The sequence below is a fragment of the Megascapheus bottae genome, chromosome 1, assembly GCF_031878675.1.
Source record: "Megascapheus bottae isolate mThoBot1 chromosome 1, mThoBot2.hap1, whole genome shotgun sequence".
Lineage (NCBI taxonomy): Eukaryota > Metazoa > Chordata > Mammalia > Rodentia > Geomyidae > Megascapheus > Megascapheus bottae.
The window spans coordinates 78,871,505-78,943,593 of NC_143509.1; the positions used below are offsets into that span (position 1 = coordinate 78,871,505).

The window sequence follows — 72,089 nt, forward strand, 5'->3', positions numbered from 1 at the left end:
TATAAGAGCAAGAAGTTTTGGTGTCAATAATAAAATAAGTAAATTAAAAGAAAGCCCTCTAGTGCCTTCCATGATAAGCGATTAAAGTGAAATGCTGAAAATTTGTAAGAAAATAGGTCTTCTCCAGAGCCCAAATTTGCTTGATCTTAGAATTTCTAACTTCCAGAACAGGGACAAATGCATTTATATCATCATCATCATCATTATTATTTGCTACCGTAGCCCAGATGTTTGAAATCATTTTCTTATTGTCCTACTATGTGTAGAACGAAGAAGACATAGACATAGTCCTAAAAAGAATTATGGTTGGGAGTTCAGAGACAGGCAAAGATAAAAAAAGGAGGAAATTCTGGCAATTTCAGTTGATATGGCTCTAACTCAAGTAGATAGCTTTCGCCAGTTACTTTTGGTATTGATGTGAAGAAGAATTCATGGTCACATGGATATCACTTGCCTTTATGTATCATGAGTAAATTATATGTTTCAAAAGGCCCCTAAAATGAATGTTTTGATAATATAATCTTTGGCATTTGTGTGAATTCTGTGCCTGCTTACTGTCCTTAAAATGCTTTGCAAAAGTTATTACTCATCGGGTGTCTTGCCAATGATTCTAAAGATGTTGTCATCTAGTGTCCTTGGAATATGACTACTTACTTTATTTTTATGATGGCAACATATTGTCAGGATGCTTTTTTGCTCATATGGAAGGTCCAAAAAGAAATAACCTGTCTTTTCCTAAATCTTGCTTTGGTGTCATGTGGTTCAACATAAAATTTTTTTATAAATTGACATGCTTGTTTAAATTTTATACAGAGGTTTGCTTTTGTAATATATATGATAAAGTAAATAGCATAAAATGCTGCATTTTGGAATAAGTTTAAAAAGGTCATATTTAAAAGGTAGCATATTTGAATAGATATATAGGCCAACTTCCACATAGTCATAAAATTAATGGACATAGACAGGATTAGATTAAAGAAAGGAGGTCATTTATAAGTAACTGTATTATACAGAGGCAAGAAATAAAGAACAGTAAGTTATTCAAGACCTGGAATGGGGCTGGGATGGAGATAATGCTAGTCATTCTAGAATCAGTCATCTGTACATAATTTTCTTTGCTATTTACTCTTAGCTAATTCTTTCTGCTTGTTTATCAACTGATTAGGAAGTCCAGGCCCCAGAATGCTACAACATTTCTGTTCTATACTACAGGGCCTTTATCCAGCAGCTAACCAATCCAGAACTTCCAAGTACAATATCCACATCTGGAGGAAAGAGTTCAGATTTGTTTTGGAATAAGGTGCTGTCAGAGTAAAGAATTAAGGTTCAGGGAAGAAGATGCAATAATAATGTCTAGAAGTGAAAATTATTTCAACTCATGTCAAATGAATATATATATAATATATAGTATAAATTAGTTATTATTGGTAACTACCTGTTACTTACCTTTGGTGGTGTGTTTAATGTTAGGGTAATTCCATGACAGCAGAGCCACTGGAGTAACTTTTTCTAGTTATACTCTCAGTGGAAGATGAAAGGATTCAGATCAAGGATAATGACTATTCCATTCTTATATATCCTACCATGGATGAACACTTTTATAGCAGGGATAAACAATTTTGATGGCAAATTTATTTGCCATTAGAAGCTCCCTGGAGAATGAATATGGTGGCATTCTTCCAAGGCAAGGAAAAACCAGATTCAATGAATATCTGATGATCTAGATAGTCTGGGAAATTGGAATCACTGTGGTCCCATCTATTTGAAATGTGGTTGAATTGCCCCCTTATGGTCACATTTTAATGGCAGGACAAAACTAAGGCAGTCTCAGAAGAAATTATCCTAATTAAACTATTTTTTATAGTTCTAGCCTTTTTGTCTACCTTCCCTCCCTCTTACTTGGTTGTGAAGCGTTAAAATAAATCTTCAAATAGAAGCTAGGAGTTATAATAATTGTGTCCCTACTATGTTACCATATTTGGGGTAAACAGCTTTAAGAGGCTTATTTAGATTTTGGAGGGGAAATAAAAGCGTTTGGAAAGCAAAGCACAAAAATCTAGCCTGAACTGCAGAGAGTTTCTGAAGCTAAGCAGAATAAAAAAATGCCTCTTGATTTCTCCATATTAGTACCTGAATATTTAATGATATACTGGTGCTCGGGGGCCAGAAGAAATAAGACCCAAGCATAAAACAATTTACAGTGTAGTTGAACAGACAAAGCATACATGCTAGATAACTAGGGAAAATATATGCTATGAATTCCATGCTAGTCAAAAGCCCCAGCTGAATGAGCAAGCATAGGTGCTTTCTTTCCAATTCGTTCAGCAACTTGAGCACCAAAAGGTCCTGTATACACAAGCCCTTGCTTTTGATCTATAAAACCATGGATTTCCTGCACAGGATACAACCTTGTTAGATTCTGAAGCTAACAAAATGTTAAAAGGTATAGAGTCTGGGTTAATTCAGAATAAAGAGTGTCAGTAAACCTATGATACAGTGAAGATAACCTAGGGTTTCTTTATATTTAGGTAATGAGGCATGTTAGGACAACCCTATAACTTGCTAGAGATACTAGTGATAGTTGTTGCAAGAATTTTTTTCTCCCTACATCATTGAAGACTTTTAAAAGCAATAGTGCAATATAGCTTCTGATTATTGACTGAGGGCTGCTTTCATGGAGAAATTAGATCTTTTTTGTTGTTTGTTTTTTTGTCTAGCAAGGGCTGGACATCGAGTGCCCCACTTCACCATTTGAGAAAAACCTCCAACCAAGCTTTTGTCTGGTTAACTTGAATTTCTGGCTTGGGATGGCTTCAGACCTCAGCCACCCAAATTCAGATTCCTGAGTATCTAGCATTACAGGTATGAGCCACTAGCAGCTGGTTTATATATAAATTCTATCGGCATGTTAAACAACAATGTTCTTAGGGTGATTTTGTCTTATTCAGTAAATAATCAACTGTGGAAAACAAATACAAAATGAATATGGCCAGGAATTCATACATGGTAGTGTTATTGGATAGAAGGTTAATGGACTCATTATCCCTTTCCTAAGATGATTTACTGCCTACTTATTAAAAAAAAATCAGGAAACTGTTATTGTAACAGTGTAAAAAGTTGTATTTAATAAATTAAGTAAAGAGAATTCAGTCAACTTAATACAATTATTTTATATTTTTGGAATGTACCAAGAAAATGGAATTTAAAAAAACGAAGCAGAATTATTAGCATTATTAAAGTGATGTTTACTGTAAATTAGAATCACTAGAAAGAGATTGTTTGAATTTGCCTAAGAGTTGCTTGGAATTAACTTAATTTCGATTAATTTTAAGCACTCTTCCCAAACAAAGAAAAACAAAATTTCTGTGATTTTTCTTACTTTAGAAATTCTGTATGTATAAAAGCAAAGAGTAAAAGTATTAAAATACAATATTTAGCTATACATTTGCAAAACTTAGTGTTCAACAATATTTCTGGTTGCTTGATATCCTGTTAATGTAAATACAAAAAATTATGTTTATAGTGAAAGAATTCTATTACATAGATACACATTTAGTTTCTTGTTTTTAGAATTATTCTCTGTTAAATTTTGTATATGTACTAAATTAAATGGAAATCATGTTTTTCTTTTTGCATATTTTTTGGATTGTCTTTTATCTATACTCAAGAGAATTTACATTTATTCAAACAAAACCAGTTTATGGGATTATTACTTAAAAAGAAACAAGTTTAAAATAGCCTTTGCAGTTTCTCTATTTCCTTATTCAGTTAATGCAAAATATAATTAGAATGTGCTTGTCAGCATTTTCCTTTTCCTTAAATAATTGTCAAAGCAACTAATCTAAGTTCCCAAACAAGTCCTAGTTTTTATCATTTGTTGACACAAATTCCAAAATATCTTCTTTCCTTTCTCCTTTGATTTTCTTTTACTGTGACATGCTCTTATATGAAATAGAAAACTATATTATTTACATTCAATTATGTCATTTTAATGTGATTTAGATACATAGAAAATTGTAGGGATGCCAGATTTAACAAATTAAAAAATGCCCATTTGAAACTGAATTTCAGGTAAGCATTGACTATTTCCTTGCATGGGCCATGCTTATATCAACAAATTATTAATCTGAAATATGTTAATGTTCTCTATCTGGCAATTCAATCACATTTTACCATATGTTTTAGAACTGTTGTAAAATTGTTGTAAACTTTTCATTTATCTCCACTCTCTTTAATACTATGTCTTGTTTTCTATTTTCAACTATAAAATGAGAAAGCTAAATTTATGAGATATACTTAGAAACTTTTGCTAAAAACTCTGACTTTTCAGTAGGACTCACAAATGCCTGATCTTGTCTAAAGACAAGATTAAAAACTCAGGTGAACATCCTCACTTCCATTTTCATCAGTCTTTGCTCAGAGCCATTCTCTCCTATTTTTACCTCACATTCCAGGAATATTTTGTGATAGAAGTTGAATATAACTCCAGTGAGCAGTTCTCTTATTGCCCATTGCTTGTTTGTCCAATCTCAGGATCATACTGAATCAGGCCATCGGTTGACCAATATGATTCACTATTTCTCCTTCCTTCCCTAGATAATTTGCAAGCGTATGTCACCACCAGAGAGATGAAGCTGAGGGTATTGCTGAAGCTATTTATTTTATTATACACTATGGCTTTATTATCTGACTTTCACCACTACTGAGCTCTTTAATGAGTATATTAGGACAAATTTCAGGCCTAATCTGTGGGTTAGACAGATAAGCTATAGAAAGAATGCTGAAACCAATCTTGTCGCCTGTCCCACCTACCAAACACCCAGGAGCACTACCTCTTTTGGCCACCCTGCTTTGGGGGGTAATTAGTTGTCAGTTGTTATTTATGACTTCTTAGTGGCAGAGAAATAGCCAGTTCTATTAGCTAGTCATTACTTTTGTGCAACAAACTCCAACTTAAGCCTTTATGAATAGTATTGCCTAGCTGGATTTATTACTTATCAATATTCTTGGACTGGTACTATTAAAGCTGTAAGTTGGTGACTGTTTCAGAGAGAAACCACCACACAAAAGGACAGAATTTTGAAGGGGATGAGTCTGGCCAAGATCCATTGGATGTATATATGAATATGTCTAAGTAAAGCCTCCTTGTATAACTGATGCCAATAAAAATGTGGGACAGAGGAGAAATATCTTAATTGCATAAGTTTTCTGAAGTGTCTAGGTGTTACTTTTCTTTGGACTTCTCTAGGTGGGGACACAGTATTCTTTCCCCTAATTTATTAGGCACATAATCCTTGCGTGTGTTAACAGGTACATTTGTGATTTCTGGGAAACACAATTCCACCTCCTTTTCATTCAATGTCAATATCATAGGTGGCCTGAAAACTAGAGTAGAGTAGCTAATCATTAGAAAGTAATCTCAGCCAGTATTAGCCAGGTTGTATTAACAGCACAATTTCAAATGACCTAATTTGATTCCAAACCTATCAATCTAAATTGGTAAGACTTAACCCCAAGTCATAGAGAATACAGAAATGTATGAGAAAAGGAGAAAGAGAAATTGGAAACTAATTTTTGACACAACACACCTACAAGATACTTGATATAATTTATATATTTTTCCTATCTTAATAACAAATATTGTACCCCTTCATAGTTAGGAAACTGAAGCTTAGAGAGGTCTAATTATTCACTTATTGCCACTCACAGTTAAATTGGCACACTGGGATTCAATGCTAGTTTTTTCCTTATAGGAATCCATGTAAAGTTGGTTTCCTTCAGCACTATGAACCAACAACGATTCTGTGCTTTATTACTACCATGATAGGTACACTTTTCTGGTACTTGCAATGTTTGTCCTTCACCTAGGATATTTTCCAAATTGCCATTTGGTAATTTCCCCAAGGATTATCATCAAATGGTGAGGAGAAAGTTGTTCTCAATTTTCTGGTTGTTATGGGGACTACTTAGGTACTTCAAAAAATATCAATACCTGTTTTTCAGTTCCGGAAATTCCTGGGGTGTGACATAAGAATTGAGACACTAAAATGAACTAAATGGTTCCATTGTACAGCCAAGTAGAGAGTCATATTTTTCATAAAGAATTAAAGAAAATGAATCAATGTTTTTCATTTAACAAACCCATTAAAAATAGCTGCTGGGTCAAAGAATTTTTTCAGATGGAACAAGATCAAGTTAAAACTTTTCTATTTAATGGTGTCTGTATTCACTTGGGATGCTGTGGTATAAAAATGCACATATTTTATTAGTTAGGTTACTGAGTTATTCCCATTTAATCTGGAAATCTTATAATTCATATTAAAAAAAACATGGTGGTTTCACATGATATCGCAGTGTAAATTCAATTACTTCAATAGCAAATCACATTATCAAAACAGTGTGAAATATCTCCAAATAAGTATGAGATACTTTTATCAAAGCATTTTTTTTATATCTTGTACTTGCTTCTTTCATGCTATCCTTGTTTGGAGTTTCATAAAGTGAGAGTAAGCAAAATACCACTTTTTCAACATCTTTCCAATATTATCTTTACATATGCAAAACTGATGGAAAAGTTCACGAGACTTCCCACAAGTGATGTAATCTTTATTTTAAAGACAAATACTAAAATAACATTAGGAACAATAACTAGGTTGTGTAAGAAATAGCTTGGTATGTTGGGGTGTCATGCCAAAAACCTGGCAAGCCATCACACTGAGCAATCAGACTGTTCCCTTTTTTATCCCTAACACATGAAGCCAGGCCCCTGTGCTCAAATTGAGTTCTACAGTTCACAGTCTGCAAGGATGTGGCTTAATTAACAGGTTGCAACTAAAATTCAAGGAGTGTCTAAGAAGATGTCTTAACTAAAGTGCTCAGGAAAAGAGTGTATGTAACTACAATGTAATGATTATGGGGCAAGTCACCTGGCCAAAGGAGACCCCTTCAAAAAACTGTCCTCTCAAAATTAACAGAAAGGAAGCAAACTACTTTGATAGAAAAGACGTTTTTCTCACAGTTGCAAACACAAAGAACTCTACTTGCCAGTCTACTGAATGGATATGTGAAGCAAAGAACATTGTAGATGGAATAAAGCTTGTAGAACATTAATATTCACTAGAATATTATGGTCACTTTCTCCTTGAACTACAATATCCTAATCATATAAATGAATGAACTGACTCTCAGACAACAGACATTGAACCAGAATCTAGCTCCAGAGTCTGTAGTTGCAAAACACTGTACCCTATGGCCTCCTTCATAATGTTAATGTTTTCAGTGGGAGTGACTGCTCTCATCAAATTAGAGATAAATAGGAAGAGAGGTAGATATGCATCTATTCCAAGTGATGAGGTTTCATAGTCATAAGAGTATGCCTAGACATACCTAATTTAGGGTTCTGGAACTACTCTGAAAATGTCACTGGGCTGTGACAATGTAAATATGCAAATTAGAAGGCTCAGAGATGTGGGGACCAAATACATGGAGGAGATGTTTGAGAGAGTTAGTGGTACGATCACAAGTGAAAGAAATAGCAGTATTAACGTTGGTTCCTGTTTGAATCCCTCTAGTTGACTTGTTTCCAAAAACAAATTCAAAAACAAAACAAATAACAAGTCAAAATGCAAGCCTTATAGTAATGAAAGAAACCCATAATTGTTTCACTGGTAAATCCTATCAAATATTTTTAAAGGCATACATTTCAAAGTAAATTTAATGCAAATGCTTTTAGCAGAACACAGTGGATCATTTCCAGCTCATTTCATGAATTCAACATTGTCCACATACAAAAACTTTATGTAAAAGACATAAAATACACTGCCCCAAAACTTCATGTACTTAGATGCTAAAATCCTTACTAAATTAAATGTTAACTAAATCCCATAATATTTAAAAGGCATAACACATTATGACTAAGAAAGATTCATCTTAGATGCACAATGTTCTATTAACATCTCCAAATTATGCTATGTAATCTTACATGTGAACATTTCAGTGTTCAGAAACACTTTGATGAAATTTCACATCCATTTATGCAAAAAAACTTTCTGAAAAATCAGAAATAGAAAGGATCTTGTTCCTTCTGATAAACAGCTATCAAAAAAGTCTCTACAGAACATTGTACTTCCTTGAGAAAGTTTCAGTGCTACTTTCCTAAGAATAGGAACAAGAAAGATGTGTCACTGCTTCTGTTGGATACCATGCCATAAATGTGACAAAAAAAACCCTAGAAATATTCCCAAGCAAAACCCAACCAAATCAAAATTCACTAAGGCAATTTTTTAAAAAATTCCATAAGGATCTGAAAGAAAAGCAAAAACTGTCTCTATTTGTCAATGACAAATCTAATTAATTAGAAAAATCAATAGGAATCTGAAAACCAGCCATTAGAAAATAAATGAATTTTGCCATGTTGCAGGATAGAAAGTTGACATTAATTATGGCTTCCTGTACTACCTTCAAACAATGGGAATTTTTAAAGCAAATTACATCCCCAAACATAACATTCTTAGAACTAATTTTATGGTAGATATATGCCATCTGCTCAGAAGATTATAGAACATGATTGAGAAAAATGTAAAGAAGATCTAAACAGTGGAGACATATTTTAAGACTGAATAAGATGTTAATTACCTTCATATTTATCAATAGATTCAATAAACTTACAGGCAAAATTCAAATGAGATTATATTTAGAAGTTGTAAGATGATTTAAAATTTTATATGTAAAGATAAATGTCTTTTAAAAAAGAAAAAACAAAAAAAACTGAAGAGGGGTTCAGAGCATTTAAAATGAAGTCACAGAGTGGGGACAATATCCATACAATATCTTTTAGACATGCAAATGACAAAATATTTGTATATAGGTTTAATTCCGATCTTTCTGTACTAAAAAAGATGATAAATAATTTGTTTTTGAAAAAGGCATAAGATGACCAGGAGTTTGGCCTAGCAGTAGAGTGCTTGTTTAGCATGCATGAAGACCCTGGTTGGATTCCTAGGTACCACATACATAGAAAAAGACCAGAAGTGATGCTGTGGCTCTAGCCTCGAGAAAGCCCAAGGACAGTGCTCTGGTCCTGAGTTCAATCCCCACGACTGGCAAAAAAAAGGCATAAAATTCAAGAACTCAGAAGAGGTAGAGGTTGGTGTCTCTGGAGAAAGTAATTGGAATTGAGTAAAAATATGATAGTAGATCATTGCTTTGTTTCCTCCTAGAGCATTAATACAAAATCCCAATTTCTGGCAATTAGCTTTTTCACATTATAAATTGCAAACTGCACAAATGATAGTGAGGAGTAGATTTTTAATTTTGTACTTGAAAGTATTGTTGCTAAAAGCTGCACGTACAAACTCTAAGTCTAAATCTCCAGGTCATTTAAAGATATAAATCTATGTATTTCTTCCCAGTCCTTAAGAGAGAACAGTATCTGTTCAGTCACAGAGCATTATTATAGGATTAACTAAAATAATAGCTCTGAACCATAGTGTCTAACACAATGCATCAAGTATATAATATAATTTGTAAATTATATATCAAAATATTATTGTTATATTATTATTATAAATAATGTCTCAGCACTTTGCTACATGCCTTTGATAAGATAGTTGGTTATACAAATCAATCGCTTTTGCACTCAGGAATTCTGGAATAAGAATAAAAACTCTTGGTAGGTTTCCCTAGGATTTGTAGGTTGTTCATTAGGAGAAATTACAGACAGTGATTATTATATTTTTACAACTGATATTATTGACTTGGAGGTTCAGGATCAAAGAAATTAGAGGCATCTTGATGAATTTCAAAACAAGAGTCAAAAGTAGATTATTAAATGAAGAGTTGGAAGAGAAAAGGAAAGAGGTTTTCAGATCATCTGCTTTTAAATTTCCAATGTGTTTGACTAAAATAATGTGAAATCTGGAAGGTGTGGCTTAACTTGGAAGATATCACAAAAAGGTTGTTTAGTGTGCGCATTGTGGTCCACTGGGGTAAAAAAAAATACCTGAAATCTACAGGTTTTGAGCTTTAGGTCCATAAATAGTAGTTGCAGGATTTCCAAAAGAGTCACATAAAGGAGATGGTGTGGATTTCAAGCTGGCTCTTTGAAGTGGAAGTGACTATAAGAATCAAAGCTAACATGAAGTGATCTGCCTGGATTTATACACCACAAAAGACAGATGATAGTGGCTTTCCTTTGTATTTAATCATCTGCTATGGTATTATTCTTATTTCCTCAATATCATTTTCCCCCACATCATCTGTGTTAGACTTAACACAATTTAGTCTTCCATAGGAGCCAATGTTTCTGAATAAATGCATTGTTTCTTTAGGATTGGGAAAGAAAAAGCATAGCTATGTATTCTAAAATAGTCCCATCCTTTGAAACTGCTGCTATTATATAACTGACTGCTCTCAGACTTAGAGACACTTCAGTAATGAATGAGTTCCTTAGTAATTAGAATAGAATTATTTGTAGGGCAGTGTAAAAAAATAGCCCCATAAAAGATATTTGGACTCCTTGTCAACATGATGAGCTTCTGCTGGTTAAGTGTGTGTGTGTGTGTGTGTGTGTGTGAGAGAGAGAGAGAGAGAGAGAGAGAGAGAGAGAGAGAGAGAGAGAGAGAGAGAGAGAGAGAGAGAGAGAAAGAGGAGAGAGAGAGAGAGAGAGAGAGAGAGAGAGAGAGAGAGAGAGAGAGAGAGAGAGAGAGAGAGAGAACCAGAATTGAAAGACAAATTTACACACACATTTTTATCAAGCTGAGGGGCTAGTTTAAAAATTATTTTTCAAAAACTATCCTTTTCCCAGCCCAAGCAATACTAAGATAAACACTAATGGGGCTTTTCCTCTGCCTCATACAACAAGCACGGATGCTAAGATAGCAGCTGTTTTAGACCAATAAAATGATCCTGAAGATAAAGGCATAGACTGAGGAAGGTACTGAAGGAAGACAAAATTTAGATTTCTGAAGACATGGTAAAGCTACCACATTAGCTCTCAGCTCCAAGTTCAACTTCTTTGCATAAAAGACAATTAAGCTTTCTTTCAGGTTTACGGAAATCTCTTTTCTACTTATGTAACTGAATTTCATTCTTGATAGAGGCTCCTAAATGTAGGCATTTAGAGGGAAAGAGGGAAATTATGACTTTAATGCACAGTATCTTTCAGATAACAAATATTGTATAATATTAGGCAGCTAATATGTGTCATGAACATTTGCCTAGCTTTGTTTTGTTGTTGTTTTGCACTGTCAGTTTAAGTATAATGTGGTCTTGGAGAAAATTTTGTACACAGAATCCACAAGCCATACCTTGAAGTCTATAGCTAAGTTATGGGGTGATAACAAAGAGGACCAAATTTTCAATAACTTCAAGCACCAGAACTCATTTATTGCTCAGGGTGTAACTGCAGCACAGCTGACTGAGGGGTTTGTGCATCCCGTCAGTCTGTACCACATGCCTTCCCCTTTTGCACAGTACAGGAAAACTGGGCGGTGAACACCAGTATTTAATGACTGGAAACTCCTCATATTTCCTTCACTTCAACTACTTATGAGACCTTATAAGACCAAGAAAAGAGTAAAAATTATTTTCTTCATTCCCAAAAGTAGAGAGAACTAGATAGTGGTGATCATTAATGCTATCTGCTAAATTGCTAAATTGCAAGAGAATCTACATAAAAATCTTCAAGGTACTGTTTTTATCTTTTGGTATAAAATATTACTTTATTTAGTAAGGTTGTTCCCAGAAAGCAGAAATAAACCATTTCCAGATGAGTTTCTATAAGGCTAATCTCTCTTTAGCAGGTGATAGGTAATTTAGTTGAGAAATAATAAATCTCTACTCTTTCTTGAAAAGCAAAGCCCTCAATCTTGAAGATTCAGAAACATTTGAGCCAGGCTGTAGACACTGACTGAGCATCTATTAAGTGCAATTCATGTAAGATCCATTGCAATCAAGACATTTTATGGAGGAGAATATGGGAAGAGGAAAGGGGCCTGACCCTAAATAATTCTAAAATTCTCTCTTAAAATGCAGTTTTATTTGAAATACAAGACTGCATTATAATCTCCAAAATGCCACCAAGTAGTTCCTGGAAACTAAGTGCATCATCCTGATTAACATAGATGCTCTGACATTTATCCTAACTGGGGACTTTTTAAAAGAAAATATTCAAGCATCTGTGATATGGTACCATGATGGACAACAGTTTGGGGTATGAGTGTAGAGACAGTGTGACAAAGACCGACCAGGTATGTGTCAGTGGTGATGAGAGTGCAGAAAAACTGAGGTTTCAACAATTTTAAAAGGTTCTAGCTAAATAACAGCAATTTTTGAGAGTGCTATAGTTTCAGTATCCATCTCCCCTCACAGGGCCTTCATCGGTGGCAGAATTGTGGGATAATCTAGGAACTTGAGAGATGGGAGCTACTTGAAGGAAATACGCCACCTTGGGTGGGGTTGGGGTGCTGGATAATTGAAACCAGCTCCTCTTCCTGTCTCCATCTCTTCCTGTCTACCATGATGGAAAGAAGTTCCTCAACCTCCTGTTCCTGATACCAGGGTGATTTACCCAGGATCCTAGAGTCAAGTAACTATGAACCCTGGGAAATATGAGCTAAAATGAACCCTTCCTCCTGAAACTGTTCATGTCAGGTATTCATTTGGTCACAGCCATGCAAAAGTAACTTATGCAGGCAAAGTTATTCTACATGGATATCTTTAACATTTTTTCCCTGAATTATAAGTTAGGATATGCTGTTTTTTTCCAAGTGAGAACTTACCATTTATTGTAAAATAAACACATAAACATACAGTGCCATGAATTCTTGTAAGGTAAACACACTTGTAATCATCATCCAGATTGACAAACTGGACCCAACTAATTATCTCAAAGCAACTCTTTGTTCCTGATCTCAAGAAGTCTCATCTTTCTTCTATGCACAAACATTATCTTGACTTAACTAAGTATCACATCCTTACATGTACTGGCAGTTTATCCCTTGTGCATCCCTGTACACAATGGCTTTGCCTGCAATGTTAAAAATACTACCTTTGTTCCATTTTCTTCAAGAGTATAATGACTTTCCATGTTTGCAAATAAAAATAATATGGACAAGGTTATACCTGAGTCCTTGAAGGAAGAAGAGTGGATGGTATTCATTAGGAAACTCTACAAGAAATTGACTTTCCCCCTGAAAATCCTAGAGTTAATCACAGAAGGTATACATCCAAAGGTTATGATGCACATATTTGGAATGAGGCCCATGTGGAAGTGACTTTTATGCATGTTGTGGGGTGTGGATTATTTTGTTACAACATCGCATTTGGTATTGCTCTTGTTCTTTCCTTTCATTAGAATGGTCCTTCCACACACAGTTCTTAGATGTCCCTCTTTTTTTTTTTCATTGTCCTCATCACATTTAATCCTCACAACACCCCTGTGAGGTAGGTATAATTGCCCCATCTCACAGATGAGGAAACTGAAGTTCACACATGCCCAAGGGCACATAGTTAACAGCACAGATCTATAATTCCAACACCTGGGGTTCTCATGCTATCCAAGCCTCAGCCAGGATGGTCAGGACTCTTTTCAGTAGCAGAAAGACAGCACAGGGGCATCAAAAAGCACACATGCACATACACACATACAAACACACAAACACACAAAGCAAAATGACCACTGAGTCTATTTCTCCATTTCTGAAGTTCTGCTTCAAGAGCATTTGTGGCTACTCCTGGTCAAGTGATTTTTAATATTAAAGAAGCGGGGAGGGGGGAAATCTATGCACTGATAGTTCATTTAGCTATTCAGGAGGCCTAGATCTGAGGATCCAGGTTGGGGGTCAGCCAATTAGCCAGCAAAAAAAGGTGGCAAGTTAGCCTCTTCAGCTATTGCTTGGATGACAGCCTCAAGAAGCAGAGGTTTCCCAAATACCAAGCATATCTGGCGCTTGTGACATGAAGAAGACTCTGAGGTCTGATGGAACCCAAGGCTAATCCAGTAACCAGACAGGGAGAAAGAAGTTCCCAGACTTCTCTGCTCTTCCTCATCTTGCTCACTTCAGATATTACAAATGACTTCCCCCACATCATCTCTTTTTTGCAATGTGCCAGGATAGCTGAGCATAAATAATGTTGAAAATCTATTCTTTTTATTCAGCACCCTGTTTTGAATTTTACTTTTGTTTTTCATCTTGAAAGGACAAAGAAATCCAGAAATCCAGGTGAGAAAGAACAGCTCAGAAACTCAGTGCAGAGATGTTCACATGGATATCACGGGGACAAGACAAACCATGCTGGAAGGAAACAGATTTCTAAGATGAGTCAAACGTGCCAGATGGAGGGAGCCTGTGGCCCCACTTGTGGTCACCCCATAGGTGGTCACAGTGCAGGCCCTGTGAGGTGTCGGGAAGCAGGCTCCCCACCCTCTAAGACTTGTATCCTCAAAAGGAGGGGATGCAGTCCAGTAGGCAGCAAGGGACAGAGGTATGCTGAGAGCCACCTGCGGGGGCCCAGTGCTGGCAGCTTTCTAGTGGAGGCTCTGGCTGTGCCGGCATGTGTGGGGTACAGACTCAAGAGTGTGGAGCTGTCGGTTCCTGGCATGGGGTTGAGTAAGGGCTGGAAAGACCACATCACACACAAGCTGAAGCTTCCAGAGACAGCAGGACACAGGAGGGTACAGAGACACGGGCTTCACATGTAGTGGCATATTGGCTAAACTCTCCAAGGAGAAGCAGCTAAGCTTTTCACTGAATCTGGGCTCATGTGGGATTCCTTGGACAAAGAAACTTGGTGTCCAGGAGTTTTCAGGCGAAGGCCCCCCAGAGGGCCAACACAGCACCCACCTTCAATGCCCGACCCTCCTCCAGGACACCAGCCCTCCCCTGTAAACATTCACGGCGGAAAACACCCTGATGCACTCTCACAGCTTCAGGAAGCCGAAGTTCGCGTCCTCATCACTGCTGAGGGAGAGGTTTTGCCGCTTGACCTGTGGCTGGGGGACCCTGCCCTCTGGGGGGCTTGGGGGCAGACACTGTAAACACGATTTCCTGGTTTGATGATGGCAAGGCTGTGTGTTTGCGTTGATACCTGGAGATGGCGATGAGGTAGATCCGGGCCCCCCTGAGCTGCCATCCACTGCTGCTGACGGAGGAGTACCCTGAGGTCGTGATGTCTTTGCTCGGTTCGGTTCTCTCCTGTTGCAGAGAAGGGGCCTGGACCCTGGGACTGGCCTGTGGGTGCCCGGCCCCTGGTGTCCCTCATCCTCTGAGTAGGCCTCCTCGTCACTGGATTCCTGGCAGCAGTGCTGTTCCGGGTTCAGGTAGACCACAGTGACATCGAGGATACCGCTAGGAGCTGTCATGTCTCCTTCCCTTCTTGTCCTCACTTTCCTGGTCGCCCTCATAGCCAGAGCAGCAGTCCGGGCTCCAGTCCAGGAAGCTGCCCAGCAGGGTCTCCTCCTGGCTGGACAGCTCTGCGGTGGGGGCGGTAACGAAGCTGCCCCTGTCCTCCTGGAGGCTGTTCTCCCGCTTCCGTTTGGTTCTCCTGCTCGAAGGAGAGCTGAGGAAGGTGTGGATCTCCCCAGCACTCAGGAAAGTCGGGGGCTCCAGGCTGTCTTGTTTCATGCCCAACGCAGCACACAACTGGCTATAGCTCAGCACCTCATCCTGGCTGATTTCCTCATAGCGTCTGTCCTCCAATGGCTGCTTCACGGCTGTTAGAGACACCTGCCTGTAGTCCTTAGGGGCATCATCGTGGAAGCATTTTTTGTGAAGACTCAGGACGCAGGGAATGAGGTCTTTCAAGGAGAATCCAGTAAGGTCCCACAAATGCGTGGTCCAGGGCTGGGTCTGCCTGTGCATGGATCTGGCGAGGAGCAGCGCTGCGCAGGCCAGGTGGGCTGGGGAGTAGAGAGAGAGGCTGGTGTGCAGCATGGAGAGCTCACAGAGGAAGCTGCACAGGTGCTGGGTTCTGGGCGCCACGGGCACCAGCGTCAGCAGGACTTCTTTGTAATCCATCATGGTGGGGGTTCGACTCTTCCCCTCCAGAGCAGACATGATCTCTCCCATCATCCTCACCAGGTCTTCATACTTGTACGTGTTATTGGTGAGCCACACAGCCTCTCGGATGGTCAGGATCTCTTTACTGATGAACCCGGTACAGATGACCATGCATGCAATGCCTAGCAGCTGCAGCTTGTACCGGGGCACCAGCCTTCTCCGCAGGTACCGGTCCACACACTCCACTGTCAAGTGCAGGCACAGGCTTGAGAAGTCCTTCATCGTGGCCACTTCTACCAGCCAGTCTATCAGAATGTACCTCATTGTGTCGTTGAGTCCCTTCTGCATGGAGAAGATCGGCTGCTTACTGACAGCTTGGGAGGCCTGGAACAGCTGGCAGACTATCTCTCTACAGGCTTTACCTTCCAGTCCAAGCTGGTTTCCATTTGCACAGGCTTTGGCTAAGGCCAACTGGGCTTCCCAGCAGCCTTTGGTAGCATAGTCCCTGAGTTTCAGGAAGCTGTGGAGGCAACGTCCAGGGTCTGACACATCTGTGCTTCTGTCACTTTCCCAAAGCAGGTATGAACTGGCCAGACATCCCTCACGAGCAGATTCTTCGAACAGCTGGCGTGCCTGCTTCTTCTTCTCTTCATCCTCAAAAAGATTTAGCACTCTTCCCAAACAGTGAAGTATGGATGCTTTATGAGTTCTCTGTAACTGGCACTCTGCCCTGAGGCTCTCATGGACCACAGCCTTGCAGCAGCTTCCAGATACTGACCATGGCAGGCGGATGAAGAGCCAGATGAAGGGCTGAGCACCCACGTTCAGTCGTTCTGCCAGACTGAAGAAGCAAGAGGCCTTCAGGCCATTCACTTCTGCGCGGGCTTCATCAGATACCGACAAGCCTTGGTTGTAGAGGTAGGCCACACCCAGCTTCACAGCAGCTTCAAAATTTCCCCTTTCAGCAGCCCTTTCAAAGAGCTTCAGGTTCTTTGGAGAAGGCCATAGTTCCTGGAAGTTGGCACAGGCCCACACACTGGCATGGTTGTCTACCAGATACTTCAAGTGGGAGTGTACAGCTCGGACAGCAAGGAGATCCTCAACAGAAAGCCATTTCAGGATGTGAAAGAGTACATCTTCTGGGAGAGTCAAGATAGCTAGGTTTCAGGGTCTTCTTCTGATTCTTCGCTTGGTAGGATAAGAGAAACACTTGGCACATCTACAGTGGATCACGCCGCCACTCCCCATCGCCGCGCTCACACTGCCACAGCTCACAGAGCTTACAAACACAGCTTTCCCTCAAAATCTCCCCATAGGTATCTAATACACACATGAAATCACCATGTTCAAACAGCTTCCTGCTCCTTTCCTCCAAATGTGCTTCTCCTGCTCCCTTCTGTCATTTCCACTGCTCAAGATAAAATCATTAGAGAAATTCCTTCATCCCTCTCTTCCTTTGCCACTAACACATTTCCTGGCTCTGGTTTGAAATGTATTCAGAATTGACTTCTTCCTGGCTTCTGCAGAGCCTCTCTGGTCCAGTTCTCCATTATTTCTCCACCCAAGACAGGAAACTGTTTTTCTTGCTCCCATTCCTTTTCCATCTTCATCCTTATATCCTGAGATACAAGATCATGCCCATGCATTGGTGCAGACTCTTCTAAGTCTTCCCATCTTATTTGAAGAAAGATCGCCACTCTCTGCTCCAGTACTTGTCACTTGCGTTTATGACTACTCTTTTGCTTTTACTCAGTGCCAGTTATATAGGATTCACTTTGTGATACCTTGCCTTAAAAATTCATTGTATTTGTGCATGTGTGTTATTTTCTATTGTTTAAGTCTTTGTCTAGATGGCATCACAGCCATGAGACTCTGGTTGTGTGGCTATAGTAGCCGTGTGTCATTCCCTGTCCTTCTTTCTTCCTTCTTTACACCACTTGCTATCAGTTTAGAATATCATATAATTAAAGTTTTATTTTCACTTATATCTTTCTGCACAGCATGTAGAGCTTCTGTGGAAAGGATTGTCACACCCTGTGAATAGGCTTGCACTTTTGGATTTATGCATATTGAAACATCTTTGAATCTAGGGATGTATGATCATCTTTTGCACTTACGGGTCCTGGAATGAAGTTTGAAATATATACATATTCACAGTTATTCAAATATGTATGTATGCATGTATGTATGTATGTATGTATGCTGTGTAACATGTGGATTTTCCATACTTGTGGATCTTCGTAGGCATCATTTTCAGGTAGACTTTTGCTTGTTGCTTTCCTATTGAGGATTTTTCCTATTCCTTACTATTTTGCAAAGTGTTCATTGTTGCTTTTGTAAATCTAAGATTCAATATTTCTGTATTTCATCCAGGTTCTGTATATTACTCACTAATGCTTCCTCTTGTTTTTCTTTTGCTTTAAGTTTGTGGAGACACGGGGAAATATTCTATGTCTCTAATCCATCATAAGTATAGATTTAAAAATTATGTATCAATAAAACAATTCCTGCTGTTTTATTGTGATGAGATGAAAATGAACCTATACTATAACACCTAATACATTAATAGTATTAATGGCAAAAGAACAATGAAGGTATGTTTCTCTTTGTGTTTAAGATGGAGAAAATAGTGGTTTTGGTCTTCTTAAAGAAATTATTGCTGTCAAAGGCCAACATTTGCTAAATTCATATATTTTAATTTTGCAAAATAAAATGGAGAAGGCATAAAGCAGGACCTTATTTCCATTACAGGAAATTTAGTATGATGCTCACTGCAACATGGTAAGTATATTCCATATCTTGTTTCTCAGAGTAGAACAAGGTTAACAGTTCTAGAACAAATAGGCAATAGAAATAGAAATAATTTATAAATCCAGGCTTTTGGTAGCTAAAAATCTACTTTTTTAAAATAATGAAAAATTTTTGAGTTGTCATTTAAAGGGATAATTTCAACAGGCAGATACTTAAATCAGAATAATGAATAAAATATGGTATGCAAATTAGCTTATTCAAAAATGGGTAAATTAAGAAAAAGAAAAAATCATCAGCTAGTATATTTAATCAGGTATATTAGTTAGACCAATATAGGATCAGTGCTGCTTTTATGTTTTAAAATGAAACAAAAGTCCTTTTCATGTGAAATTATTTTATCGAGAATATTAGAGAAGAGCCGAATCATAGTACAGTGTAATACTAATCTTAGTAGCAGTTAATCCCCCACAACATGAATTTATGACAAACTTTTTGTCACTTGCCAACTATTCCTATCCTTTTTGTCTGTGCCCACAGGGGAAAAAATGAACAGGAGCTGAAGCCATTAAAATGAAATAAGTCAACCAGGGCTTTCAGTAATTTCATGTTTATGGGCTCACTTTGTGTATCTGTAAATGAGTGGCTAGTCTAGACAAATTAAGATAAATTTGAGACTTTACCATCCCACAATTCTGACTGCATAAATAACTCATATATATCTGTAGTAATTCTTTTCAAGGCTTTAGTCACACTATACTGTAATTTTGGCTCTTGGAGTTATTTTAGGTTTATTACAGCATTAGTCATAATACCAACTGTTACTTCTGTATACCCTACCTTTTCTATTTTTAGATGAAAGCATGCAATCATGCAATATTTTTTCTTTTTTTCTGACATTGCATTTAGCTGTTCCTTTTTGCACACTTTTCTCATTCCTTTTAAGCTGAAATAATATTAAAGTGTTTCCTGTGTGTTTGTCACATTTTCTTTCTGTTTAATTGACTTATTGACTATTTTGACTAATGTTATAAAAATGAATGAGTGTGAGACCAGGAGTGTGGCCTAATAATAGAGTGCTCATCTAGCATGCATCAGTCCCTGGGTTTGATTCCTTGGACCCACATACAGAGAAAAAACTGGAAGTGACATTGTAGCACAAGTGATAGAGCACCAGCCTTGATCAAAAAGTGCCCAAGGACAATACCCAGGCCCTGAGTTCAAGCCCCAGGCAGGACTGGCAAAAAAAAAAAAAGAAAAAGAAAAGGAAAAGGAAAAAGAATGAGTGCAACTATCTCTTCCAGGTAGTAATTTTAATTCTTTTGGGTATATACTCAGAAAAGAAGTTGTCAGTTCAAATGGTAATTTTGATTTTAATTTCTTTAGGATTTTGCATACTGGTTTTCTACAATGGTTACATCACTCTACATTAGCATAAATAGTGTACAAGACTTCCCAGTTCTCCTAACCCTGACTAACATTTACTTCTTTCCTTTTTTTTTTTTTGGATAATAGCTACCCTAATATGAGATAATATATATTGATGTGGTTTTTACATTTCCCTGATAATTAGTGCTGAACACTAATCGTCATAACTTTCTTGACCATTTTACATGATCTTTTGGATCTGTATCAGGGCCCTTTTCCACTAAACTGGGCTACATGTGTTCTTGCTATTGAGTGTATGAATTCTTTATACATTTTGGATATAAATATTTTCCTGTGGGCATAATTTGCAAATAATTTTTTCAGTCTAAAGTTGTCTTTTCATTTCATTGATTGCTTTCTTTGCTCTGCAGTTTGCAGTTTAATATAATCCCATATATTTATTTTTGCTATCTCTAGACTAAGCTAATGCTGTGAAGGAGAGATGAATGAATCTATTTAAAAATTTAAATCATGAGCAATAGTTCAGCTAGCCAATTTGAACAAGGAAATAAGGGACCTTCTATCTTGGGCAACATAACATAATGACTTGAAGACAAACACTTGCAGCACAGTGCCTGGCATATGAGGCACAGGTAGAAGACAGGTAGATTCTCTAAGACCTTTTCTGAATGCCTGGTTAAGTTGAAGGCTCCACCTACTTTTTAGGAGAATGTCAAGAGTGCAGCCTGGATTATTACTGTATACAAATAACAGGTAAAGCCCCTTTGATTGTCTGGTAAATGGTCAGAGAGGTCCCTTCTGAGAAGTGCTGGAAAAAAGCCACATTTAAACAGAGATAAAGAGATGTTTGTTTTTCCTAGCAATGGCATTATCCCAAAGGGGAAAAAACAACAACAACAAGGATTTACAAAAGTATCTCATTCCCATCTTGGTTTTTTTTATAAGCATTTATAATTTAGCCATCTAGGTGACATTTTGAAGCCCTCTTCTTGTGCACTCATCTTTTGGAAAAGTTTCAGTTCATGACTACCCAAATCACATCTCTCCAGGGCCCCTGGTAGTGTTTCTCTTTTCTCCTACTGTCTTTCTTGTTGCCAGCATTATTAACCCACACCTTACCTTCATCAAATTTGATCAAGCATTAGTCAGATGCCAGAAATTCCCCAGAGTTTTAATCTTTATTTTAAGGAATTTAAAAAGATAATGAATGCTATTAAAAGCCTTTTTAAATCTACAATTATAATAGAGTCATCTACTTATGCTCGCAAATAATGATCAACTTAAGGGTTATAATTGATATTTGGAAGAAAAGAGACTAATACAGGTTGATGCGAATATGTAACTTTTAGAATTTTTTTTAAAGTTCAGTCTTATGACATGAAATGTTTGTATTATTCACCTGGAACTTAAATTCTCTTAATCCTATTGGATTTTAGAAAATTCAATAAATAAATACTGAAAATAAATTAGTATGGAACAAATTATTTGTAAAAATTTCAGTTATACTAATTCAGGAATTCATACACATTTACACACAAAGAATTAGATATGTGTATAATCCATTCTTTGGATAACATCCTAAACAGTATTTTCAAGCTATCCAAAATTGTGTTTAAATATTCATCTGATTTCATCTGTGTGGGGTGAGCACTAAAATTCCATCCTTCCATTTGTCCCAGATGACAGGGATGCTGCTGGCATTGGAACCACATTTTGCATAGCAAACATTCTTTTCCTGATACACAAACTTTAACTATAGCTGACATGTGCTTGAGTCCAGTGATTGACCAGTAAAATAATCTATTTTCTTCATTTATTCCTGTCTGGTATTTGCTAGGTCTCCCCAAAAAGAATTTAAAGGACAATAAATCTAGACCATTCATTTAGTTTCAGATAGCAATTGAGAATGAGTGTGAATATACATAAATAACACTGTGTTGGTTGATACCTACATACACATGTTAAACATGTTTTATACAATTTCTCAGAATTATATGTAAGTCAAGATTAATACTGGAATTAAGGGACATGTGTTGGGAAGATCAAGAAACAACTCCTATTATACAGGATATAATTCCCGTCAGAGGCACAGGGGAGAGAGCTAGCAGCTGAAAAGCCAGACATGGACTCTTGTAGCTATGCCAAACAGCACAGTCTCTTGATTTCTGTCCACACATCTGCTTAATTTCCAGTCTGTCCATTTGCACTACGTGAGTATAAATATCAGTGTTGTGACTCCAGAGGGTCATCACTTCCTTGGTCAAATATTTTTTAATATAGTTTAGTGTTGTAAATTCCAATACAGAGAAGAATGGGTATGACTGGTTGGTGAGGCTTGAGTCTTGGGTATTGTGTCTCCTTGCCAAGTTGACCCTCTGACACTCAGTGGGGCTATGGGGGCAGTCTGAAAAGTGAGCTGAGACAAGGTAGTAGACTGGTCTATATGGTCACTTTAATACAGAGCTGGTTCCAGAATACTTGGACCAAATTGACAAAATGCAACTCACTGCTCATGTCTCCTGTGACTTAAATTTTTTAAAATATATATATATATATATAAATGACAACATAAGATGGCTGTTTCAATTCTGTTAATTTGCATCGTACATTTGAATCTTTCTTATATAATCCTATTGAACAAGCCAGAAATAAATGTTTTCATGATCAACTGGATAACTTTAAGTGTGAAATTAGAACTAAGGCTTGAGGTACACATTTGAGTAAATGGATATTAAAGATGAAATATGTATTTAACAAGATCCAGTGATAAAAGGCTTTCCAGTGGCACAATTCTAGTAGAGGAAAGTGGGTGAAATGAGCATCTTTGCAAGGTTACATGGCTTAATGTACAGCCAGTCAAAGTAGATGCAGGGTATCTGGACTTTAAACTGAACTAGTCACATAAACCAAGTGTTACACCAGATCTCAGCTTTACTCTTATCTCTTTCATGAAATCTGTAAGTTGGAAATGACTTTTAAATTATCATATATACAGTTCTCTCTCCATGTGTATAGATTCTCTACCCATGCAGTCCATTAATAATAGATGGAAATATGGGGAAAAACTACATTCATATTGAACATTTATAGTGTTTTAAAAGTCATAATAACTTATTAGCAATACATAATGACAACTAGTTCTGTAGCATTTGTCCTACATTATATTGTATTACTATTATGTAATATAATACATACAATATATGATATATACTATATAATATAACATATTATATCAGTATTATAGAATAATCTATAGATGACAAAGTACCTGAGAATATGTGCACAGGTATAGAAGATACATACAAATATCATGTCATTTCACAAAAGGGATTTGAATAGATTCCCATAGGATGTTGTCTTTACTCAGTAACTCTGAATTTGATCTAAGTCAGCATTTTGTTACCTATAGTCAGCAAGTCTCTAATAAAACTTGTAACAATAGAAATATTAATATATAAGTATAGAGAAAAATGTTAACGCCAAGCACATGATACACTTACATTTAATGTAGAAATAGGTTGCATAATTCCCGTAACAATTTCTGTGTTTTATTGAGTTTGTAAAAGCTGAAGACATAATAGGAAATTTGTCTTGCTCTATTTCTGTGTGTGTGTGTGTGTTCGTGTGTGTGTATAAGTGTACATGTGAGTTATTGAAAAAAGGTTTTGTTCTGTAGGTCAAGTTGGCCTCAAATTCATTGTGTTGCTAAGGTAGCCCTTGTACCCTATCCTCTTACCTCACACATCCAACTACTTGGATTTGGATTTATTATGTTAATTGAAGAACCTAAGAAATCCAACTGGTCTTAAACTTGTAATTCTTAATTTGGCTTTTCAAGATTATTTTATGTTCTTGTGATGCTAGAATTTTTATTTTAAGATGACGTGATTAAGGGATGTAGATTTCATCCTTATGAGTTTAAATGAATAACTATAAAAAGAAATCATTGGTAGATCACATTTGATTATTTTAATAATACTTTAATGCTCTAGAAATTTAACATTCTTAGGTTCCTAAATGTTTCAGATTGAACAGGCTGTTATTTATTAGACTTAGAAATTATTCTTGTTAGGTGACTGAAATACATGAGGGACTGTGATGTGTAAAAATTTGTAACTGTAATTTAAAATGTCTAGGGAAACTGAATTAATCAGGTTTATAAATGATGGTAAATGTTTTGAGAAAATTAATCTGTCCAATTTATAAGGCAATTGAATACTTGATCAAAAAGAAGAGACATGCATGTACTTTTTTATTATTAAGTAGTTGTGCAAGGAAGTTGCCATTTAACAAAGCAGCTTCAAATAAAATGCATCTTTCTTAATGTCAACCTTTTCAACATTCTCACCCACTCCTCTTCTCCTTACACCATCCTTCTCACTTCTTAATTCTGAAGGATATACATTATATTCTTTTTTTTTTTTAGGTCATGGGACTTGAACTCAGCCTGGATGCTGTCCCTGAGCTCATCAGTTCAAAGCTACCACCCTACCCTTGAGCCAAGTCCCACTTCTCCTTTTCTAGAGATTAATTGGAGATAAGAGTCTTGGGTTCTTTGGTGTTCGGGCAAGCTTTGACCCTTGATCCTCAGATCTCAGCCTCCTGAGTAGCTAGGATTAAAAGCGTGAACCCCTGAACTCATCTATACATTGTATTCTTAATTGCATTCTCCCTCTTCTCCTCTTCATTTGTCTACCCCATTTCCCTTGACCCCACCCTAGCTCTTTCAAGTACCTGCTTCCTGGTGGAATTATTTTGTTGAATTTTGACTTTGCCTTTCTAATAAATTATACCATTAAATTTAAATAATTTTCATTCATTAATTATTGAATGTAATATATTTCTAGTCATAAAATAACCAAGTAGTAAATGTCAGAGTATCAGACATGGCTCCTTAAAGGAAAACAAAAAATTCAATGTTCTCTAAAGTCCTAACCATTAAAAAAAAATCTTATTTTAAAAGGAGCTTTTTATCGCTTACTTTTTTCCTTGTAGCTTTTCAAACTTTGAAATATAAGAGATTTTTCTTTATGTCTAAATCTTGTTAATGAAAAGAATCCTACTTTGGAAGAGAAAACTTGTTCTTTAGACTGAAGTTGATAAAGTTAGATCTTCTGTGTTTTAGAAACCTTAAAACCTTCTTCCAACAACCTAAAATCTAAAAATACAGAGTTTTCTATTATAATTGGGCAATGACAGATGGTAGCATGGAAAATATGACTTTTTATTGTAACTTAAGTCATTCAAATGTTATGGATTACCTCTTTTTGTTCTTTCTAAAATAACAGTAATTACAAATACTAATATTACTTAATTTGTATTCTATATTTTTTAAATACTTAAAGTTCTTCAGCTCATTTAATCTCTTAATCTTGGGCTGACAAGAACTTTTAGTCTTCCAATGAAATCATCTGGTAAGAGATAAGAATGAATGGACTATGGATGCTATTCTAAATCATTGGTTGTTTTCTATTATTATATAATTCAATGATTAGATTTTTTGATGTGGGGCACGCCACATCAGGGAAATGGAAACCTATACTGGAAAAGAAGGCCTAACTCATGGCCCAGTGCTCATTCCCTGGTCTTGGGACCACACCTGGCTGAGGTGGTGCCTGACAACACCTGGTTGGAAGGCGTGGCTGTGGTTTGTAAGGCCATCTCTGGGATGGAACCTTTCCACTCTCTTGGACAGCACATGCATCCTACTTCCTCAATGAGAGTACCTCTCAGACCCTGCCCACCTTTGTGCTGATAGACTCCTGCATCCCATGTCAGCTGAATGGACTTCCTCAATAAACGAGTTCCTGTCTTGACAGCTCTCCCTGATGGGTCTGATTGTCCTCCAGTGAGGGAGGGCTGGGTGCGGTCAGTCAGTTGGCCCTCTCCTTTCTAGGTTTGTCCTGGTCGGGGCGTGTTCTCTGTATGGCTCCTGCGGCTTGGGAGGGATGGAGGACTAAAAACCCAGACCGACATCTGGCGCCCAACGTGGGGCAGAAAAAGAGCGCTCATCAGAAGCGAAACCGTTGGCTAGTGGAGCCAAGTGAGTTATGAAGTAAGGGTATCCCTGAACAGATGGGGCAATCTCACACCAAGAATAAGGACCCGGTGCTCAAGGCGTTGGAGATCTCGGATCCCCGGGCTGAGAAGGTCTGGGAGGCCTTTCCTGGGAGGCGCCGCTCCCTGGTTAATGGCAGCCAATCTTTTCAATTGGACCACTTGGGGCTGTGTAGAACTCACGGTGAGAAGGAGGGAGATTAACTTGGGAGAGGACCCTCCCCTCGGGGTCTACCCCACTTTGCCCTCAAAGCCTGCTTCTATCCTGACTCAGTTAAGGAGACATCTAGGGACAGTGGAGATGCCCCCAAGGCAGCCTCAAAGGGCGACCCAGCTGGGGAAACCTTTATTGAGGAGTGCTCAGGGTCATGGCGAGTTAGTCCTCCTTCTGATCAAGAGGAGGAGGGTTTAGAGCCTCACCGTGAGGAGGGATTTTTGGTCCCCTTTGATCCTGGGGCCAGCCCCCTGAGCCCCACACCAAGTGCTCCTGCCTTGGAATTCTCAGCAGACAACTGGGGCATGGAGAGACCTCCGCCATATTACTATCCCTCTTCTTGCAAAAACTCTTCACCACCTTGTGTTAAACCAAAAGAGCAGGTTAAGCCGCCATTCTATAAAATAAGTGGTGACTCCTCCCCTAAACTGGAAGCGCGGGTTAAGCCACCATCAGTGGTGACTCCTCCCCACCATGCTTGGCTTTCCCTGTAAATGCTAACCCTGGGGGCAATAGACCGGCCCTATGGTATCCCTGGGAGGCCCAAGATTTAAAAGAGCTTAAGAAAGTGGTCTCCTCCAAGGATGGGCCTAATTCGCTCTGGGTCGAAACCATCCTCTAAGGCCTGGCTCACCAGAAGTGCACCACCCAAGACTGGAAAAATTTAACCAAGGCTGTGCTCCCTGGCCCCCTGTACCTCAAATGGTGTGCCTTTTTAAATGAGGAGTGCTGAGGAACCAGGCTGTTAATCCTCGGATCCCTGTGATTTGTGGGATGCTAACAGGATCCAGTGATCACTTTTCCACAGGCCTCCAGCAGACTGCTATCCTTGCCCCAGCCAAGAACAGGTGCGGGCTTTGGGACTGGTTGCACGGAAAAAATTGGAAGAAGGCCCCTCAGAGCCGCCACAGCAGGAATTACTCAGAAGGTTACAGAGGATCTTACCACCTTTATAGAAAGAGTAGAGCCTCCAAAGAAAGTTCCCCTCTGGGCCCCTCCAAGATCAATTTGTCAAGATGGTTTGGAAGGGGATGACCGCAGACCACAAACTGGCCTGTGCAGGAACGAAGGACAGATCTATGGGGAGGTGGATAGTTGCCACTAAAGATTAATGAGCGGATGGTTCATGTTGGTACCCCCCTCCATCCCTCGAGACTTGACCCTCATTATGATTGATACCAAGGATTGCTTCTTTTCTATTCCTCTAGATGCCCAGGATTGCAAAAAATTCGCCTTCTCCGTTCCCTCAATCAATTTCCAGGGGCCAGATGAAAGATATGAGTGGGTGGTGCTACCCCAAGACATGGCCAATAGCCCTGCCTTTTGTCAACATTATGTTTCATAAATTCTGAAACCCCTTTGGAGGAGATCAGACATACATGGATGATATTCCAATCATCCTACACCTTGGTAGAGTTACAGAAATTCTTAGGCGAGCTCAATTAGCTGAGACCTTGGCTTCACCAGCCTACAGAAGAACTCCTTCCACTTTTTGATTCTTTAAAGGATAAGGCCCCTACAGATGTTATTACCATGACCCCATCACATCAATAGATATTTAATAAGATTCAGATAGCCTTAAATGCAGCACAATTGGCTCGTTATAATCCCCAATGCTCCCTCTGTCTCTGGATTCTCCCTGGCTCTAACCTACTGTCTGCAGCAATTACTCAGCTAGGTGAGCCCCTTCAATGGATACATGTGTCAGTAGGAGGGGCTCCTAGAGTTTATTCACAATTTGACCAGTTTGGCTGACTTAAGGATAGAGATATTTCCCTGAGGCATTACGGTGAAGACCCCGATGTGCTGGTAATCCCATACCAGTTGTCAGACTTCAAGTGGGTCAGAAGAAACCATGATTGGGTTGCCACTGCCTTGGAAAGTTTCATGGGAAAGGGGGATTGCCATTACGGTACTTCGAGATGGGTGTTGTCATTCTCAAGGTTACAATGGATGCCCCCCATACTATTTTCACTAGGCCCCTCCCTGGAGCAGCAAATGTATTCACAGATGGGGGAAAGGAGGGATCTGCCATAGTGATATGCTGCGCCTCCCTCCCTACCAAAGAAAGGAAAGGCACCCACTATTTTGAGCCAGTCACAGAATCTGCACAGTTTAAGGAGCTGTATGCAGTTGCCTTGGCCTTAACCCATGTTCATGGATTAATGAACTTGTTTTCTGACAGCCTAAATGTAGTCAATTTGCTACCACCCTTAGTGTCAGCCGATATAAAACTGGACAAAAACCCAATTACTCCCTTAATGATTCAAGTCAGATCCCTGTGAAACAAACGAGCTAATCCCATTTTTTACAGCATCTCAGGGGACACCAGGATTTGCCTGGGAGGCTGATGTGAGGAAACCAAATGTCTGATCAATTGGCATCCAATGGGATTATTACAGCTACTGCTCAGCCTCACCAGGACCTTCAATTAGCTCACGGGTTGCATGAACTAACTCACTTAAATCGGAGACGGTTGCATCAGAGATTCCCCCTGGTCCCTATAAAAGACTTAAAAAAGACCATGAGAACATGTAAATTGTGCATGCCGTTTTTTACAAATCCCACCTCTACAATCCCCTGGGGTCAATCCTGGGGGCCTCAAACCTAATATTATCTGGCAGACTGATGTAACCCACTATGCACCCTTTGGAAAATTAAAATACATATTTATGTCTATAGATACTCATTCACATGCTTGTTAGGCTACTGCGCATTCCAGTGAAAGAGCCCGACACGCTGAAATCCATTTTTTTACAGTGTTTTGCTCTCTTGGTTTACCCTTACAGGTTAAAACAGATAATGGGCCTTATTTTATGAGCAAATCATTACAAAATTTTTTTCAGACTTGGATTATTAAACACCACTGGGATACCATATAATCTCATGGGACAAGCTATAATTGAGAGACACAATAAGACCTTAAAAAATGAACTAATAAAACAAAAAGGGAGAGGCAACCCCCACGATCAATTGAGGACAGACATGCTTACACTAAACATTTACAAATTTTCCAAGGATCTGCCTCTGACTGCCTTTCAGAGACGTTGGTCTAATCAGATACCTTATTTAAAGGTTGAAGTCAGTTGGAGAGATCCTCTTACTGGATCATGGAGAGCCCCTGATCCCCTCGTTAGTGTGGGGAGAGGATTTGCATGTGTCTTCCCGGTGGGAGAACCAAACCCAATTTGGGTACCAGCTAGAGATTTAAAATATTGTCAGCAAACTAAAGAATAATTACACAAGAGCACCCCCTCTTGAGGTATGATTTTCCTTCTCCCTCTCGTTCACAGGAATGAGGAGACCATACTGGATGCTCTGCCTAGCTGTGGTTGGATCCCTCAGTCTCTTTCCTTCTCCTCATCCTGGGCATCATCCACGCTGCCCATAAAGACACTAGTTTGGAACTACAATATCAACTTGATTCCCTGGCTGCAGTAGTCCTCCAAAATTATTGAGGCCTTGGTCTGCTTAAAAAGGCTGCAGGAGGTTCTCAACAGCAGCCAAAATGAACTCAATACAAACTATTTCTGGACTGGACTAAATGGTTGGCTCCCTTATCCTCTCCCCTTTGTGGGCCCCTTGGTTACAGTGATCCTTGTATTCACATTCAGACCTTGTTTAATCAATAAGCTCCTTCAGTTTCTTAGAGATCAGGTTAAAGCTGTTCAGCTAATGGTGGTCTGACAACAATATGCTGTGCTGTGAGATGGCAGACTGGGAACCCTATGAGGTTGGCACCAGCCCTTACCAGGATGAAGGGTTTCCTTTGCGGACGCTGGCCATCCCCCCTACTTAAAATCTCCATTTGGGTCTGCCAACCCTACAGGTAAATTGCCTGAAGAGCTAGAGTGGTAGTCAATGACGGGTAACATCCCCAGAGGGGAACAACCTAAGACAGGTACACCCTCAAGTAAGGCAAGCACCTGCTAATGAAATAAAAAAGGGGGAGTTGTGGGGCACGTCACATCAGGGAAATGGAAACCTATGCTGTAAAAGGAGGCCTAACTCGTGGCCCAGTGCTCATTCCCTGGTCTTGGGACCGCACCTGGCTGAGATGGTGCCTGCCGCCCAGTTGGAAGGCATGGCTGTGGTTTGTAAGGCCATCCTACTTCCTCAATGAGAGTACCTCCCCATCCCTGCCCACCTTTGTGCTGATAGGCTCCTGCATCCTATATTAGCTGAATGGACTTCCTCAATAAATGAGCTCCTGCCTTGATGGGTCTCCCTAATGCAAGGGAGGGATGGGTGTCGGCAGTCAGTCGGCCCTTTCCTTTCTGAGCTCATCCTGGTTGGGGCGTGTTCTCCCTATCCCTCCTGCAGGTCAGGAGGGACTGAGGACTAAAAACCCTGACACTTAATATGAGAATTTCTGAGATTTAATAATCCATAAAGTTCATATACTTTATCTCACAGTGACACATGGTGTTTGGAAAGAATAAAGCATCAGACTTTTCATAAGAAGAGTTGATTGTCTATGTGCTGGTTTCTAATGAAGATCATTAAAGAAGTCCTCATCTAATGGAATGAGTCTCTGTGTCACACATATTTATGTATGGTTCTAGGAAATTTTCTATCTGCAGAGGCACTGCAAATGTGAATAAGGGGACAAAAAGCAAAAATAAAATGAAGTTTATTGAGGACTGTTTGTGGAATCTGAATTGTTAGCCTTCATTAAGTCAGCTTACACTAACTCAATTAATGACTGTTCAGTAGTGCAGGCCTGTGCAAATACAGCCAGAGGGCAGCAGAGTCTCTGCAGTGGTGGACAATAAATTGGATCTTCCTGGGAAGCACTGTGCTTCTCTCCACCCTGCAGCAGCTGTTTAAGTGCATCCAGTACTGCTGAATCACAAGCAGTATGCTAGGCTATTCTCAAGACACAAAGGTGAGACAAATTAATGCCCTGACATGGGGGAAGTTTTAATGTGCATTCCTTATGTAATTGTAAAAAAAATCACATGATATGATAAATATTTGGTGCCTTATTAGGGGAAATCATCTGGAATTCTCAAATATAAAATTACATAAGCTGGGGGCTGGGAGTTTGGCCTAGTGGTAGAGTGCTTGCCTAGCATGCATGAAGACCTGGGTTCGATTCCTCAGTACCACATATATAGAAAAAAAGCTGGAAGTGGTGCTGAGGGTCAAGTGGTAGAGCTCCAGCCTTGAGAGAGTCCAAGGACAGTGCTCAGGCCCTGAGCTCAAGCCCAGGACTGGCAAAAAAAAAATTACATAAGCTGAAGTACTTTTCAAACCAATAAGTACAATGAAGCAAGGTAGTTAGCTTCCTACTTATAGCAGACTTTCAATATCAGAATGGAAACAGTGACAACTATATAGACTAATCATCTAATAAACTACAGTATGTATGATGTACTATTTTGTATGCTACTAACACATATAGTAGAAAGCAGTAGAAATTCAAAATAGCATTCAGTTGGCTTGCAAAATTATTTGTGCACAGAAAAATTATGGGATTTGACAAAGGGAAAAGTACTTTTTGGTTGGGGCAAGTGTAAAATAAACACAAGTGACAAAAGCTTGGTTTCTCTGATAAAACAGCAGGTGGTGCTATAAAAATTCTAAAAAAATATTTATATTTTAACTGTAACAATGCAATTGTAGATGTTGATGGTATATAGTATGACATTTCAATATATATTATATACATGCATTACATATGAATTAATAATGTATAACACTTAGGTCAGGGTAATTGGTGTGTTGTTACTTGAGTCACGTTCCATTTCTTTATGTTGAGAAAAATTTTAATGCCCTGAATAAACTAGTTGTAGATCTTGTTTTAATGAGATTTTGACTGAGTAGAATTGAGTTGGGATCTAGGGTCTACTTGTCTAATGAGCTACCAACTCATGTGATGTTAATGGTGTCTGTTACCCACATTACTGTTAGGAAACGTTTGCCTGCCAACTCCTGTACAGTTCATCCTCTCTCAGAGGTGAGGTCTGTGAGGTTTGTGCTTATTGGCACATTGATAATGTTATCGTTTTAGTGAGGAAGTTATCCTTGATGGTAAATGCAAAAGCAGTGGCTTTGGACTCCAAGTAGACCAAAGAATCTTGAAGAAAATTTCAAAGAAAAGTAACTTCTGCGGACATGGACTAGATGAAGCAGAGCTGCTTAGGTGGGGGTGTATGCTTGACGTATATACACATGTTCAGTGTTCTGTACACGATTCTGCTTAGTAAGCTTGTAGATGTACACTCAGAAGGTTGGGTGTATTTATCTAGCTTCAAGAATAGCACAAGTAGTGAAAACATTTTCTCACCTGCAGAAATGAGAGAAAGGAAGTTTGCTTCCTATCATTTGTAGCCTCAGTGATTTTGTAGGATTTTAGCTATAAAAACCAAAGTCATGAAGCTGTGAAGGGGGCATTTCTTTATGGCTTTATCAGAAAAAACAAAGTTCTGTTAGGACCTCATTCTTATAGTTGTCTGCAATGTGACAGCCTACATACTGAAAAACCATCTGGTCTGGTTGGCCAAACTCCAGAAACTTAATTCAGGCCAATTTTGTAGTGTGCAATATCCTTTTAGGCTGATTGACCATTTACTTGAAACTAATGTGCCACAGTGAGGAGCAGAAATAATAAATTCTTGTGCTAGTATTTCTTGATTTCAATGAAAGAAATACATAGTTGGAGAGGGAAATTCACACACACACACACACACACACACACACACACACACACTGTTGTCTTGTCTCACATCTGTGATTTTTATATCCCAGGATTGCAACAGACATAGAAGCAGATAAAACGTCATGGTTAATGTTAGCAAATAAAAGACAGCTAACTATGAAAGCTTTGCACAAAATACCAGTGTACAAAAGCACATGATATCAGTAGGATAAATTAACTTTATAAGCTACCTGTGCTTCTAAGAACAAAGTTACAACTTCAACCATGTACAGTATTTTGATATTTCAAAATGTAGCCTGTGATAGTTGCTAAAACATTCAAAAATGCACGAGACTGGATTAAAACTTGTAGTAGATTTCAACAGCATCACAGAAAGGGACACGAGTAGTGTGACGGTGTTACTTTGGCACGAAGAAAGCAAAGTAGTGCATAAGTAAAAGTGCAATGACAATAACCACAAGTAGACCAACATAACTTTCTGGCTATGACTGAAGGGTTTTTTCTTTCTTTTTTTTTTTTGTCATGGGGGTGGTGGGGCTTGGACTGTGGGTATGGGCACTGTCCCTGAGCTCTTCAGCTCAAGGCTACCATCCTACCCCTTAAGCCACCGGCCACTTCCAGTTTTCTGGTGGTTAATTGGAGATAAGAGTCTCACATACTTTAGTGGATGGGCTGGCTTTGAACCTTGATCCTCAGATATCAGCCTCCTGAGTAGCTAGGATTATAGGTGTGAGCCATCGCACCCAGCTGACTGAAGTTTTGTTTTGTGTGTGTGTGTGTGTGTGTGTGTGTGTGTGTGTGTGTGTGTGTGTGCTTAATAATTGGCCTAATCACCAGAATTGAAATGTAGCCTCTGAAGACATAGGGAACCATGGACCAGATGAGATTAGCCTTTAAAAAAAACAGACAAATAGTTTTTAGAAAGGAAGCTTTCAAACTTAGTTGGATGCTAGTTGAACAAAAGTCATGCACTTGACATAGGCCCTGCTTAGACTTTCTTTCTAAATTTAGCCATCAAAAAGTCTCCTATATTTAAAGAAAGTAGAGTTATTCTATTTGCTTTTCTTGTTTACTATTTCCACAATGCCTGTGCACCCCATGTGGTTTTCATTTCACTCCATTATTGAGTGATAGTGCAACAATCTAAATGTAAAACTCTTCCTTGCGGAAAGGACAAAAGGGCATTCAAACAATAAGAAAGGTACAAACTCTTGATACAGGTTGGACCTCAGGGGCATTTTACTGAGTGAAAGAAGAGCCTGTAATCTCTCTATTTCACATACTGCATTTTTAAACTTATAACCTTCCACAAATGACACAGCTCTAGAGATGGAAGCTGGTGTGCTGGCAGTCAGAGATTCTGACTGTGGTAAGAAGTGCAGATGGAGGTATGAAAGAGTAGTATGATGGGTTTTGTGTTGACATGACTGCACCATTTTTCACATACAGTGATTACTTGAACCTGTACATTTGGTACAGTGCCAGAAATAAACAGGTGCATTTTACTACACCTAATATTGTATTTACCTATAACTCTCAGGAAGCCTGTGTATGACTCTTGCAATTTTGTGTGAATTGACAATTTTTAAATATAAAAAGGAATATTATTCAAGGATTTGAATCATTTGCAAACTTGCCAGAGAATTTCACTTTCAGGATAGATTTTTTTTTTTACATATTCTGCTATACATTAGAGATACTAAGTAAGACTTCATTGGAAATCTTAGAGTATGTCTTCCATAAAGTTGAAAAAAATCCTTTATGTTAAGTTACCTCCCCTGCATATTCTATTTTACTAAAACTTTTGTAATATAAAGGCAAAAATACAAAGTAAACAGTAACAGCTGAAATGATGTAAAGAAGTGTTTTATGGGTAATTTTTTACATATAGACATAAAAATTTCCTTGTGTCAAGGCTATAGTAATACATCTTCTGTTTGAAAACTCCTGAATAGACTGAGCATTTAAAGTGATGAATGTGACATTAGTTTTCTAGAAATGGTGCCAGTTTTGGAGTGTCAAAACTGTGTTCAACTTCTGTCTGTGATATGTATTTGGTACTACTGGACTCAGGAGAATACAGAGACAAGAAAATGCAACTTTTACTTATGACAATCAAAATTAAAAGAAATTTAAAAATACATGAGTGGACAGTGTAAAAAGCCAAGTATTTCAGGAGTTCATACAATATGTGAATCTACAACATCTGTGGAAGTTGGTAAATGTGATCCCACAATAATTTTGACAAAAATAAAATGAGTTGAGTGACGGTAAACCACTGAGGGAAAAAGCGAAGAAGTAAAAAATATAAAATGAAATCATTCTGGGGATTATAGTTGCCACAGAAAAGGAGGCAGATGGGACAGTGGGTAGAATAAGATTCTCCTCTTATCCCTTGTTGTCTTCTGTTTCCACACAGAAGACATCAGTATAATCAGTTTTTATTTCAGTCTATTTTGGAGTGTCATTGAAACCATTTAAATTTAAAACTTTTCAACTACAAAGCAACAGCATTGCATGACCATAATAAAAAAAACCACACTGGAATATACAATTACTCTGATGGATTTTAAGAACATAGGTAAAAGGCAATAAAAGGCAATTACAAGAGAAAGGAATGGACTATTGATACATACAGTAACTTGGATGGGTTTCCAGAGCATTGTGTTGAGCAAAAAAATGCTAGCATTGAAGTTTTACGTATTGTCTTATTTCATAACAAAATTATACAGATTAAAAACAGAGAAGAGCTGGGCACCACTGGCTCAGGCCTGTAATCCTAGCTACTCAGGAAAATGAGATCTGAGGATTGTGGTTCAAAGCCAGTTGCACAAAAGACCTTGAGACTCTTTTTTTTTTTTTTTTTTGCTAGTCCTGGCCTTGAGCTCAGGGCCTGAGCACTGTCTTTGGACTTTCTCAAGACTAGAGCTCTACCACTTGAGCCCCAGCACCACTTCGGTGCTTTTTTCTCTGTATGTGGTACCCAGGAATCGAACCCAGGCCTTTGTGCGTGCTAGGCAAGCACTCTACTTCTAGGCCAAACTCCTGGCCCTTGAGACTCTTATCTACAATTAACCACCAGAAAACCAGAACTACTGTGGCTCAAGTGGTAGTCCTAGCCTTGAGCTGAAGAGATCAGGGACAGCACCCAGGTCCAGAGTTTAAGCCCCACAACTGACAAAAAAAAAATGAAACCAAAACCAGAGTAGACAGTTTTAGCAGAGGAGAAGTTGGGGTTGAAAATAGAGGGAAGTGTGTGTAAGGAGTGGGGAAAAAGTAGTTTAAAATATTGAAGTTGGTGGAAGGGATGGGATTCAGAGCAAGGTAGGGTTCATACTCCATTCAGATCAGAGACCGCACACAAGAGATGAAGTTTTAAACAGTATCCACTTGCTCTGATATTTACTCCCGATCACTCAGCTCTTCCTTCCCTTATGTCTTATTCCATCATGAAGCAGTTATTAAATCACTAAGATTTCTTTTATTCTTTATTTAGTGCATCTTTTTGGAAGTATAAATCTAGTTTCTTCGAAGAGATATCTTTCGCAGTTTGAAAGAAATGGTTCAATAATCTTAAATATTACTTCCAGATGGCATACATACAGAACAAATAAGTTCTATAAAAATACTAATGAACACATTAAAACCCAGCCCTAATTATGGGTAAGAATTAAAAATAAAAGTATTATATGGCTATCAAAATTCTTGTCTCAGGTCTCAAAATCTCAACTCTCTCACATGAGTCTCTTACATCAAACTGCATTATATTTGCATTCAATCCACCTATAGCCTCCTGTACTTTAAATTATGTCTAGATTACTGTGTAAATGATATGAAAACAATGGTCATACTGTACTGGTTAAAGAATAATGATAAGAGAAAAATCATTAGTGTTGAGTACAAATGTATTTTGAAATAGAAAAATATTTTCAATCCACAGCTAGTTCAATCTTCAGCTGTATATTCCATGAAGATGAAAAATTTACTGTATAACATCTTTCATTTAGAAATATAATCACTGAATAAATTAAGAATATTGAGTAGTTCACAAAAATGAGGATATTTATCCTGTTAAGCAATTTCTTACCACATATTGAAAATACTCCTTAGTTAATCGGAAGCTGTATATATACATACATATATATATGTATATATATATATGAAAATAGAATGAAATCATTTTCTTTTAAAATAAGATTAAACATGTAAGGATTAATTCTGAGGTAATTTTTTAAAACTGCAAGTAACTATCTTTCCCCCCCAGAACAAACATGCAAAGAGGATTCCTTTCAGAAGTGCTTTATAGGATGTAAGGAGGGGGTCACTGGTTTGCTGATTGAAGATCCATTTCCTTGTTTCCATCTCAGAAGTTAAGACCAGATCAGAAATAAACAAGGTTAAAGCTGTATGAGATGAGTACTGGTGCCATATGCCTATAATCTTAGCCTCACAGGAAACTGACATCTGGGGATTATAGTTTGAAGCCAGCCCAGGCAGAAAAGTCTGTAAGACTCTTATCTCCAATTAACCATCCAGAACTGGAAGTAGAGCTGTGGCTCAAAGTGGTAGGGTCAGCATCCAAGCCCTGAGTTCAAGCCTCATAAGAGACAAAGAAAGAATCTGCATCTTTTTTAGAAAGTAGATTAAGTTATTTTGATATAACAGGCTCAGGGAAAAACATCTGAGAAATTATAGGAAAAACATAAGGTTTTTGTGGTTTCCTAGTTCCAGTTTGGAAACTTTCTAGGCACATGGGTTTTTGTGGTTTCCTGGTTCCAGTTTGGAAACTTTCTAGGCACATGGGGAGGTAAAGAGCCTCTGTACTTACTATATGCCTGTATTGTAGAACAACTCTCATGGGGTCTCGGAGTTTGGCATAGTGGTAGAGTGCTGGCCTAGTATATTCAAAGCCCTTGGTTCCATTCCTTGGCATTGCATACACAGAAAAAGGCAGAAATGGTGCTGTGGCTCAAGTGGTAGGGTGATAGCCTTGAGCAAAAAGTGTCCAAGGACAGTGCCTTACTGAGTTCAAGTCCCAGGACTGGCAAAAAAAAAAAAATAACTCTCATGGGAAGCAGAGTCTGCTAGGGGAAGTAATAATGAGATGACAAGCAGATTTTGGTGGGTGAGCATCACAGACGAAAACATCAGCGCCGCTATGAAGAGTTGCATTTTTGAACTAGAAGAAACACTTCACTTACTGAGCTTGTTTTTTGACAACTGAAAAGGGTCTTGTGAAAATGGCCCCATCATATAGAACCTCAAGGTGAGCGAATAGTGAACTCAGGCATTTAAAAGTCTTACAGCGGGGATTTGGCAGAAGATGGCGGTGGTTCAGGGTGAGACATACTGAGCTCCTGCCAAGATTCATGTACTGGCAGTGCAGGAGACAGTCCTCTAACAGAAATTGATCCTAAGTAAGCTTTAGGACCACAGAGAACTCAGGCAGAGAGGAAAAAAAGGAAAAAAAAGGAAGAATACCAGTGCGAAAAGAGAGCGTGGAGCTCCGCCACTGAGTGGCCTGGAGACAAAGGCTCTTCTGAATCAGAGCAGAGACAGCGCTCCACAGCAGCGCAGGCCCTCTGCAGACAGAGGCACACAGAGCCTGCACGAGCCCAGAGCCGACACCTGGCCATGCACGGAGCTGCCAGCTTCACAGAACCAGAGAATCCAGGAATTTGTGAGTAGCTCCGAGGAGAAGTTTCTACTTCTGCTGTGGGAATGGCATTGGGAGGGAGCCCCTTCCCCACCAGCTGAGAGCAGCGCCATCCTGACTGATGGCAACGACCCAGGCCAAAGCAATTGGAGCCTGAGAGGTGTTGCTGACAGTGCGACCTAACTGGCAAAGGAATTCCCAGACATCCCTTAGCCAGAAATCTGGTCCCAGCGCTGCTGAAGTCCATCCCCCTGCGCCGCCTGCAGACCTGGTAAACAAAGCCACCCACTGATCTTTCAGCTTTGTTTTACCAAATAAGCAATCTTATCCGAAAAACCGCAAAGCCAAATCATAAAAGAAAAAGACTTTGTGAAGTGTTCAAATCCCGAATTTAGTGGAGACACAGGTTTCCTAACCTCTCCCCACACCAAAAAAACAAACAAACAAAACACAAAAAACCCTGAAGAATACCCTTTTTTAAATTTTTTTTTATTCCATTTCATTTGCATTTTTAAATGTTCTTATTTTTCTCTTTGCCACTTCACCTACACCTTTTTTTCTAATGTTATGATTCATTCCTTTTTTTTGCCTTTTTTTCTTTTTTTCTGCTCTCTTTTCCCGCAATCCTGCTGTCACTGTGGTTGTTCCTAGAAACACAGTGACAGCTCTGGGTACAGTCTGAACAAAACTGATATCCATATTGATACAGTCACCTGCTTTTTAAACTCCGGGTTCTCAACCCTAGTATCTCTTGGGTAAGAACTCAGAACAGTGAGGAATCTCCCCCCAACTTTTTTCCTTTTTTTTCTTCCTTTTTGTTTTTGTTTTCATTTTGTGTGTGTGTTCTGTTTTCTTTTATTTTGTCGCTGTTTTGTTCCTTTTTTTCTTTTCTTTCTTAAATTGGTATCATTGAAATCTCCTATATCAACCTCTCTCTTTTCTCTAGATATTCTTCTTATTACTCTTCTTATTTTGATAAGTTTTATCTAAGTTCATCTAAACTTTCTACACAAACACTCTGTCTATCACCTTAGGTCAGTTATCCTTACACGATACCCTTTCTTCATTACTATAATATTCTTACACTCCTTGTCATCTTTCATATTATTTTTCTATGTCTGTTCCTCTGTTCATCCTTCAACTCTTATAATGCATGGATCTACATTTGATGGTTGTTGAGCAATGCTGTGTATCTAGGTGTTCAATTATACTCTAGGTCCAGAGGGACTTAAATACAATAGAGACTGGATTGAGGGGCTTATTGTTTTGGTCATAAATTGGTCATCTGTGATTGTATTAGATTTGTATGTAAGTGTACAAAAAGAAAGAGCTAATATCTGTTGTCAGCAAACTAAAAAGGTCTAGGTTGGTTATATCTCAAAAATTATAATCTTGTTTAGTATTAATCTTGCTCCCATCCTCAAATGGGCAGAACAAGAAACTCAAGAAAAATGTCAAATCAAGGGATAGCATCTCCCACCCAACATAAACAAGCAATGGAGCAGTCAGTGGCAAATCTAGAGGAGAGCCTTCCAAGTGCTATACAAATGCAATTGATAAACATCATTAATGAAAAATGTGAAAACATAAAGAAAGAGATAATGGAGGAAGCCACAGCTAAACAAGAGGAAACCAAAAACAAGGTGATATGTGAAAAAGGGGAAGCCATAAAGGAGGCCATAATAAAGGTTTTTCAAAGAAAAATGGACGAATTCATAGAATCCACAAACAAAAAGGTGACTGAACTCCAACAAATGTCCTAAGAGAATAAAGCTGCTGAGCTAACCAATCAAATGGAAATCAAGGAGTTAAAGAAATCCATACATGATCTAAAACAAGAGATGCAAGGCATCAAAAATGAGCAATTAGAAGCAAGGGAGATGAAGAATAAAGTAGATAGCTTTGATAGTAGGTTAGACAATGCAGAGGAGAGAATTTTTGGGGCTGAAGATAATTTAGTTGTTATAGAAAAAGAACAGAAAATGAGTCAATTCAAATCTAGGAAATATGAGAAAACGCTACAGAAGGTCCAAGATACAATTAGGAAGCCTCATTTAAGGCTAATTGGTATTGAGGAGGGTCTGGAGAAAGAGGTCAATGGTATTGGAAATATACTTCAGGGAATCATCTCAGAGAACTTCCCAAATATCCAGAAGGGCAAGCCCATCCAGATACAAGAAGCTTTTAGAACCCCAAACAGACCTGACCAGGAAAGGACAATCCACCGCCACATTATAATCTGAACTGGATCAATAGAGGCCAAAGATAGGATCCTAAAAGCAGTCAGGGAGAAGAGAACAATCACCTATAAAGGCAAACCAATCAGAATAACCCCAGATTTCTCAGCAGAGACCATGCAAGCAAGAAGAGATTGGAACGATATATACCATGCCCTGAAGTCAAATAACTAACAGCCAAGAATACTGTACCCAGCTAAGCTCTCATTCATAACTGAGGGAACAATAAAAACATTCCATTCCAAGGAAAAGCTGCAACAATATGTCACAACAAAACCAACACTACAGAAAATTCTCAAAGAAGTTCTACACATGGAAAACCAACACAAATGTAATACAGAGAAAGACATGGCACCTAAAACTCATAACATCTAAGTACCACAAAAACAATCAAGACACAGGCCCTAATGAAAGCTTGTAAAAATGGCAGGAACTAATAAATATTTCTCAATCCTGACTCTCAATATCAATGGACTTAACTCTCCAATTAAACTGCATGGATTATCTAGTTGGAATAAAAAACAGGGTCCACCGTTCTGCTGTCTTCAAGAGACACATCTTACCCCAAAAAACAAACACCTTTTGAAAATTAGAGGTTGGAATAAATTTTATCAAGCTAACGGCCCCCATAAACAGGCTGGAGTTGCCATCTTCATATCAGATAAAATAGATTTCAAATTAAATTAGTGAGAAAACACAAAGAAGGTTACTACATACTACTAAAGGAACCTTTCCTCCAGGAGGACATAACCATCCTAAATATCTACACCCAATCCCGGACTCCGAACTTCATCAAGCAAACTTTACTTTCACTGAAACCATACACAGATTGAAACACAGTGATTGTTGGTGACTTTAATACACCACTCTCACCTTTGGACAGATCAACAAGGCAAAAACTCAACAGAGAAACCTTAGAATTGAACAACTATATAGACCAACTAGGTCTAACAGACATCTGCTGATTATTCCACCCCAAAACAACACAATATATGTTTTTCTCAGCAGCACATGGAATATTTTCCAAAATAGACCACATTGTAGGCCATAAAACAAACCTGGACAGATTCAGAAACACTGAAATTATTCCCTGCACTCTCTGAGACCACAAGGGCATCAAATTGGAACTGAAGACACAATTCCACCAATGAAAACCGTGTAACTAATGGAGATTGAACAACACATTTTTGAATCACCAATGGGTCATCGAAGGGATCAGAACGAAATCCCACAGTTTATGAAATTTAACAAAAAGGAGAACACAAAATACCAGCTCCTTTGGGACAGAGCAAAGGCAGCACTCAGAGGAAAATTCATAGCTCTGTGTGCCTACAATAACAAATTGGAAAAATCGCAAACCAACAATTTAATGTGTCACTTTAAGCTCCTGCAAAAAGAGCAACAAACCAACCCTAATCCCACTAGAAGGAGGCAAATTATTAAAATCAAAGCAGAATTACATGAATTGGAATCCAAAAAACTATAGAAAGAATCAACAAAACAAGGAGTTGGTTCTTTGAAAGAATTAACAAAATTGACAAGCCCTTAGCAAATCTTGCCAAAAAAAGAAGGGAGCATACTGAAATAAACAAAATCACAGACAAAAATGGTAATATCACGACAGAAATTACCAAGATCCAGAGTATCATGAGGGAATACTTCTCAAACCTTTATGCCAACAAATTCGAGAATCTAGAAGAAATGGACGTATTCCTAGCCGATATTAACATATCCACACTGAACCAAGAAGAACTGACCCAACTAAACAGGCCTATTTCAAGCACTGAAATAGAAATGGCAATAAGAGACCTTCCACCAAAGAAAAGTCCAGGGCCAGATGGATTCACAGCTGAATTCTATAAGGTCTTCAAAGCAGAGCTCACACCAAACTCCTCAAGCTCTTCAATGAAAATGAAAATGAAGGTTCTTTACCAAACTCATTCTATGAAGCCAGTATAACCTTCATTCCCAAACCAGACAGAGATTCATCAAAGAAAGATAACTATAGACCTATTTCTTTGATGAGCATCGATGCAAAATTTCTCAACAAAATACTGGCCAACTGTCTACAACAACTCAAACAGGATTCATCACAGGGAGGCAAAGCTGGTTCAACATATGCAAATAAATTAATATAATTCAATACCTCAACAGGAGCAGGGACAAAAATCACATGATTGTCTCAATAGATGCAGAAAAGGCATTTCACAAGATCCAACACCACTTTCTGTTAAAAGCTCTGGAGAAACTAGGAATTCATGGAACATTCCTCAATATAATACAGGCTGTGTATCACAAACCCAAAGCTAGCATTATACTTAACAGCAAAAAGCTAAAGCCATTCCCTCTAAAATCAAGAAGGAGACAAGGATGCCTACTATCTCCACTCCTCTTTAACATAGTATTAGAATTCCTAGCCAGGGCAATAAGGCAAAAAGCAGGCTAAAGGGGATCCAAATAGGGAAAGAGGAAGTAAAACTATCCCTCTTTGCAGATGACATGATTCTGTATTTAAAGAATCATATAGACTCTACTCCCAAGCTCCTTGAGCTGATTCAAAACTTTGGAAGGGTAGCAGGGTATAAAATTAACCCTCAAAAATCAACTGCCTTTCTCTACGCCAACAGTGAGAGGAATGAGGCAACAATCAGGAAGCAACTCCTTTTGCAATAGCCTCAAAGAAAATAAAGTACCTAGGAATTAGCTTAGCTAAGAATGTAAAGGACCTTTTTGATGAAAACTTTAAAACCCTGAAAAAGGAAATTAAAGCAGAACTGAGGAAATGGAAAAACCTCCCATGCTCCTGGATTGGAAGAATCAATATCATGAAAATGACAATCTTGCCAAGGGCTATCCACAAATTCAATGCAATACCCATCAATATCCCAATGTCATTCATTAAAGAATTAGAAGAGGCAATCCAAAATTTCATATGAAGTAATAAAAGACCCCATATAGCATAAACACTTCTTAGCAGAAAGAACAGCACAGGAGGAATTTCAATACCAAACTTTAGACTCTATTACAGAGCTATAATTCTCAAAACAGCTTGGTACTGGCACAACAACAGGCCTGAAGACCAATGGAATAGAACTGAAGACCCAGATATTAAACCACAGACCTATGGCCACCTAATCTTTGACAAGGGAGCCAGAAAGATAGAATGGAAGAAAGATAGCCTCTTCAACAAGTTGTGCTGGCAGAACTGGTTAAGCACCTGCAGAAAACTAAAGGTGGATCCCTCTTTGTCACCCTGTACTAGAATTATCTCCAAATGGATCAAAGACCTGGAGGGAAAAGCCGACACTCTGAAAACTTTACAAGAAGTAATAGGTGATAGACTAGACCTCCTTGGCACAGGTAAAAACTTTCTTTTTTTTTTGCCAGTCTTGGGCTTGAGCTCAGGGCCTGAGCACTGTCCTTGGACTTTCTCAAGGCTAGAGCTCTACCACTTGAGCCTCAGCACCACTTCCGGCTTTTTTGTATGTATGTGGTACCAAGGAATCAAACCCAGGTCTTTGTGCATGCTAGGCAAGCACTTTAAACACTAGGCCAAACTCCCAGCCCAAAACTTTCTTAATAAGGACCAAGAATCACAACAAATCAGAGAAAGGCTGGATAAGTGGGACTGCAGTAAACTGCAGAGCTTTTGTATGCCAAAGGACATAGCTAGTAAACTAATTCGGAAGCCTACAGATATTCACCAATCATACAACAGAAAAAGGCCTCATATCTAAAATATATCAACAGCTCAAAAAATTGAATCACTCCAAAACTAATCTCCAAAGTAACAACCATCCCATTAAAAGATGGGCCAAAGACTTAAAGAGAGTCTTCTCTGAAGAAGAAACAAAAATGGCCTATAGACACATGAAGAAATGCTCCACATCTCTGGTCATAAAAGAAATGCAAATCAAAACAACTCTAAGATTCTACCTCACTCCAGTTAGAATGGCCAGGATCAAGAAAACTAATAACAAGAGATGTGGGAGGGAATGTGGCCAGGAGGGATCACTACTACACTGTTGGTGGGAGTGCGAACTCGTTCAACCACTATGGAAAGCAGTATGGCATTTCCTCAAAATACTAAACATAGAGCTCCCTTATGACCCTGCAATTCCACTACTTGGTATTTACCCAATCATCCAGAAACAGAGACATACTAAATCCACCAGCACAACAATGTTCATTGCAGCACTACTTACCATAGCAAAGATATGGAACCAACCTAGATGTCCCTCAGTTGATGAGTGGATCAACAAGATGTGGTATTTGTACACAATGGAATTCTATGCTGCTGTCAGAAAGAATGACATTGCCCCATTTGTTAGGAAATGGAAAGACTTAGAAAAGATCCTATTAAGTGAAGTAAGCCAGACTCAAAGAAACATAGGCTCAATGGTTTCCCTCATTTGCCATAAACAGTAGAAACCTTGGGTTCTCCTAGCAGAGATTTGCAATAGAGCAAAATCTTGATACAAAAGGCCATATAGTAGGACGCTAAATGAAAGGATCTCTAGGATATTGAAACATAAGCCATATAATGAATGATTGTTGTTCTTAAGCTACTATGTTATCTCTCATCTCTTTTGCTGTCCCTTGGTTATATCATATTGTTACAGTATCTCACTTTGTTACCTGATATATTGGATATATTTGTATTTGGTTATTTGAAATTGGCAGGGAAGGGGGGAAAAACAAGATGAGGGGTGGGGGTGAGGGGGAGGGAAATGGGGACCAAGACATGTGAAAGGGTATCAATGTATGGGAATTAATGTACCATCTATCTGGCAAATATCATTTAACCCTTCTATTAATTACAATAAAAAATATATGGAAAAAAAGTCTTACAGCAATTTCAAGACAAGAAGAAAAATGAAATATTATCTCAACTTCTCCACAATGCAGAAGTTTTATAGTCTGGGGAACTTTTGGCAGCAATTCAAATATTTTAAATATAATTTTCAAATATCACTGTCTTAATGCTCTGAACTATTGATAATATTGTCTAACAATGGTGCTGCTTGATTCTTCCTAAGGAAGTCTTACTGCCTTTATTATAAAGGCATTGAAATCAGTCCAACCTTTGTTTTTGCTTATATTTTTCCAGCAATCCTTTTTTTTTTCTCCAGTCGTGGGCCTGAGCTCAGGGCATGAGCACTATCCTTGGACTTTCTCAAGTCTAGAGCTCTACCACTTGAACCTCAGCACCACTTCCAGCTTTTTTCTACTATGTATGTGGTACCGAGGAATCGAACCCGGGTCTTCATGCATGCTAAGCAAGCACTCTACCACTAGGCCAAACTCCCAGCTCTTCCATCACTTCTTTATGTGTGACTAATTCAGTGCTGACCAATAGGACATCAGAGTCATATCAAAGTGCACACTAAATTAGGAAGTTGGAGTTGACAAGACTGGTCACATAAGAACCATGAACCTGATGAGGAAATCAAAAAAGGAACAAGCAAAATGGTGAGCAAAGTTGATTTTGTGAAAATGTGAGAAAGATAGAAAAAGGGAGGGTAAGAAGTTTTTATTTTTGTAACATAGATATCGATGCATAATAAAACAATAATGATATTAGTATGAATGGAAACAGTTTCCAATATTTTTGAATCTGGATTGAAAGAGCCATAGAAATAAAAGTTCCCCTGAGAGATAATATTGATGTTTCATCCAGGTTGCCTAATATATGCCAGAAATAAGGAATACTGCTTCTCAAATGACAGCAGTACAAGAGGGCTAGGAAAGTATGCATTTGATGTTACCTAGATATGGTAGCATAATACAATAGGGAATTGTTTGGTTGGTCTCAGAAATGTGTCAACAAGTATCCTTTAAAATAATGTCATTTCATTAATTCTCACAGCTTTGCAAAATTTTAATTCTTATTTTAATGTCTAATATGGCTAAAAAATCCAGAGAGGTAAATTATTTGAGATAATAACCATTGGGGGGAAAATAGAAGATTTGGCGCTGTGTATGTGTGGTATTACAATTAAGACTCAATCTCCTAAACTAAGTACAAAAACTGTACCATGATTCAGGGATGAGGCTTTGGAACATCGTTCTGAGATGAGTCCTCTCTGGTTTATGGGAAAGGAGCATCATGATTAGAAGTCAAATGAATGCACCTCTATGAGCAGCAACTGATGTCTTTAAAGTAGGTCATGGTGCCAACAGAAAAAGAATAAATGCCCAAAGTATTTTGTATGCAGAACTCAGAGGATATGGTTATTCATTTTTTTTTTTTGCCAGTCCTGGGCTTGAGCTCACGGCCTGAGCACTGTCCTTGGACTTTCTCAAGGCTAGAGCTCTACCACTTGAGCCTCAGCACCACTTCCGGCTTTTTTCTATATATGTGGTACCGAGGAATCGAACCTGGGTCTTCATGCATGCTAGGCAAACACTTTAACCACTAGGCCAAACTCCCGGCCCGGTTATTCATTTTATATACAACATGAAGGGGAGGCAAGAATGACTTTTCTGGCATAGAAATTAGAAATGAAAGAAATTGTCACCTATGAGATTATATATGACTTAAAACTTAGAAGGCATATTGTAGTACCTTTTGTGGGTAGTAAGCAGAAACTATACATTTTAACAAGACAATCTTTTTTTTAATTTCTAGAAATTATATTATTACAGGCCTAGTCATATTACAATATAAGCTATCAAATTTATTAATCCTGTGGTTAAAATATTGCTGAGAATTATTAGTCCGGATGATTTAAATGTATCAAATCCAACTTTAAGTTGTGAAGACATTCCTATTCTGTTAGAGACATAGGCAAATCACATTGGAAAATTTATTTACCATAGCTATAAATTATTTAGGTAAATAAAAGAATGTGGAATAAGATGATGTAGTGCACTGACAGATTCTAATGTTCTTTGGCTTAGTCACAAGTTTATAATAATTTGTCATAATGGCACTTTTTATTCCTATTGGACAGTCTGCGCACCATTTTTGGCTGAGGAGAGGCAAAATATACTCCTATCTAGAAAAATTTAGAACGTAGAGAAGAGTAGTTGGAGAGACGGATAGCTCAAAATAGAAAGCAAAAGATCTGCTCACGGTCAATGTGACACATTTATTTTTTGATGTAGATTTGACATACAAGAAAAGATGCATCTAAAATGTGTGATATCTAATTAAAAAATCAAAGACAATGCACACATGGGAAAATAAGAATGAAGTTTTTTGAAATAGGTTTGGGAAAGGGGACGTGAAGGGATGAGTGAGTGATGGAGGAGGTGGGTCTGAAAAAGGAGTACAGTGTGTGCATGTATGGGCATGGCAAAATGACCTCTCCTTTGTATAACTCATTGCTGTTGACAAAAAATGTGGGGAAAATGTCTTAGAGGAGGCAGGGCTGAGGCATATATCTTATAGAGTTCTGCATATTTAAACTATTTTAAGTGATAGGGCCAACTGAGGCAATCTGAGTGTTGCTAAATAAGGGAAGACAGCTGACGAAGTCAAGTATTCCAGTACCAGAAATCTTGAAAATGCAGATAAGTAGTAGACAGTGCACAGGCAAGAGTCTTGAATCTAGCTATTATGACATCTGAGAATCAATGCAATGAGAAATACAACTTTGATGAAGAATGGTAAGAAAAATTAGGATCAATGGGATATTGTAAATCTAACATATAAAATTGTAAACTAATGTAAATGACTGAAAATATTTGTCATAGCAGGTTCACTATGACTCTCCACTTAGTAAAGCAAGCATTTATTAAGCAGGTGTTTCTAAGTTTATGACTCTAGCTTACATACTGTAGTTTGTCCTGTTGGCTCTTAAAATATTAAAATACATATATAGCTTGATAATCATCAGGTTGACTTACTCTTCTCAATACTAATGTTCATGTGTTAAGATTTGATAAACTCTTCTTTGATTAACAGACAACTGTGTTAGTTTTGGAAAGCAATTATGATTACATTTTGATAATGAGTATAATTGGTTCTGTGATATTAATTGACTTCAATAACATCATCTACCTAGGACCAAACAGAAATATTTTTGTAAACTGAACAAAAATTATGGAACTCTAAATCAGTTTTTTTTTACCAAGAACAGGATTCCTTATTTAGTCTGATTTCTGTGTACATGAAGACTTAAGTGTTGTGTATGGGTTGTGTAGGTGTTGTATTGCATAGATATACAATGACTGACTGCAGCCTGGGAAATGTGTCACCTAACAAACCATACATGATTGTGTTCCCAAATAAATTTCAAATAGCCTCCCAACAGAGAGAGGTTAAATACCATGATTTAGTTTTCATCCCAACAAATCTAATTACCATCTTTTGAAAGAACAAAAAAGAATAAAAATAGGGTTTCAAAATGATGGAGACTAGTGATAAGATTATTGAATTTAAAGTTTTGTGGGCTTTTAGCTCAGGGCCTGAGCACTGTCCTTATTTTTTTTTAAATTAAAGGCTAGAACCCTACCACTTGAGCCTTAGCACCACTTCTGGCTTTTTTCTGTGTATGTAGTATGGAGGAATCAAACACAGGTCTTCATGCATGGCTAGACAAGCACTCTACCATTAGGCCAAACTCCAGACCCTTTAAGATCTATCTTTTACTGTTTATATACTTTTGTCTTTCACTTATATGTACTCATCCCAATGTTCTCGTAGCCATAGTTTCAAGTTACTATCCCATTTTCTCCGAATAGGCTTTTAGCTCAACCATCCTTTCATTCACCTTTAAATGCTATTAAGCTTAGTGAACTATGAAGGAACATTCTGTGAAGAAGGTGGTATCTGTATTAAAAGCTCATTTTTACCTGTCTAGAGCATCATAATAGGAGAGATGGGATGTCTTAAGTGGAGAGTCAAAATTATTCTGTGCTATCTTACAACTTTTCAAGGCTATTTATTTTAGCATTTTTATCTGGACTTATATTCTCATGACTATTAGGTCAATATCATGAACTGTATCATTAAGTTTAATTTAGACCTCTGGGCTTTACTAACCCTGACACTCACTCAGAACTCGGGAACATTAAAACCATTAGACAAGACTTCCCTGCCTTATTCTAGCCTACCTACATGATGTTTCTACCAATGTAACTGCATTGATTTATGACTTGCTTTTGTTCTGCCATTACAGCTTTATACTACCATTTCCATGGCAGCATTTGTGAAATAGATGTGCTCCCATGGAAATAGTTTTAATTTATACTATATTCTTATTTTCATCCCTGATGAGTTGTGATTTCATAATTACAGGACAAATTAATCCATGACTCAGGCCTTTTTTTTTTTTAACAATATCCAAACTGACTCTCACCCCTCCAGTTTTGCTTCTACTTTTGGTTTTTGACTCAATGCATTTTAAAACCCATTTTCTCACCAATTCTCGACTCCTTTTCTTCATGTTTTAAATCTGAGCATGATTGCCACAGTGTGCTAGGTGGAATTGCTGACTTGCATTCAACTTCTCATGCTTCTACTCTTGTAGGAAGAAATTGAGAAGCTCACAGCACAAGTTGGTGTTACCTCAGCTCCTCCTGGGAGAAAATAAAAAGGGAGGGGAGAGAAAAGGGGGAGAGAGAGGGAGAAAGAGACAGGAAGAACAATGAGGAAGAGGAAGAAAGATGAGGAAGAGAAAAGGGGAAGGATAGAGAAAATGAGAACGCAGGTGAAGACAGGAAAAAAGGAGTGAAAAATGAGGAGGAAGAAGGAAGAGGAGGAAGAGAAGGAGGAGGAGGAAGAAGAGGAGGAGAAGATGGAGGTGAAGAAGAAAGTAAAAGACAAAGGAGGAAGAAGAGATGGTTGAGGGAGAAAGAAAGGAATGAAGGAAAGATGAAGAAGAGGAGGAGAAGAAGGAAAAAGAGAGGAAGGAAAAACAAATTATTTTTATATATTTGCTTGAAAAATTTCAGCCATGATAATCTTTTACTCTCTTATCTTACTCTCACAACAACGACATTTTCAAATGAAACAGAACATCCAGTTTAGAGGTGAAAAACAGAAAAAGAAGAGGAAAGGCTTTGTTGTTTGTGAAAGTCAACCATGATATCTTCTTTACAAATATGTACTGTCACCTGCCTTCCAGGAATTTAGGCTCCTGGCTCCAACCACCTGCTCCCCGCTGTGATACTCAGGCCTCACCAAGAAACAGAGCAAGGAAGACAGACAAACATGGGCTGAACCTCCTGAAGCCTTCAACTAAAAATATAAACCTCCCTTCCTTTAAATAATTTATTTCAGATGTTTTATCATGGGAACAGAGAGTGGTTAATACTAGTTAAGAAGAAAATCAGTAATAGGGAGTTTATTAAGTGGATTTTTAAACAAATACAACAATATCAACTGTCAAAACACAATTTCCACATTTAAAGAATATGAAAAGATGACCACCTTATGAATTATTGAATTATTATTCTACCAAAGCTTATTAGAAATTTCCAAATATCTAATTAGCCACATCTTAATGCAAATTTCTCAGCATCACCAGGAAAACAAACTATTCTGTGGGCTTTCTATTTAACTTGCTAGCTATTTCTTTTGCCATACAGAAGCTCTTCAGATTAATGCAATCCTATTTGTCCAAACTTTCTTTAATTTGTTGTGTTTCTGGGCCTTTATTAAGAATGTTTCAACCTGTGCCGAAGAGTCCTAGTCTATCTCCTATTTCTTTCTCTAAATTTTCAGGGTATCTGCTTTTCTCTCCTGGTCTTTGATCCATTTGGAATTAATTCTGATACAGGACGTATAAGTATCCAACTGTAGTTTTCTGCAGGTGTTAACCAGTTCTGCCAGCACCACTTGTTGAAGAAGCTGTCTTTCTTCCACTCTTTTTTTTTGGCTCCCTTATAAAGATTAGGTGACCATAGATCTATAGGTGATTTCTGGGTCTTCAGTTCTATTCCATCGGTCCTCAGGCCTATTCTTGTGCCAGTGCCAAGCTGTTTTGATCACTATAGCTCTGTAACAGAGTCTGAGGTTTTGGTATTGACATTCCTCCAGCACTGCTCTTTCTGTTAAGGATTGGTTATACTATACTGGAATCATAATCTAAATAACTGCATTTGTATATCTAAGGAAGGGCAAAGTAGTTTCACTGAACTTTTGCAAAAAGGAAGTAAATGAAGGATGGAAATTGTTATAGGAATTTTCAGAGAGAAAGTTACTAAACCAGTAGTGGAGGTAGGATGATCCCAGGACTGCAGGAAGTTAAGGCAGGAGGATAGGAAATTCCAGACCACAGTGGCTTCTAAACCTGAGCTATATTTGTGTCCAAATAAAATAAAAATGGAAATCAAAGCCAAAATAAGCTACTAAGATATTACCATCTGCTATGTGAAAGATGGTCCTTCAGTGTTCACAGTCATCAAAATAGCTTCTAATTTTGCCTTTGGCTTAAAGTAAGTTAAGAATTTTAATAAGTTAATGTCAAATATCTCTAGGAATGTACACTTTCTCTCATATTACTTTCTTGTCACTAAGACTTTTGAGTGGTAAATTGAATAACCCCACATCATCCATGGATAACTTTTCATCAATTTTCTCTTCCATAAAACGAATCAATGATATTTTAGTATTTATTTGGGTAAAAAGAGAAAACAAAGAAAAAAAGGGGAGGGATCATATGCACACACAAATGTATATATGTATACATATATATTCATGTATATACGTATATATTTTACAGCAGCTAATATTGTCTGTGATACATACCCAGCATGGTATAGCCATGGTGTAGCCATCTAAGCCAGGCCTGGTGACTCACACCTATAATCCTAGCTATTCAGGAAGCTGAGATCTGAAGATCAAGGTTCAAAGCTAGCCCAGGCACAAAAGAACCTGAGACTCCTATCTCCAATTAATCTCTAGAAAATTGGCAATGGGGCTTGGCTCTAGGGTAGGGCCCTATCCTTGAGCCAAAGAGCTCAGGGACAGCACCCAGGCTAAGTTCAAGTCCTTTGACTCACCAAAAAAAAATGGTGTAGCCATCTTCAAATATAGGAAATAAAAGACAAACATATGTGTTCATTTGATATTCTAATACTGCTTGTCATGCTTCTTCTGATCTGTTTGAGGTGTATTATGATTTTTGATTATTTTCAAAACTGTTTCTCTAACTTTCTACAACAGTATCACTACAAAAATGGCCATTTTAATTCATGAAAATACTTTGGATACCATGTTCAGTGTCAAGCCTTTCAAGATCGCTCTTAGTTTATTATTGGGAAAAGCTTCCTCCTCCTCCTCCTTTTTCTCCTCCCCCCCTCCTCCTCCTCTCCCCCCTACTCCCCTCCCTCGTCCTCGTCCTCCTCATCCTCGTCCTCCTCGTCCTCATCCTCCTCCTCCTCCTCCTGCTCTCCTTCTCCTTCTCCTCCTCCTCCTCCTCCTCCTCCTCCTCCTCCTCCTCCTCCTCCTCCTCCTCCTCCTCCTCCTCCTTCTTCTTCTTCTTCTTCTTCTTCTTCTTCTTCTTCTTCTTCTTCTTCTTCTTCTTTTTCTTCTTCTTCTTCTCCCTATTAGACATGTTTCTGACATTTCCAGGATTTTATTTTCATGGCAAATACCACAGAGTAGACCCTTCATACCTCATCCTTGTTTCTTGATTTTCTTGTCCTCAGTCATAGGGACTGTCAAATGATGTGACAAAATTAGGTTAGGAAGATGATATGTGACATCTTCAAAGTTGGGTGTTTATTTTACTCTGTCAGCTCAGACATAAAGGAAAACTGATTTTGCTATGCACTTCTACTGAATTTTTCCTCCTATGTAGGCCCAGATTTTAGGCAGCTACATATGTTTTTAAACTTCAGAGGCAAAATCATCTCTTGTCTAGTTCTGGCCCATCTTCTGACCTCCTATTACAGGAAAAAGAAAATATGAGTAATACAGAGAGTGAATGAAGAAAAACTATATATAATCAACTTATGTACTGACTGTAGTTATATTTATTATATTTTAATTATTGTAAGATGTTTGCTAAACAGTTATGATTTGTAAGGTATCTCATGATGAAAATCTAGTCTTAAGTTTTGGAAACCAAGTGTGAGACTCAGTGGTGGTACTGAAGTAATTTAATCAAAGGCATAAAAATTTAGTTACCCAGGAAGATGATGTTCTTGAGGTTGAATAGCATGAATGGTAATAAAAGTATATGTATACTTAAAAACTTCTAAAGAGTTGGTTTTAAATGTTTTCACCACATTGAAAAAAAATAAGGCACTACACACTAAGTAGCTTCTGTTATCTGCTCCTCATGTATCAATATTTCAAGATACTTTGTATATGCTAAGCATGTAAAGATACTATTTTTTTCAAGTAAAAGATTACAACTTGCCTACATTAGGGAATTTTGCTTAAAATTACACAATAAATGATGGATCCAAGATTCAAACCCATGAGTTTCTTTTTGCTTTAATTATCATTAAATAGTTGTAGCAAGGAGTTTCCATTTAACAAAACAGTTTTTGAATCTAATGTACCTTGATCAATGTAATACCTCTCAATATTGTTATGTATCCCTCCCATCCTCACTTCTACCCTCACACTTCTTAATTTTGTGGGACCTGCAATGAATTCTTGATTGCATTGTCCTCTTCTTCTCTTGTTCATTTGTCTACCCTTTACCCCTTAACTCTACATCACCTCTTTCAAGTACATGATTACTCGTGTTTATTTTGTTGAACTTTGACATTGACTTTCCAAGCAATTACACTTTTTGAGTTCTCTTTTGAATCTACCACAGTTTGGTTAATACATTTATGTATATTTGCATACCACTCAACATATTTACTGACAAGTCTACTTACCAGGGGTGTCGCTGCTCAAGAAGTAATGTACCCACTACCTGATAAATGTAATTGTAACCTCTCTATCCATAACCCTAACAATAAAATGCAATTTAAAAAGTTAAATCTAGTTTCCACATATCAAGCAAACATATATCCTAAAACTCACATGAATTTCTGATCACTTTAAATTTAATATTTATAATGTGTTGCCCACCTCATTTATACTTTTTTTTGCCAGTTGTGGGGCTTGAACTCAGGGCCTGAACACTGTCCTTGGACTTTTGTCAAGGTTAGAGCTCTACCACTGAGCCACAGCAACACTTCCAGCTTTTTCTATGTATGTGGTGCCGAGGAATAGAACCTGGGTCTTTGTGCATGCTAGGCAAGCACTCTACCACTAGGCCAAACTCCTGGCCCCATCATTTATACTTTTATTCTAAGATTACCTCCCACCAGACAGACCAGTACTTTCACTTCCATCAATTATATCTTGCCTAACTGGGGAACTTTTCCTCTTTTTAATTAAATGCACCAGTGGTTTATCAGTGGTTTTCTGGAATTGACCCACTGTCCATGTACTCTGGGCATAGTTGTTCCTGTGTTCATCAATTTCATGTTGGTAGTTGGAAACAGTATGTTTGTAACAGGAAAATTGGAAAAATAAACACATGAGTGTTGTCCTTTTCTACTATTTAGCTGGTTATTAAATAGTCATTAAACTACCAACAAAAACCCTCTTATTGAGACGCATTCAAAACGTAGTTTGGGAATTTTCTCATTAGTATTTTACTATACATACTGTCTAGAACTGAGTTTTAATTTACACCTGAAATCTCATTACTACATCCTTTATATTCTGAAGGCTATTGAAAACTAAAGCCCATCAATTTCTTGCCCCCCCCCAATTTTCTCAATAGCAGTGCTACTTTGTTCCTTTGTAAAACTGCACTTGTAAATTATAGTTGTGCCAAGAGCTATTGCATTTCAAGAAGTTGGAGTGCTGCTTTTCCCAGTTGAGCAAGCTGGTATCTTCTGAAAATAGCTAGTGTGCAAATCTATGCTCACTCACGTAGAGTACTTCATGAATTGGATTATCCATAGTTTTTGAGCATTGTTTGCATATCAGTTTGACAATTTTTTAGGCAAGAATTTAAATAAATATGAACTTTGTCTCATAGTGAGAAAAAGAACAATTTAAGTTTTTAAAACATGGTAGAATATCATTATCTGTACATTCAGTGCATACACATATAAGGAAAGTTTATTTTTATTTTTTATTGTAATGTATAGAGGGGTTACAGTCACATTTGCATAAGGCAAGTTTTTTTTTTTAATTAATACCCTTGTGCAAAGTTACAAAGCTATAATTCAGGGAATTTCTTTTATTTTATTAACTAATTTATTAACATTGTTTTTTACATCATATTTCAAATGATATGTTTAACAAACAAGTATTCAAGAAGGGAATCTCTATATACAATTACTGGCATTTAGATTTTAGAACATAATTAAAAGCAGGCTGAGAGTTTGTATGTCATAGATACATATTAATCCATGTAATAAAACACTGTCTATAGAGTCATAGATTTTTATGTCTATATGGTTGTATTTATATTTCCAATACCATGTCCATAGCATTTTTATGCAAATATTGAGTCCTCGCTCTTGTACTATTTGGATCTAATAGCCATATATTAAGGATACCATATGCCTTTTGTTCCTTTGTTCTTGACTTGTCTCACTGAACATGATTCACTAGATTCATCCACTTCCCTGAAAATGCCATTATTTTATCTTGTCTGCTGGCTATGTAAAATTCCATTGTACACACACAGACACACACACACACACTCACATTTTTTGTATCTATTCATCTGCAGTAGGGCATCTGTATTGTTTCCATCACTTGGCTATTATGAATACTGCAGAGATAAGGCTAGCTGGGCAGCCACATGCAGAAAACTAAAAATTGACCCTAGCCTTTTGCCATGCACAAGCATTAACTCAAAATGGATCAAAGACCTCAATATCAGACCAGAAACCTTGAAAGTGCTATATAATAGAGTTGGAGAGACACTGGAACTCATAGGCAGAGGCAAAAACTTCCTGAACAGAATCCCAGGGTCAGAATAGATTGGAGAGAGACTCGATAAATGGGACTACCTAAAAATAAAAGTTTCTGCACAAATAAAAGCATAGCTACTAAAGTAGAAAGACAGTCAACCATCTGGGAAAAGATATTTACCAATAATACAACAGACAAATGCTTAATACTTAGTATCTACAGGGAATGCAAGAAACTAATCCCTCCCAAACCCAACAAACCAATCACTTAATGGACAAGGGAATTAAAGAGAGACTTATAAAAGAAGAGGTTAAAATGGCAGAAAAGCTTATGAGAAAATATGGTCATTAAGGAAATGCAAATAAAAACAACTCTAAGGTACCACCTTATCCCAATTAGAATGTCCAAGATTCTGAACTCAGACAATGACAGATGCTGGCAGGGTTGTGTAGAAAAAGGAACCCTACTGCACTGCTGGTGGGATTGTAAGCAAGTCCAGCTACTCTGGAAAGCAGTGTGGAGGTTTCTTAAAGGAACTGAAAATTGACCTTCCCTACGATCCCGCCATACCACTTCTAGGCATCTATCCTGAACATCATAACACAGGATATGATAAGGACACCTGCCCAGGGAATTTCTTTTGAAGATTTTTTTACAGTAAGTCTTCCACTTGAATTCATATTGAAGTAATTTATAAGCAAAGAGGAAATAACTGAGCTTTTGTTCAAGATATATGATTTCAGACATCTTCCTGGAAATTTCAGGAGGGTGTTCTTGGATTAGTGTGAGTCAGTTCCATGGAAGGCCCAGAGATAGAAACAATATTTATCATTTTTACCTCTTTCAGAAAAGCTGCATTTCAGAAAAGTAAGTAACTATATTGCTTTCCTGTTCAGCTTGACACATGCTAATGGAATAACACAAAAAGAAAGTTGGAGGAGAAATATAAAGTATTTTCCTAGGTCTGCTGACTGCATACAGGCCAGGGAGGAAGCTTGCATCTAGAAGTGGATGATGTGGCGACACACCACAAAACGAGGGATCACCCATATATACTGTGATAAAGATGTCAGCACTAAATAGAAAGTAAGTGTATCTATTTTTGATAAAATCATTTTAATTCTTTCCATGTCCTGTTATGTTATATGATCTTGGAAATGATAAGGAATTCAAACAATCAGTGGATATCAGTTTCTAACACAATCTATACAAATGGTACTCAATTATAAACCCAGATTTCCAAAATGTTCTATTGAGAATGTTATCAAACAATTTTGGATGACTTTGTTCTTTAAAATGTTTGTATATTTGTGTTTTCAGCAATGAGGACAATTTACAAAATGGAACCACAATTTTACATGTCAAGAAAATCTGTAAAGTAAAAAAAATATAATGGAAATATACATGTTTTGCTTTAAGGCACCAATACTTGAATGTCTTATCATCATGAATCTGAGAGATAATGAAAAGATAAGAAGACATGTTAAACCAAATATTGGGTTTTCTTAAATATTTTGGGATCAAGTAGCAATATATTTTATGTTGGAATATGATTGTACCAAGTTGAAAGGTAAACTTGGGTCTCCAGTTTCATTACTAGCCAGTATGTGTGAAACAAACCAGTTAGTCTCTCTGGAAATCATGTCTCTTATCTGGAAATGAGGGTGACCATGCCTGTGAAGTGTGAAGAGAAAAAATGTAATAGCACATTTAAGTGTCACTTTGAAAACTTTCAAACAGATATTTCTTGAGATACTGTAAGTGTACTCAGGCATTACATTTAATTCCGTAATATTCTTGTAACTCTTCAGTGGATGCTCTCCAGGATAGTAATGCTTGTTATCACTTCTGTATGCTCTAGACAATCCTAAATTATTTCCTCAGAAACATCTAGTCTCTTATGCTCCACGTTAAGTACTGTGCATTTTCTTGTCATATCAAATTATATGTTTTCTTGTGAAAAATAATATAATAATATTCCAACGTGTGACCCTGACTTACATAAATTTCCTCAGTCCTTGTAGAAATATTTTCTATTCACAGTGTTTTTAAGTACTTTACAAAAGTACAATCTTTTGGTATATTGCTGAGAATAGCAATGATGTTAAATGAAGGGTTGCATCAACTTTTAGTGATTATATACAAGATAAAAGGAAACTCACATAGAATTGAATTTAGTTAACTACTGTGTGACTATAGAAAAGAAAACTTTGTTGGTATTTCAACCTACTTGCTTGAAGGTCTCTTTCCAATGGAAGAAATAAAATTAGTTTATTTCACCTGATAATTCCCAGAATTGGTAGTGGCAGATTAGACCTAATCAGGAACAAGAAAATGAACACGATTTATAGATAAATATCAGAGAACATGGTTCTGTAAACATTTGAAATCTATGGTCCGTTTCACAAAACTGAAAGTCTCCAAATCATGCAATCTACATTTATTTCTGAAGGGTAAGAACAAAGAGTTCCACTGCTTTTATTTCAACTAGAATTACAAAGATTGAAGGATGGTTGGTTTGTCAAGCACAGCTGCCAAAGATTCAAAGAACAGCTAAAAGATACTGTTTTTATGTGTGCAGTATTACAGTTACTGCACAGATGCTGAAAAAACCACTTTCCATAGCAGGATTTTATTATTGTAGACGTTTAAGAAGGCCTAAAAATATTAGTTTGTTCTTGGACCATGTAACTCAGCTCTTTTTGCTTAAGCATGAAATAAATCTTTTGTTGAAGTTACTGAGCTGACAACGTAGTACTTGGGAAATCATGTTCGCAAGAGTAATTAGAAAGTAGAGCCACACATTATGTAATTTTCAAAATAGTACAAATTTACTTGGAAGGCAAAGTATTAAACTATGAAAATTTAATTATAAAATATTGGGAGGGGCTAGAAGTTTGGCCTAGTGGTAGAGTGCTTGCCTAGCATGTACAAAGGCTTAGGTTCAATTCCTCAGTACCACATACATAGAAAAAACTGAAAGTGGTGCTGTGGCTCAAGTGGTAGAGCTCTAGCCTTGAGAAAGCCCCAGAATAGTGCTCAGGCCCTGAGCTCAAGCCCAGTGCTGGCTATATATATATACATATGTATATATGTATATATATGGAGTATATATGTATATATTTACACATGAACTAGGTGCTTACACATGAACTTTGCTTTAATATTATTTCAAAAATCTATCTCAAGGAAGTTTTTCATGCCATCAATTCTTACTGTATGATAATATGATATATTAATTTACAAGATTGGAAGGAGAAGAAAACTTCACAATGAACTTTAGTCGCAGACCTCTGGAAAATATAAGAAATTAAAATTTTGTAAAAAGATGAATGGGGAAGTGGTGCTGGGGCTCAAGGGGTAGAGTGCTAGCTTTGAGCTGAAGAGCTTAGGGACAGTGCCCAGGCCCAGAAGTTAAGCCCAGTGAGCAACAAAAACAAAAAAAGGTATTAATAACTCCTAATTTGCAATATTTTTGCTTAACATTGAAATTGTTTGGAAATATCTGATAGATTAATAGAAGAAAAATTCCCTATATTGGCCCTTTCTAAAAGAACAGAATACTAAAGCAATGCCAGTTTATAATATATATGAAAAGAAAGGACAATTGTACACTAAAGTGGGATGTGGAGTGAGTTTATTCGATATTCCACTAGTTCTTTCCCTTATTGTCCCTTGGAACACTACCTCCTAATACAAGTTTAGGGAATTTGCTCCCACATCCATCCTCTTACCTTTTCCTTCTCTGTGGCTCATGTTTTCTATTTCAATACAGATAGTAATCATTGTCATTAAAAATTCTCCATTGCTCTCTCTGGCTACCTTTATAAATACTTCCCAGAATTATGTATCAATTCTGTTTAAAATTTTCAATAGCTAAATCTAGGTTTACATAATTCAAAGGCATGAAGTATATATAGAGGACTGGGACTGTGGTTCAGTAGTAGAGCAATTAGTAGAATGTTCAAAGCTCTGAGCACAATGTCCTAGTACCACAAAAACTAAAGCATCCTCACAGAATATAGTGCATTTCGTTTCCCACAGTTTTCCTCCATGCAGATAGCCACTATTGCCTTTTGATTTGTAAATAAATGTTCATATCCAGGGTCATTTCTTTTGTTCTTTAAAACCTACTACACATAAAGTTCAACTTTTACTTGTTGTTGAATATCCTCATTTTAATGCACAGAAAGCTGTTTTAACAATTTTAACAATTGGTTATTATTCCATGGGAGTATATACAGTTGAATCTTATTTTCAAGTTATAGATAGCTATGTTATTTTCAATAGTTTGCTTATATATAAAGCTGTAGGGAGTCACTCTGAATGCATATTACTTAAATACAAGGATTTTACTTAAATACAAGATAAATTCTTAGGGTTGGAATTCATCAGGAATTATTAGGTCCTGAATCTTTGTTCAGTCAATTTCTAGTCATTTGCCATTTTAATTGAAATAACTCTAACCAATATTGCTATAATTTATTTTACTTTTTGAGAGAGTCTCACTCTGTAACTCATGTTGGCATAGAACTTTTATCCCATCTCCCTTAGCTTCCCAAGTGCTAGAATATAATTTGAATCTTGAATGTCTCTTAAAGGGCCACATACTGGAAGATGGTAGAACCTTTGGAGGCAGAAGTTCATCAATACTTCTCCATTGAATGAGATATTGGAATATTATCCCCCTTTCAACCCCCCATCCCCCCCACCTCTCATTGCCATGGGTTTTCTCAAGACTAGAGCTCTACCACTTGAGCCACAGAGCCACTTCTGACTTTTTCTATGTATGTGGTACTGAGGAATTGAACCCAGGTTTTCATGCATGCCAGGCAATCACTCTACCACTAGGCCAAACTCCCAGGCCAAATTCCATTGTTCTAAATGCCATTTATATATTGATGATGTGCCCTCCCCACCCCTTTTTTAACTTCCAGCTCTAACTAAGGAAAACTAAGTTGCTCAAAACTTAACTGTCCCTTCCTAGTTTTACCCTATGACTCAGTGATAACTGCATTCTTCTTGTTGCTCTCATCACTAGTCTAGACATAAAGTTTGATTCCTGTCTTTCCACCAGCAACCGTATCTAACCCGTGATCATATCTCGCCAGCTTTATCTCTAAATAAATCCAGATTCCATTCAATTCTCACTCTTCCTCTATTATTTAAAACTAGGTTCAGAAACTCTACTTGATTTTGAATGCCTACTTGTATCCCTCATTTTCCAAAAGATAACTGTCATAGCTAGACTTTCTTGGCACACAAAAGTGAACAGGAATCCACATGTAGTTAAAAGCCCACAAGTTACCTCTACAAGAAAGAAAGATGCAGATAAACAGAAGCAATTATCAGAGCTTTTTCCCTCTGTAAAACTCATGTACACTTCCTGATCGCACTTCTGCCTATTTATGTTCATTCCTAGTCTCTGAAATATTTCTATCTATTTTCAAGTAGAAGGATCATTTCTGCCACAGATGCCAATTTTGAGTTATCCTATTATACTTCACTGCTCTTTACTTTAGCGTAGAAACTAGTATCTCTGGCCTGTCTAGTTTAAGATTGAAGGAATAAAATTGTGAGATTTCCTACTACAGGGCCTAGGATTCATGCTTCTACAGAGCTGAGATGAAAGAGAAGGAAGCATCACGTTGAATCTTGCTTATCTGCTATTTGTTCACAGGCATACCTACTATCTATTAAATTAATGTTGAGGAAAAATTCCTACCTAGATTTTCAAATATGCATTCTGCTTTACATTTATGATGAACATATTATAATTTTTTTCAAACACCCTTTGAATTATTTCAGTAACAGTTTATCTGATTCAACAGGGCTTTGGACTATCTAGACTATTTTCATTTTAATTCAGTTAGCATTTTGGGAGTTTGAAAAATATGCACCTAATTTTAAATATTTTGTAAGATAGTTGTGATATTTTTTATAAGTAAGTTTATGATAATACTTATATGGAAAATGGAACTAGGAACTTTATAAAACTAGCTAAGCAATACGTTTATTTATGTAAGAAAACTGACAAAGCTATCTTTGCAAGCAAGCTGTTGCTGTACATTGCCATGTTTATGTATATGCCATGCATAAACTGGGGTTCATAAGGTTAAGTGTCAAATACTGCATCATTCTGTAAATCTTCATTCCAATAAGTAGAGATCATTGTTCATTAGTAAAAGGGGACAACTCTTATTATACTTTAAGTTCATTAGCTCTTTAAATAAATCCAAATAGGTCTTGGATTCATAACACATATTCATCATAGGGTGCATAGAAAAATATAGTAACATTTCTTGCATTAAACTAATAAAATGTATTGTTTTATGTATCTAGGAATGCCTAAGCTAATGCCAGGCAATTACAACATTTGTAGCAACATCTGGCTTTGTTCCTTAATGAATACTCTATCCAAAGTTTAGAAAATCACTTTCTGTAATGCTCATTATTCCTTTATTTTTTAATTCATACTTTTTAATTATTTAAGAAATATATAAAGAAAAAATCACTTTTGATTGGAATCAGTGAATAACTACTTTTATTATGAAGACTGACCTTGACAGCAAGGTCAGATTTGAATGGGAGGAAAGAAGTAAGAACCTCATTTTCCACTGAGGTAACAAGAAGTAGTAATATTTGAACTTGTTATGAGTTTGGGGAGGAGGTGGCAGAGTAAAATGGGAAGAGTGATTATAAACACAGAAGGGATGGAAGACTGTTACTCTGTTTGTATTGGCTGTAGACATTCTCCTTCATGTGAAAGGCAGCGGAGGCCAGTCAGCGTCCTCCAACAAACCCGATAAACGGGACAGAAACCAGATAAAAAGTGACAACTCCAGTGTAGCACTAGATTTTGGATCACAAATCCAATTTCAATGATCTGTATGTAAATAGGACTCAAGTGCAACCTATTTCCACTTCAAGTTATTTTCCTAGTTTAGGGCACCAACTGAAATAAAATCAGATACAGATACACATGCAGTTACTCTAGAAAAATTGATATTAATTCCAGTAATATTACCTGCTTATTACCTTCAGCGCTCACAAATCATTGTTAATTAAATCAGAGTTGTCAAGATACTTGGGAAATACTCCACGGCAGGAAAGACACGAAGCCCATGTCATCTCATAGTTTCTGCTCAAATTATCTTCCCACCCAGTGCCCCTCTCAGAAGACGCCTTTATCATGCAAAAGCAAACACCCTAAATGTGAAATGGCACTCCAAAGCCAGTCTCTATTCCTTCTTTCTCCTCCCTTGTTTCCACTGAATTTCTTCACTTTCTACCCCACACAGCTGCAGCAACCCTGACGACAAACCCTTATTCTGCCACCGGCTCCAATCGACGCCCCCTTCCTTCTCCACTCACTCCCCTCCCCCAAGCCATCGGGCACCCCCAGCTCTTCCTTCTTGGGTAAGCTCTGCGGCAGCGCGGGCAGAGTGTGCTGGGGAGCTGCCCGTCTCGCACCCCTGCATCTCCTTCATTCTTACCCGCGGGAAAGGAAGTTGGAGAAGTGCATGGGATCCCAGATCTGTGCGTCTTACTCACTTCATCCTCCCCCCCTCCCCCCCCAGACCCGACGGAGGGATGGAGTCAAAGACTTTGCTGACCTTCCAGGGCTAGAGTCTGGACAGTGCCCGGTGTGTGCCAATCCTGCCAGATAACCAAGGCGGGAGCTGTGGAAGCCGGCGCGCTGAGTGGGGGCGTCACAGGCTGGATCCGCCACCCCTGCCCTGCCTGCTCCTGGGGTCTGGGGTCTGGGACCAGCGCGCTCGCGCTCTCTCTCTCTCTCTCTCTCTCTCTCTCTCTCTCTCTCTCTCTCTCTCTCTCTCTCTCTCTCTCTCTCTCTCTCTCTCTCTCTCTCTCTCTCTCTCTCTCTCTCTCTCTCTCTCTCTCTCTCTCTCTATCTCTCTCTCTCTCTCTCTCTCTCTCTCTCTCTCTCTATCCCTCCCTCCCTCCCTCCCTCCCTCCCTCCCTCTCTCTCTCTCTCTCCCCCCCCCTCCCCACCTCCCAGAAGGAACCACCTGCTCCTCCCAGTACCCCGCCAGCTCCGCAAAGTTCGCCCCGGGGGGAGCAGAGGTTCTGGGCTGACGTGGAAAGGGCGACGCTTGCGTTCCTGCCCAGAGCTTTCCAAGTCGTCTGGGGAAAGACTGATCCCCGTCCAGGCCGGGTTTCCCAGTCCTGCCTAGGGCAGCGGGCCGGGCCACTGCTCCCTCCTCTCCCACCCCTGTCTCCAGCTGCGGGCGCGACGGCTCCCCCGAGCCGCGGGGCACACTCACCCCCGTGCCGCCGGCCGCAGTCCGGGGCAGGAGAGGGGGTCCTCCGGTCCTCCGGCTCCGCGCGCCCTGCCAGGGGCCCCGCGTCCCCAGTCCGGGTCCCGAGGTTAGTGGCGTGCGTCAGGGCTGCGCTGGGGCAGGGAGTGCGCAGCACCCGGAGGGCTGGCGAGCGGGCGGGCGGGCGGGCGGGTTCCGGCACCTGCGGGCGGATGAGCCGACGCCAGGCGCTGGGCTCTTCACCAGCCCTGGCAGCCCTCTCTTCTGCCCTTCATCTCCGCTCATCACCTCCCAATCCACTTGCTTTAAAAACACAAAACCAAAACTTTCCCTCCTCCGTCCTCTTCTACGGATGGGTGGAGAAGGGCGGGAAGGGTGCGGGGCGAGGGGGGGGGAGGGTGTCCCCTCTTTCATGGACGCATCTGCTTGATTCCCGGTGGTCCTATCAAACCCCCTGGGTGGGGAGGAATGGGGTGAGGTCAGATGGGGAGGGAAGAGGTGGGGAGGGGTTAGTGGAAGCTGCAATCTTTGGAAGTAGAACTGTGAACCAGGCCACTGAGTGGGCACAGATGTCTATGTGACCCAGTTACATCAAGAATGGCTTTCCTGAGAAAGAGCTGGGATTGGTCTTGGTGTGAAGAGGAAGAGGAGGATAGGAAAGGTATGGAAGGTCAAGACTTGTTCACGATTTTCTTTAAACCCTTCTCAGTGGCGTTTGGCGGAGACGCTTGCATCCATCTTTACTGTCCTTGTCTAGATATGACCTTGAGCAGTGACTTGACCTTAGCTATGGTTCCTCAGAAATCTTTTTCAGACCAGTGTTTTATTGCCCTGTAAACGATGCCATCAAGCTACCAGGAATTCCCAAAATATACTTGGAGTGACTTTAACACCTTGGATGCTTCCTGGAGCGTGGCAGTTTTCCAGCACCCTGTAAGAACCCTTTAAGATCTCCAGTGTTGGGAGAAGTGGGGCAGAACCTCTCCTGTCGTCCACAGGTAGACCACCCAGCTCTGAATTTCACCTTGAGCCTAGTTGTCACCCCCCACCCCCGCCAAAATCCTGCCACAGAGAAGGGTTCTGTGTTTCCACTCCTCAACACCTTTTTTCCTTTTTTGCCAGTCCTGGGGCTTAGATCAGGGCCTGTGCATTGTCCTTAGGTTTTTTAGTGGTCTAGTGGTCTACCACTTAATCCACAGCATCACTTCCGGCTTTTTCTGTGTATGTGGTAACCAAAGAATCGAACCCAGGTCTTTGTGCATTCCAGGCAAGCACTCTACCACTAGGTCATACCCCTCCCCCACAAACACTTTCTACTAGTCAAAGGGCAAACTCATATGAATAACCCTTGCAAAATAAACCTATAATTCCCAGCCCATCTTCTTTCTCCCGGTGATGTGATCCTTGTTCTCTGGCATCATGAATCTAAATGAGATGCCGTTCATCAACGTAATGCTTGGCATTCGGTCTTCAATAAATGCAGCTGAGTTATGAGTAGTGATTTCAGATCATCATTAGCATTTATTTCACGTTTTCCTGCCCCTACCTAATTCTTAAACCTCTATTTCTGGTGCCATGATTTGTATAGCTCTAGCTAAGCTCTGGCAATAGGAGTATATTATACTCACTTAAGAAAACACAGTGAAAATAATTTTAAAGGAAGTTGATATTTATAGCATGCATAGTAACTTTCCTGAAAGATATGATACATATCACCTTGTTTTTACATTTGCCTCTAGCATAACTCTAACAAATCATGTAGATGACAGCTATAGAGAATGTCCACGGTTATATCTGATCAAAAAGCATCTTAAAAAGGGCTTCACTCTTCAAGAGTAGATTGTCTATAAGAGACATGAAGATGTTCAAGAATGTCCAAACAAATTAAAATATGTATTATTCTTCTGTGTTTAAGATAATGGGAGCTAACTTGAAATTTGGGGGGTTGATGTGTTCAACCCTCCATATGTCACCTTTGGATTTGTGTAATTGGGGTAAAGTTTGTGGTAATAGATTACATCACATGAGGGTATGGGATAAAAACCAGCAATTGAATTTGGTCAGTTACAGTGATGATAATGTACCTTGTGTCTGGATATATTCCATTGCTATTCAGTGCACAGAAACTTAAACTGGAAGGCAGGACGCCATTTCAGCTCTCAGCAAGGGCTTATCTGAGTAACCAGAGGATGTCACAGATTAAACACTCGAGACTGCTTCTTTAGATAATGGACTATGTTGTAGAGACATGAATCTTGGTGAGAAAAAGGATGGAATCCCAGTGAGTTATTTTTTTATTTGAGTTCAAAAAGAAGCATATCAGCTCAGAGTTCTTTTTGGTAGCTTAAAAAATTTAAAAATCCAGAAAATAGAATTTTAAAGTCATGTTTGGTTTTTAACTTTAACTCTGCAGAATGTAGAACACATGCCATAGAAAAGATTTTTTCCATATATTGTAATTAATAAAATGGTTATATTATATTCACCAGATAGAAGGTGCATTATTTCACATACATTGATACCCTTTCTCATGTCTTGGTCCTGATTTCCCTCACACCACCCTCACCCCTCATCTTGTTTTCCCCCCTTCCCTATGAAATTTCAAATAACCAAATACATATATATCCGATATATCAGATAACAAGGTGAAATACTGTAACAATATGAGATAACAAGGGAGAGCAAAAGAGATGAGATATAACATAGTACATTAAGGACAACAATCACTCATTATATGGCTTTTGTTTCTATATCCTGGAGATCCTTTCATTTAGCATCATACTATATGGCCTTATGTATCTAGGTTTTGTTCTATTGGAAATCTCTGCTAGGAGAGACCAAGGTTTCTACTGATTATGACAAATGAGGGAAACAATTGAGCCTATGTTCCTTTGAGTCTGGCTTACTTCACTTAATATGATTTTTTCTAAGTCTTTCCATTTCCTTACAAATGGGGCAATGTCGTTCTTTCTGACAGCAGCATAGAATTCCATTGTGTATAAATACCACATCTTGTTGATCCATTCATCAACTGAGGGGCATCTGGGTTGGTTCCATATCTTTGCTATGGTAAATAGTGCTGCAATGAATATCATTGTGCTAGTGGCTTTAGTATGTCCTTGTTTCTGGACAATTGGGTAAATGCCAAGTAGTGGAATTGCTGGGTCACAGGGGAGCTCTATGTTTAGTCTTTTGAGGAACTGCCATACTGCTTTCCATAGTGGTTGAATGAGTTTGCACTCCCACCCACAGTGTAGTAGTGATCCCTCTTGGCTGCCATCCCCTCCAGCAACTGTTGTTATTGGATTTCTTAATCATGGCCATTCTAACTGGAGTTAGTTGGAATCCTAGAGTTGTTTTGATTTTCATTTCTTTTTTTTTGCTGTATTTTTATTAAAGAATTTATTAACATTGATTTTACATCATATTTCAAATGACATGCTTAACAAACAAGCATTCAAGAAGGGAATCTCTATGTACAATCACTGGCACTTAGCTTTTAGAACATAATCAAAATTAGGCTAAGGGTTTGTATATCATAGATCTATATATTAATCTATGTAATAAAACATTATGTCATAGAGTCATAGGTTTTTATGTCTATGTAGTTGTGTTTATATCCAATACCATGTCCATAGCATTGGGTAGTTTTGCATTTTTATGACCAGAGCATTTCTTCATGTGTCTATAGGCCATTCTTATTTCTTCTTCAGAGAAGACTCTCTAAGTCTTTGGCCCATCTTTTTATGGGATGATTGTTTCTTTGGAGATTAGTTTTGGAGTGATTCAATTTTTTAGCTGTTGATATATTTTAGATATGAGGCCTTTGTCTATTGTATGGTTAGTGAAGATCTCCAACTCTGTAGGTTTCTAGTTAATTTGCTAACTATTTCCTTTGCCATATAGAAGCTCTGAAGTTTAATGCAGTCCCACTTATCCAGACTTTCTCTGATTTTTGTGTTTCATGGTCCTTATTAAGAAAGTTTCAACCTGTGCCAAGGAGACCTAGTGAAAAGATTTTTTTTAACTAGGGACAAATTGAATGTTTTATGCTAATATCATTAGCAAAAATAGTACTGTCACTGTTTTTGCAAGATAGTCAAGATGTTTTTGAGTTATTAGGATACCTGCAAAAGATGAACTTGACCTCATATATCTTCTAGAGAAGATACACTGACTAAATTCTGTGGCATCAATAGGTCAATTTTTAGGACCATTGTTTAAAGTACTTTTTCAAATTTGGGAAAAAATAATTCAGAATGAGGAGCCAGAAGTTTGGCCCAGTGGTAGAGTGCTTGCCTAGCACTCATGAAGACCATGGTTCAACTCTTTGGTACCACATACACAGTTAAAAAAAAAAACAAAAACAAAAATCATAGCCTGTGCTGTAGTTCAAGTGATAGAACTCTAGTCTTGAGAAAGTCCAAGGACAGTGCTCAGGCTCTGACTCGTCAGTCCCTGGGACTGGCAAAAATTTAAATAAAGGAAATAATTCAGAATGAAATGAAACCTCATGATGCAGACAAAAATAATAAGAAAGCGACCTCTCCCCAAATTTATGGGGGAAAATGTGTTTGTAGTGATTATTCAGATTAGCTTCATGCATTCATTAAATTCATCAGATAATTACTTGCTTATTTTTGGAAGAAAGTTAACTAGAAAAATAGGAGTATGTTGAGCAAATGTCATTTAATAATTTTATGATACACAAAAGAATTTTGGATTGGAAACAACCCTTATTATAAGATAATGTTCATTTTCTCATAAACACAAACTATACCTTGGCTTGTCTCCAGACTATGTGGCTAAAGCACTGACTGAAAAATTGGGCTCATATTTTAGATTACTTCCTTATATAAATCATTAAAGTTTATACTCTAATTAGCTAGATTTATGAGCATTTCACTTGACATATGGTGTAGTAGAAAGAAAGTGAGAAGAGTCCATGTTTGTTGACATGGAGCAAACAAGCCTTAGGCCATTAGTAACTCATCTATAAAAGTGAGTAGTAAATAGGACAATGATTATCTGTTCTTCCTTTATGTTTGGGCTCTACAATTAGAAGAATTATAACACAGAGTATTATCTTCTAGATTGAGTGATGTGCATAGAAAAAATGTAGAGCATTATGATATGTATACTTGTATAAATTTTTTGTTTGTTTTTTTTTGGTGCTGGCATTTGAACTCAGCACCTTGTGTTTTGTAGTTGAGCTATATGTTTCTGACCCTAGAAATCACCTTGAGTATGTTAGATAGTGTACAGTTATTACAAAAGGATAGCAAGGTAATTGATAGTATTAAAATTAAATTTATGGGGTGCAAGATAGAAATAAAGTGTTTTGAGACTACCCTATGCTTTGATTAGAACATATGTATCCACACATGCAAAGCACATTTTTGAGCCTAAATATCTTGTTGAGATGTCATTTGCAATATGACAAAATAGGTTGCTCAGCACATGTCTCTATTAGTTAATACACAACCACCTGGTGTGCCCAAGGGCAAGATGAACAGAGAGTGTGTACTTAACGTAAATAGATTTGTCATTGCAATGTGTTTCTAGTAATTTCTACATAGATGTGACTAAATAGAAAAGGTCAATTAAGACAAAAATGCTATAAAGATCAAAGTAAAATAAATTATTGCCATCTTTTTAATGATGTATGTAAAGTAATGGTGATTATAAATAATGAATGCCTACTCTAGAAAATTTATTAGGATGAAAAGAAGGTTCAACATGTTTAAAGTGAAACAAATCTGTCAAAAACAATAGCATTTAAAAGGTTGATTAAAATATGTGATATAAAACAAACTGTGATTATTTATAAATGTTCATCTATCTCCCAAATACTATTGTATATCTATATTTCTTATGGATATAAAATGAAACCCATTAAACCTTGTTAAAGCTGATGATTGATTATTACTGAATCAAGTGTAATTTAAGAAGGCTTTCGATTCAGTTTTTTCAAATCTCCATATCAAGTCTTTGACTATTTAATGTAACTCTGCATCAACTGCCCAAAGTTAGAAAGATAACCTAATGTTGGCTATCTATTCATAGAAGTGAGTCTGTGGAGTCCTACTAAGAATGCTTGGTTAAAAATAGTTTATTTGAAGCAGGTTTCATGTGTAAAGCTCTTAGTTTTGAGGAGAGACAAGTATCTTAACATTTTTATAATCTATTACATTTTAATGTAAGAGGCTGCAAAGTTTACAGTGATGTTTTCAGATTCTATTTTGTAACTAATCTTAGTATTCAAAAGAAATATTCACTGTATTAAAATATCTAGAAAAAATAGCTATCTAAAACTGCTTGTGAAAATATTCTTCTCCAACTATATATTACATATGGCTACATTTTTTTGCCAGTCCCGGGCCTTGAACAAAAGGCCTGAGCACTATCCTTGGGCTTGCTTTCTCAAGGCTAGAGCTTTACCATTTGAGCCACAGCACCATTTCTGGCTGTTTTTCTATGTGGTACCAAGGAATCAAACCTGGGTCTTCGTGCATGCTAGGCAACATTCTACCACTAGTCTAAACTCCAAGCCCCTATGGCTACATTTTTATATGCTTAAATAGTGTATCAAAACTCATTGAATGCAGAAGCATATATAAAAATTTGATCACTACCTTAATACTTACAAGACAGAAACTTTTAATCAATAATTTACCAGAAAGAGGATGTCGATTACTTGAATACTCAGCAATGCAAGAAACCCAGTTTTTCATCGTTTAGCCTAAGTATCATACACAACTCTAACAAAAAAAGTCATGTGAATAAAAGCAATGTAACTGATAGCTGCCTCTCTTCAGGATCTGAAAAATAAGGGATAGTATATTAGTATTTGCTGAACAAAACCATTTCTGCTAGGATACAGAAGATCTTAGAATGAAGGTTTGAAGCCCGCTGGACATACAAGTTCAGAGAGATGCTTACCTCTGATTAACAAACAAATTGCCAGGATTGGAGCTATGACTCATATAATAGAGATTCAACCATGAGA

The 72,089-nt window shown here is 38.0% G+C and overlaps 1 pseudogene; it reads right to left on the reverse strand.

Annotated features, from left to right (window-relative positions):
- Positions 1-14,920: 14,920 nt before the first annotated feature.
- Positions 14,921-17,246, reverse strand: LOC150069519 (cyclin-F pseudogene; annotated as a pseudogene).
- Positions 17,247-72,089: the final 54,843 nt, after the last annotated feature.